Source organism: Cryptomeria japonica, chromosome 2 (assembly GCF_030272615.1).
Source record: "Cryptomeria japonica chromosome 2, Sugi_1.0, whole genome shotgun sequence".
In the NCBI taxonomy this organism is placed as follows: domain Eukaryota; kingdom Viridiplantae; phylum Streptophyta; class Pinopsida; order Cupressales; family Cupressaceae; genus Cryptomeria; species Cryptomeria japonica.
The window spans coordinates 502694803-502766891 of NC_081406.1; positions in this window are offsets into that span (position 1 = coordinate 502694803).

Below are 72089 nucleotides of genomic sequence, written 5' to 3' on the forward strand. Positions count from 1 at the left end.
TAGCATGCACCTTAAAAGATACTACATTTAAGGGTTGGGTTAGTTTATGTTTTATTTTCTGCATTTTCATATCATTTCTTTAAGCATTGCATTGCATGTCATTTTTCTTTCACAATTACATCTTCATGGTATATAGTTTTTGCATTCACATGTAGCTGCATCAATAAACAAGGTGATTGTCATAGTTAAATCACTCATCTCCACATGAAAGAAGCAAAGGTTGTCTCATTTCTTAGATACTCAAACACAAAGTTTTCGAAACCTAAGGTCAAACATTTTCAACATCACATTGTGGTTAGGCTTTTTCTATGGTTGGATACAAGTTTAACTATTGTGCCTTGTCTCCCAAGTCTATAAATTTCTATATCTCACACATTAGACATTTTATCTATATCATTGTAGATACCCGATTGATCATATGACTAATGAAAAATCCAAAATTTTGTTTCAGCGCCGTTGTAATTATCACACCCATGTAAGTTTCATTGCTTACAAGCCAATGCAAAGAATAAAAAATAAAAAGAGCTATATCTACTTACATATCAAAATATCAAGACAAAAGAGAAAAGATATATAACTGAAACATCATGCATACAAGTTCAATAAAAATATTGGCTATGGGAACATCTGAGTAACTTCATAAAGGCTATGGACACCTGGTTGGCAATGGAGCAATATTCATTATATTATAGTGAATAACATCATCGAGGCTATAGACATCTAACTAACAGCGAGGCTTTATCTAGGATGCTTTTAAAGTTAGAATAAACTACGTAGCTAATCGCATAGGATGCTAAGGGTCTCTAATGATTACAAGAGCTGGAATAAATTCAATTACACACACATAGGCAAAATAAGACCAAAAGTTTCATGAATCAATGGGGAAGTTTTTTGCATCTCCATTTAAATTTCTTAGTTCCTTAATGTGTTAAAGTGAGTGGTCCAAGGGTTCTTTATAATCAAACAAATGCATATCTCTAAAATGCTTTATACTGTCAAAATAATTAGTGTATAAAGTGATAAACGTAGACAATCATCCTTGTCCAAATAGGAAATGCATTTTCGTCCTGCACATCAAATTGCATAGCAGAGTTTCATATCAAAAATTTCATTGTCTCCATGTGCATTATATAGATCATCATATCATAATAGGTCTGCATATTGGGGGCATAGTTGAAAAAATCCCTTAAAAACAGAAAAAGTTCTAAAAAATCCCTAAAAAGTATAAAAAATCCTTTTAAATCCCTAGAAAGCATAAAAAGTCCTGAAAAAATCCCTAAAAACATGAAAAGTCTTGAAAAAATCCCTCAAAATTAGAAAAAGTCCTGAAAAAATACCAAAAACATTCAAATACGATCCTGAAAAAAATACCAAAAAAATTCAAATATGATCCTAAAAAAATACCAAAAACATTCAAATACGATCCTAAAAAAAATACCAAACAAATTCAAATATGATCTTGAAAAAATACCAACAACATTCAAATTCGATCTTGAAAAAATACTAAAAGCATTCATATATGATCCTAAAAAAATAAAAATAAAAACATTGAAAAGCACAAAAAATAAACCAAAACATTCAAATATCAATAAAAAAAATCCATAAACATCGAAAAAAGCTCTTGGAAAATAACTAAAAATCGAAAAACAATCCCAAAACTTGCAATAAAATGTCTCACAAGAATCAAACACCCTAGCAAATCTACAACAAACACTTCACACAAAGTTAACAAAGGATACAACTATCTAATCAACCTCTACAATCAAACTGATAAAGCTATCTTATCAATTGTATCAACTATCCATATCAAGTGATCATTATCTTGTCATAAACAAAAGAGAATACACTTGAAATTAGGTAGGTCAGTCTTAAACGGGGTCCAAACTTTTTTGAGATCAGACATTATCAACCATCACATCAAACAATCAAAGAAAAGGCATAGATCAGTATGGCCACTAACTTTTGTCCTAGTTAGTCTTTATCTTTTATCATTTGATGATAGATCATGTTTCTATGCTACTCAAGGATGTCCACAAGTTTCTAATCTTAGACGATCCGGTTAATACTGAGAGGGGGGGTGAATCAGTATTAACAACAAATTCAAATCTAAAACTCGACCTTATAAAACTTTCACCAAATCAAACAATATCCAACAACAAAACCATTTACCAGTACCGATATTTCCTATTAATCATCTGCTAATCCGATTTATCAAGTCTACACATTAAGTGTTCATAAACCATGCACTGACTGAAAATAAAACATAATAGCACATAAAAACATTCACCATATGAACACCATGTTTTTCACGTGGAAACCCAAATAGGGAAAAACCACGGTGGGAATCGGTACCCACAAAAAATTTGCACTCTTTCGGAATGTGCCTTGTTAGGAGCCTAGCCCAGTTAGGAGCTTACAAAGATGCCATGTTAGGAGCATACCCTGTTAGGAGTCACCCAGTTAAGGGATTTAGATTATGAGCCCTGTTAGGATCAACCTTGCAAGAGGATTGAACACTCGGATGTTGAGCTACCCGGTTAAGGGATTTACAATGTAAGGCTTGTTAGGACCTACCCAGTTAAGGGATTTTGACTGTTGCAACTGTTAGGGAACAACAGTGAATGATCTGGGTATAACACTTAATTTCTTGCCTGATCAGATGTAATTCTACTCCAAATCTACTACACTTTGGTAGATCTCTCACACTCTGGTTTGGCTTCACACTCTTTTCAAAAACTACTGACACCACAAACATCAACTATACTGACCTAAATAAACTTTACAACTTAGTCAGTTACAAAAAACTAAGACTTACAACATAGATTATCACAGATCTTTACAACTCATTACAGATCATCATATGGATCATTACGATCAATTACAAATCAATTACAGTCATTCAATGATCATAACACATCACAACAACTCAATCTGATACAAAGTCAAACCCTTAGAACACTCTTCTAAGCACTTCGTTGTTTCCCAAGAAATTCCATCTTCAAATGCACCAAAAGAATAATTAATCCATCTATGCGGGTTGTACCACATCACCTCTAATATTTGAGCTTGATGTAGATCACCGCCAAACCAAAAATCATTACTAGTTAAGAGAATTATTTATCGGTCCTTAAACCCTTCTTAAACCCTAGAAAAAATACAAGAGAAATCATAAACATGACTTCTGGTAACCAAAGCGTGATGTGGTTTTGGTCAGATACATATTACAATGATACAAACTCAAATTCCAAACCGCAACACTTCAATCATCACCAATCACCAGATCTAATCAAAACATTTCCTCATTTATCGGTTAAGGTCTTAATCCCAGTTTCCTATTTCTTTATCGGTAAGCTCTTTCTGGTAGACCAAAAAAGACTAAGATGACAAAATACAGCATTGTAAACATCAGTTGCCATCAATGACAACAAATTTTTTTATCAAAGTCATCCTATCATACAATCTCAATCTCTTAATCACAATGTCATCACAAACACTTCTTTATCAGTTCAGTCATCATTTTTCATTTGCATCAGTTATGTCAATCATGCCAACATTCTCCCCCTTTGGCATTGATGTCAACACCAACATATTCAACTAAAATCATGATGCTCGTTTCTGGAACTTCTCTACTACACTTCACTCTTCTATTGGTTCTTCTCTTCTCCATCTGAAACTAAATATTCATTTCTTCTCCCCCTTTCTATTACACATCTTCTTGTGCTTAGGTTAATATATTTATTCTCCCCCTTTGACAGCAATGCCAAAGGTGCATATGCATCACCAGTCATCAAATCTATTGTTGTTGTTTTCAACATCTGCAAATCTCATCTAAGTTTCTCCCCCTATGGAGTAGCCATCATTTCATTAATCCACAATGAAAAATTTTCAATAAGCGTACTAGATTGATGCATCTCTTGCATCCTAGTTTTACTTATGTAGGGGTCTCACCCCTAATTTACCTCTGAAGTACTCAAAGGTAGTCTTCAACAATGGTTTTGTGAAAATGTCTACTAGCTGCTCTTTGCTTGTCACATACTCCATTCTGACTTGTTTTTCCTGTACTTTCTCCGTTAGAAAGTGATATTTCAATTCTATGTGCTTAGTTCTTGCATGTAATACAAGATTTTTTGAAATATTAATTGCACTTGTATTGTCACAATAAATAGTTATCAGTTCAAACATATCAAGTTTAAAACCTTCTAACACATGTCTCATCCAGATTGCCTGCATGCAATTCATTGATGTTGTGTGAGGCCCTACCCCGAGCCGTCATGGCATTGTTGTTATTTTTCATGTTGGACCTATTATTGATACTTTATTTTGATGCATTATGGATATATATTCTATATGATCCAATGATTGGATAACATTGATATGATGTATGTCATTTATTTCCGATTTGCAGTACTTTATTTATGATGTTAGAAAACATGGATGCATGCCTTACAAATGATTGAATTTCATGATGATTATGATGATGCCATTGAGTAAATTATTTCATGTGGATTCTATTGGATAATTGATAATTTGATTGTTATGATTTAAATCATATGCAAAGTGTTTTATTTGTATTCTTTTCATATATTATTATTGCATGTGATAATTTGAGATTACTAATGTGCAAAGTGAGATGTGTAAGAAAACTAATACATGTGACCATGGAAACTATTCGGAGATTGTCTGCATGCAATTCATTAATGTTGCAACATACTCTGCCTCTATTGTTGAATGTGATACATATGTTTTTTGTTTACTTTTCCAAGCAACCAATCTACCTCCAAGAAGAAAAGCTCCACCGGTAGTACTTTTTCGGTCATCAACATTGCCTACCCAATCTTCATCAGTAAACACTTCCAATGAAAAATCATTTTTATAAGGATACCATAAGACATAATCTATTGTGCCTTTTAGATATCTGAATATCCTTTTCACTGCTACCAAGTGAGTCTCCTTGGGATCCTTCTGAAATCTAGCAACCAAACCAACAACATGTGCAATATCAAGCCTACTCTGAACAACATAATGCAACTTACCAATCATGGACCTGTATTCTTTTTCATCAACAGAGGGTGAATCATCTTATTTAGACAATTTACAACCAGTCACCATCGGAGTACCAATTGGTTTACAATCCTCCATGACAAATGATTTTAACACTTCCTTTATGTTATGCCTTGCATACCTAAACCCCTTAGTTTCCTTGTCTTGAAAATTTGGGTCCCTCTTTTTGCTTTCTGTAGCTTTTTTTTTTTTAGTTTTTGCCTGGACACCCTGGAACCCTGGAGTCAAGAGGAGTCCTTTGTTTGTTTTTTTAAGTCCTACCCCGGAACCCTAGAGTCCCGAAGTAGATGTTTGTTATGTTTGTCACTACCTCAAAAACCTAGATCCTCGGAGTCCCAAAGTCATGCCTTGTCCTTTTTCGTTGAAGCCTCGGAACTTCGGACCCCCGAAAACCTGAGTTCTTCATGTTTCATTGATAGAAACATTGGACCCCCAAAATCCTGAGTTCTTTATGTTTCGTTGATAGCAACTCTGGAACCCTGGACCCCCAGAGTCCCAAATTTGTGTCATCTTGACAACCTCGGAACCCCAGAGTATTGAGGTTGTTTTTCTTGTTTTCCTTTTTTTACCTCGGAACCCCAGAATCCCGAGGTTTGTTGATGTTTTTAGCTTTGACCTCGGAACCTGGAGTCCCAAGGTGAGTTCTTGTTTTTTTTGTCTTTTGACCTCAGAACCCCAAAATCCCAAGGTGTCTTGTCTGTTCTTTTTTTTGTCACCTCAGAAGTCTGGAACCCCAAACTCCCAAGGTCTTGTTTGAATCGATCGTACGGATGAATTTTGGAGGGGTATAAATAGGAGGAATGAACTTTTCAAGGTTCATTTCTGCACTCAATTTTTTCAAACCTTCTAGTTGCAACCTCCCGACTTTGTGCCTCTATGTTGTTGAGCTTTCGTGTGTTTTCTCCTACTAGGTTGGTAGATTTTTCTCCTTCCTTATGTTTTCATGTTTAGATATTTTAGTTTCTTTTAGTTTATAGTTTAGATTTTCCTCATTTTTCAAGTTTTTTCCTGTGTGCCCTAGATTTTCTTGTTCACCTTAGAGTTCCAAGCTGGGTAGTTTTCTTCACCTCGGAACCCCGGAGTCCTGAGGTTGATTCTTTTGGGTCATGCCTTTACCCCGGAACCCCAAAGTTTCAGATCATCTTTAAAAACTACGGAGTGAACTACACCAAACCTCAAAACCCCGAAGTCCTAAGGTCCTTTCTCGTTTGGCCACTGCTTTAACCTTGAAACCTTGAAGCCCTAGAGTTCCGAACAATCTTCTTGGCACCCTATTGAACTACCCTAGGACCTTGAAACCTCGAATTCCTAAAGTCAGGCTTTCCTATTTACCTTGGAACCCTAGAGTTTCGGACTTAGTTTTTAAAGACCATGCTAACCTCGGAATCCTAGAACCCCGGAGTTCCAAGGTATCTCGTCTTAAAAGGAAGTTATTCACCCTGAAACCCCAGAGTCCCAAGGTGGATGATATTGTTGATGTTTTTAAGTATGCAATGGACTAATTTATGATTCTTTCTTGCAGATTAGAGAATTTAGATGGACCCAACTTCTAGCAAGAGAGGCAAGGAGTTGGAAAAGCTCCCTATAACCATGAAATATCAATGGAAGGTCTGTGTTTCGAAGCTGGTTGACCAAATTAAATGGGTGACAGATACAGAGGTGGGACATATAGAGTTGGAAGACATCAAAACATAATTGGACTGACCAAGGCCAGAGGCCCCATTGAGGAGAATTAGGAGATTAGGATTGGTGGAGGCAACCACAATCAGTCCAAGCCCCTAAATTCAATATGGCTGTTGCACAGTTCTACAATGTAGATACAAGAAAGTGCATATATGATCAGGGTAGAACTATAACTGATTTATCAGCATATATGTCGGGATTTGTGTTTTGCATCACTGCAAGGGATGAAGTACTCTTGACAATAGAAGAAGAAGCCGTCGGAGTATGGAGTACAATATTTCTTCAAACAAGAGGCATATGAATGAGAACTGGTTTGAAGAGGAGAGGAAGATAAGGCTAAAGGCCATGAACATTTTGAGGGTAGATTTCAAGGAGCCTCAACAAGACTTAATCATCATGCTGAGCAAGGTCTTCGACAATCCAGATTGTCGGCACTTCCACCATTGGATGTTCCATTTTATGACATCCATACTAATAGGGAAGCAATACTTTGACTGGGCTCAAATTATTTTTGACAACATACATAAGCAGATGAAGGAGGTCCATCAAACGAAGAAATTATTCTTCACGTCCTCTATTATTTGGGTGGCTTCCCCAAGAAGGTAAATTCTTAGGATTATAGATAGAGGACCAGCTAGGAGATGAGGAAGGGCAGAAAAAGGTGTGGGAGTATTACTCGCAACTCCCTCTAAACAATGCAAAGGCAGATTTTAAAAGAATAAATGATGTCTTCCTTTTCCCTGTTATCATTAAACTCACAGGTGATACAGGTAACAAGATACGCCCAGAAGCAAAGGCAATCATCAAAGAATGGGTATGTTGGTTCATTCAAAATCAATGCTCTACATATATCAGGGTTTGTGGGTTCACAGGGAACCCTATGTTGTTGCTGTGATACTACAATGATCGCATTATTTTATCCTCAAAACACAAGGCAGCAATAGATTTCTCAGTTTCTATTGGTTATTTCTCTTGTTCAAAGATTCAGGTAGCAAACACGGCAGAGAATGAGCTTCAAGATCTAAATCTTAAGAAATTTAATTATGCAAGGGAGTACTATGATCCCTACGGCAAGCTAAAAAAAACCATGCTAAAAGCATATGAGGGGCATAAGTCTAGATTGGAGGATTTTTGGGCAGACATCTAGGACAGTTTTGAAGTCAGAGAAAAGAATTATTGTAGGCTTTCAGTACCTCAAATTAGGAGTTTTGAAATAGAGACCAATCTCCCCAAAGAACTAAGGGATGATGGAGAATTATTGGATCATGTATATAAAGAGCAAGAAATTAACAAGAAGCCTCTCTCTCCCATAAGGTGGTCGGCACAAGAAGATATAGATATAGATAGAATAACTCAAATTGTTGTGGATAGCACTAGACAATGGCTAAGCTTGAGGGTTAGGCCAAGCACTTTGAAAGGGAAGCAAAAGGAATCCACTTTAGGTGTTCCTCTGTCAAGGGGTTATAAGGAATACGCCCGTAAGATGAGGTCTAGTTCTCAGAAGAACACGTCAACTGACCCAAGAGAGTTGCAGAATTGGAAAAACACTAGGAGAAGGCACTCAGGAGGAAGAAGAGCAAGGAAAAATGGATGAAAGTGCACAACCTCCTCCTCTTGATACAACAAGTGCACCCACTCAGCCTTCATCCACCACCGCAGCACAAGCTCCAATTTTGATGTCAACTGCTACTGCCCCTATGCCACTACTAACTTATACAACAACAGTGCTTCCCAGGACACAGACATTAAGACCTACCAAGGAAACAGTAATTGTCCATAACATCGAATCAAAATATGACCAAGAGGATGAACAGCCTATGGAACAACGACCACTCAAAGGAGAGAAAGAACGAAATGAGGTTGAAAATTAGCAAGATGAAAGGTTCATCTTAACTCCATGGGACCAAGAGGATTTGCTAAAAGAGATAGTCATCGAGAAAGCTATGGAAGAAATGGTTAAGGATGGCAAGACATTTGAGGAAGAGGTCAGTGATAAGCTAGGGGAGTTACATAAGTAGCAACCGTTGAATGTTGATACTACTCTCCAAGATAGTATGGCCAGTCAAATTGCTTCACCTCAAGGCCCTAAGCATACAGAAGAAGAGGAGAAATATGAAGCAGAAGAATAGTCAGATGTGCACATAGTGACCGCTGACATTGTGCCTCATGAAGGTGATAAAAATAAGGATGTGTTGCAATGGTTATAATTCACCTTTGAGAAAAAGAAAAGGAAACTAGTGCTACCAAAAGTTACACTACAGAAGGAAATCACTGAAGAGCCAAGGAAAGCTAAGAAGGCCAAGACTCTACATCATTTGTCAAGAATAGGTGTTGGTGATGTGATTGTAGATATTGCAGTTCCTGTGCATATAGAAGGTCAAATCTCTCTAAAGTACCAAGTGTCATAGGTGAAACTAGGTAAGAAAACAAATTGGGGGGAATTAGATACCTTGGAACTGGATACTAGCATCATCAGGGGGTGAATGGAAAAGGAATACACCTCCCATGTAGAGGTCAAAGCACAGCTGGAGTAGTACAAGCAGTTGATGGTAGAGATGGGTAGGCCTTTAGATGCTTGTATAAATGATAATTTACCATCAACTTCGTCACTCCTAGAGGGAGATGTAAAAGCATTGGTTGAGGTAGGACAGGTGGCAGCCACGACAAAATCATGGGTACAAATAAATGCATCTAAAATTAGACTATTTTGCATAATACCATGAGGGAATAAAAGAAGGCTATGCAAGTGGGAGGAGTGTTGACTTCTTGCTCTCAGTAGTGGGAGTGGAAGCTCAACACTTTTAGCAAGCAATTTCGAGCCTTGAATAAGGTTTTGCGTCTGGGAGAAGAAGAAATAATAAAGGAGGACCTCTTGGGTGGAGACAATTGTAAGAATTTATAGTCCTACACATACATTTTGGAGTTGAAGATGGAAATGCTTCAGTAGTATGTGAAGGATGTAACAGATATTCGATCTCCCCTCCTCAAGATAGTGGAAAAGTATGAGAATTTTGTAGGACAATTACCTAGAGTTTTGTGGCTTGGAATAACCAATGCGGGAGCTATGGAGGAATATCAGGTACTCAGCAAGTGGGATGCGTATCAGGCCCAACATTTTGTACCTTTGGCTCAATTTAGTGTTACATTGATGGACAGATATACATATTTGATAACATAATTTCAACATGTTGCAGAGACAATAGAGGAGTTAGAAAAGAAAAGAAAGAATGCGGAGAAAGTTTTGAAAAAGTAAAAATTCAGAATCAAACATGTTGTTGATTCTCCTGCCGAGGTGGTTGCATGTATCATTAACAATTATAAATCTTATGAAAAGAAGTGAAAGATGAATGTGTAGTTGCTAATGATAGCATGACTTTTAAAAGGAGTTTTTGCATGATCAACCCACTGGGACTTCAACTGTGCCTCCAACTCACATTTCAATTTTGAGCAAAATTTTGCATGACTATGAAAGCCTAACTCATACAACATGGTCTTCGTAGTTCTCACCTAGCCTCCATTTCATAGTGGTTAACTAGAGTGTAGAGGTGGAGACTTGCAAGTCAACTGTGATTCCTAGCTTTTGAGTTCTTACTTTAGATTAGGTTTATTTCCTAGAAAGTATGGCAAAAAACTCTATAAATTGAGGAGTTTGATTCATTTGTAAGGGTCCACAAATTGATGATTTGAAGCCCACTTAGAGATTTTAGATTATTTTTTTGCACATTGTTATGAACTTGAGTTATTTTTTTGACATATTATTTGAAATTAATACAAGAATCAGCTTATAGATTGCTTGATCTATGCATATGTTCTACGAGTTCGTTATTTGTAATCTGGTAATGTCTATTGTTTGAAATCAGCAACTTGTTCTGATCTTCTTTTTTTTTCTTTATGAATCATATTGTGTATGCAAGTGGTGTGTAAGAATTAATGGGATAGACAATATTGTGGTGATATTCTTTCCATGAGTCTGTAAGGTTGCTAACTTTGCAGGTTTACTGGACGTTCGTTATCGAATGCTGATTTGGATAATATTTGATGATTTTTGGATTGCAGGGTACTAATTAAGTAGTTCGTTAAGTTGTCATTGAATTGGTTTCACTGTTATTTTCTTGTTTCCCTATCTCTTTTAATTTATTTCTAGAATAATCTTAAATCATAAAATACAAAAAAAATGAAGTTAAGTTATTAACGATTATTGGGATTTAGTTTCAACCAACATGCCCCTTAACAGGTACAACAGCATCAACCATTGGGCTGCCCATCACCATTGAGACCCAATTATAGAGACCTTGGAGTGATCACTTCCCTAGAACTTATTGCTTTTCAGGAGAGGTGGTGAGTGTTCACATTGACTACCTAACTATTGGCAAGTGAGTCAAAACAGTTGTCAACAGAAACTCACGCTAGAAGGAGGGGCAGATACTAATCCCCTCAATAGATAGTCCCACAGTCACACTATGATTTAATATGGTATTCATAGAGATAGATCTTTACCGATCCTACTCTTCCACAACTGAGGAATTGAGGTATTAAGCTGGATCATATATCGTATTTTTCCCCAGAAAGGTTTTATAAAGTTCTTAGGAATAATTCTTCTCCTTCAGACTTAGTAGAGATAGGACCTGTGATTAGGAAGAAAATAAATAAAACTAAGGGGCAGCCTTCAACATCCTCACCAGCACAGTCATCTATACCCAATGTATAAGATCAACCAATCCCTAGTCCTCATCCCATCACTGCACCTTTTGTTGCTAAATGTCCACCGTCACCACTATTGGCAAATGCACACTCCAATGAGAAATTGTAGGTGATTTAAGGTATTGTCATTGATGGAAACCTTACAATCCTATGGCATCGGTACCAGCAGACACTGGTACAAGCACAGATACCGGCAACGGAAAAGATGTTCACCGACACCCTGGCCGACAAGATTTTGTTTATTGCATTTTGTATTTAATTGTAAAATCTTTTTGTAAGCCGACAAGGGGAATTGTAATAAGACTCATATAAGTATGAGATCTTGTAGATCATTTAGGACATGAGGATATGGCTAGATTATTGCAGAACTAAGATGCAAATATTAAGACAGAGTTTGGAATAAGGTTTTGGAAGTTATATGAGCTTAAACCGGTACTGAACCTAGCATAGCAGATCCTGATCCAAAGAAGTACATGACATTGGATTTATATAATCCACTTTTTTAAGTCAACGAGACTTCCCTTTTTGTATTAAGCAGTGAGCTTTAATCAGTTGGCCTTCCTGCATGTGCAGGCCCCTATTGTATCAGTAATATTCACTTATTGGCTAGTGAGCGAATATTGTGGGTCACAAATCCCACCGAGGTTTTTCCTACACCGGGTTTCCTCATTAAAAATATTGTGTTATGGTGTGATTTCTATGTTGTGTTTATTGTTCTTATTTGCTGCTTTAAATCTGGTTTACCGGTACAATTTTTTGGAATGCAATTCATTTAATAAATTTAGAAAATCAATTAATCAGTTAGATGCTGATTCACCCCCCCCCCCTCTCTCAGTATCTTTGGGAATCCTAACAATTGGTATCAGAGCCTGGTCCTCTATTTTCAAAAGCCTAACAACTTGAGGAAGATTCTGACACCGGTAGAGATGGAAAACTTGAGAAAGCAATTGGAAACAACTCTTGTAGATTATGATGCAGAAAATTTGAAGAATATAAACTTGAAGATGATCTGAAGGCTGCATAGGAAATCATTCAAGGACTTCAGGAAAATCTCACTATTTCTAGGAACAAAAGAAGAGAACTTCATGAGAAGATACAGAGTGATGATGATGAAAAAGAAACTCTTAATGATCTTGTAAGCAAGTTCAAGCAGGATAACATGTCCTTGAAGAATGAAATACAAGATATGACTATGAGGTTTTGTAAAGACATTGAAGATAGGAAGAAGAATGAAGATGACTTGGCTAGAAGAATCAATGATGCTGGAAATCAAAATCTATGACTCGGTCATGAAAATGATATGTTGGAAACAAATATAATTCACTTGGAGCATTATAAAATTGAACTCATGAGATAGAAAGATTTCTCAGAAAATGAGTTGGCTACTACAAATCAACACAAGGAGAAATTCAAGAAAAGTTCAGAAGAACTTGATGACATGCTGAAAAATCATAAACCTAATGGAGATACTAATGGCCTTGGCTTTGAAGTTGGTGAAAGCTCTGGTACTGCAAACAATCATGATCACAGTAAACCGGTAAGACAACCTAATGCCTACAAATTTAATGGAAAATGCTTTAATTGCAGCAAGTATGGTCATAGAGAAAATCAGTGTAGATCTAGAAACTATCAGAACACCAATGCACCCACTGGTCAATGTTCTAAATGCAACAAAGTTGGTCATAACTCAGAAAATTGCAAAATGAATGTAAGATGTTATGTTTGTGGAAGATTTGGACACTTATCTAATTAATGCAGAACACATACTGGCATAGGATATGGAAAAGCTATTCAGAAAAACAATGTGACTTGTTATGCTTGTAACAAAATTGGACATATTACAAAATTTTGTAGAAGTAAGGCATCACCAGGAAATAACAAAGGACCCAGTTTGAAAGGTAAAGAAAAGGTTGAAAAAGTAAAGAAAGAATTTTCAAAACAATGGATTAGAAAGTCAGATATGAATGTTAATGAAGCTATTCCTTCACCGGTAGAACAGAGTATCACTCCATCAGCAAGAGATTCTTCATCTAACTTAAAAGAAACCTTTTGGGGGTATGGCAACAAATTGAAAAACATGCTAATTTACCCTCGGTTGATGGTGAGAAGTTGAAATACTTCTTTACTGGTAGATGTGTTAAGTTTGAATTAATCGGCAGGCATTAAATGTGGTAGTTGAAGGAAATGACATTATAAAGCAAGCGTTTTGGCTCTCTTTTTCATTCACCGAGCATTCAAACTTCCTTAGAGCATGAAAATTCTTAGCGAAGGCATCCATAGCGAGAAGTGAATCAAATCATTCAAGCACTCATACCTAAAGGTAGATTAAGATATTTATAACAATGGCTTCCTCCTCTGCACCTGAATTCATTGCAAACCCTACTGTAGTTGAAGTTGTTAAGCGCCCTAGATCCGTATTTAAAATTATTCCCAAAATTGCAAAGAAAGATGATACCCTAGGAGCATTCTCAAAAATACCCAATGGAGTTGCTTATGCTGAGGATCCTAGAATCTACATACATTGTCATATAGAAGAATTAGGAGATGATGAAATTAAGAACATGTATAGGACTTTTATATGTGATAAAAATGGAAATGTTAAACCAGAACATAAGATAGTTGAAACCCTAGGTTTTGTGGAAATTCTTAGTATTCCTGATTTTCCAAAGGATGTTATAAGGATTGTGTTAAGCAGAGTTCATGGGGAGTTCTTTTGGTTGGATTCAATTCACAAGATAACCAAAGAGGCAGTTAGGGCAATGACAGACTTACCTTCCACCAGTAGCAGACCTGAGAAAGGGAAAAAGGTTCCTAATGACACTGTAATGACCCTAACCTGCGCAACCTTTGATAAGAGATCCCTGAGAGTAAATGATGTTAAGGATATCAATGTAAGGTTCATTAGCATGATTCTTGGATATAAAGCTACATAATCCAATAGATTAAACTCTATTTCTAGCTTATGTATCAAAAGTGCTTATGACTTAGTAAACAACAATGCAAAGTTGACATATGTGAATGGTTGAAGGATGAACTGATAGACAATCTAAAGAAAATCAAAGGAGACAAGAAAGGGACTTTTAGATTTGGCAGCCTACTTGTATGTTTAATGTTGTATATAACCAAGGAAGTACCCGGTATTGGTAGAAAGGATTTTGGATTTGACATCCCGGTAGGAAAACAACTACTAGACATTCTAAACAACATGAGAGATAACAGAGAAAAGAATATAAATGAATATTTTCAGGCATTAAAGGCTAGAATGAAAACAAGGATAAGGCTATCTCAAGCTATTGTGGACAAATATCAAAAAGAGATATGCTTTGTAATAAAGAAAGATGAGATCTGGATGGAGGCAGTGGTCCCAAGGACTATTTGGGTTATAGAGATGGGATATGAGATTGTTGAGAACATAATTGAAACCTATGTAAAAGCACTTCTAGAAGCACCTAAAGAACTAACTAAAGAAATATTTGGTATTGTTGAAACAATAGAAAGCAAAATTCACTCTTAGAAAAGAATAAATAAAACTGAACAGGTAGTTAGAAGAGGATCAAGGTAGGCAAAAGAAATCAAGGAAGATGTATTGAATAAAACTGGTATCAAGGAAAGTGACTTGGAAGGACTACAACTGGAAACACATCTTTCACCGGTTGCTATTTCCTCTAACAATGAAATACCAACAGAGTTTAAAAGGGTAGTTGGGAAAAGGAAACCTTCATCGCTACCCGCTCCTACACCTAAGAGAACAAGACAGAAACAACAGGTAGTTTGGCCCCTGAAAAAGAAGTTAACACCAAAGAAAAGGAAGGAAAAACAAGTTGTCCCTCCTTTGGACAAACTTTTGGATGAGATAACTGAACATGGCAAATTGACAAATATCAGCAAGTTGTATAACACACTTTCAGATGATGAAAAATAAAGTATAGAAAATAGTGTTAACTTACATCTTGATATCTATAATAAATTATTGATGGAAGTTGTAGATGATATACCCAATGACTTGTATAGAAGGTTAGAAGCAAGAAGGGTAGCAATTGTTGAATTGGATAAAAAGATCAAAATAGAAAAACTACTTGTAGTTCACCTTGTGAACTCCACTCAAGAGATGGATGAATTAATAAGTGAGGCTAACCGGAGAGTATTTTCAGCCGGTCACCGGCATGTAGCACTAATGGAAAGAAGAGTTAATGAGATATTAGAAGAAACTACAGACAAGTGGGATATATTGTTTGTTGAAAAGGAGAAACAAGAAGAGCTTAAGAGACCAAAGACCTTTAAAGTCTATCAAAAAGAAAAGGACAAAGGTAAAGGTAAGGTAGGTGGACCTCCAAGCATAAATTTAATAGATAACTTACCCCCACCTCCTTCTGATACTCCATCGGCAATAGAGAGTATGGAGACAACACATGAGGACACAAATCCTGATTCTGAGGTGTTGCATACAATGAATATCGACACACAGGAAGTCAACATTATGGTTGATAAAGAATCAAGTGAGAAGAGAGATGTGGCAACTGAGCCACCGGTAGAAGACACAACAGTTGAGACAAATGTTGAGGATACAATTGGAAACACTGAGATTGGGAATGAGTAACAAAATGAATAGGAAACTGATCCCCTAGATACAAGAAATGCAGATACCACTAGTATACATACTGATGTCTCTACTGAACAACTGACAACTGATAGCAATGAAAAATCTGTTGAGATACTGGTTGTAGACATTCTGAAGTGCAAACAAAAAAACCAGTAGTGGATACCACTGTAAAATCATCAGAGGAACAATCAGAGAAACCATTAGTGGAGAGTACAGAGAAACAAGCAGAGACACATATAGAAAAATAGGTAGAGCAACAGGATCACTCACAGGTACATTCAGAGATAGTGCCACAAGCTATAGTAGAAAAACCTTAACTTTTGGTAGTTGAAATGCAAACACAAACTGACCCTCTTGAGAAAGAGGAAAGCAAAGCTATTACCACCACCAATAGATTACATATTGTGAAGGTAGATGGAGAATCATTTGGAACCTCTGTCTAAATTTAGACCTACTAATGTGACAGAGGTATTGCTAGATTCAATGAAGAAAATAACAGAGTGTAATGCACTAGCATATAAGGCTATTGATGATACATTACCAACTTTGAAGATGATTGCACCTAATTGTAACATGGAGAATAAAGACTCTTTGAGCCAATTAGACACATTGTCTAAGTACATCACCGGCAATCTACTAGCAATTGATCAAATCAATGAGGAAAATTTCAGAGAGAAAATAAATAAACAGAAGGAAAAATTCTTTGAGGAAACAATCAAAAAGAATAAGGAACATATGGATACCTTATTATCGGTACTAGGCAAGACAATTTTGGACTTCAAGAAACTATACAGAGATACATGTAAAACAAACATTTTGATAGAGGATATAGATAAGGAGATCAGTAGAGCACAAAAGGAAATAAATGATATTGTTGACAAGTTAATAGGTTCATCAGATTCAATATCGGTAGTAGAATAGGAAATTACTGGATTTGAAGAGAAAATAGAAAAACTTGAAAAGGATAAGGAAAAATTAAAGTTTAAGGCAAAAGAACTTAAGTGCAGACTAGGTCCTAAACTGGATATCCTCATCTCTTTGAGAAAAGAGATTTCTGAGGCACTTGTTCTAGGACTCAAGACACTGGAAGAGAAAATGCACTTTCTCACCCTAGTACAGTCCAGAGGACTGAAATGGCATTGAAGGACAGTGAAAGATTCTACAATAGTCTGAATGTTGCTTTAGCAGATCTTTATCAGATTGTAACCAACCGGTTATAAGGATCAAGATAGGAACTACACTCAATTGACATTGAATGACAACCTTTGTCATTGATGCCAAAGGGGGAGTAGTAGAGGATGAGAAAAAGGAATAAGGATGAGAAAAATGTATGAAAGAAGAGATCATCTGCTCAAGGGGAGCACACAATTTTGACAGTTTTGGTAAGACAATTTTGGACAACATTTTTGGATACACTTTTTCGCTTTTTCTCATGAGTGTTGCCATCAATGCCAAAGGGGGAGATTGTTGGAAAATGCACACTCCAATGAGAAATTGTAGGTGATTGAAGGTATTTTCATTGATGGAAACCTTACAATCCTATGGCACCGGCACTGGCAGACACTAGCACAGGCACAGGCACCGGCAAAGATGTTCACCGGCACCCTAGCCAACAAGATTTTGTTTATTGTATTTTGTATTTAATTGTAAATCTTTTTGTAAGCCGACAAGGTGAATTGTAATAAGACTCATATAAGTATGAGATCTTGTATATCATTTAGGATGTGAGGATATGGTTAGATTATTGCAAAACTAAGATGTGAATATTAAGGCAGAGTTTGGAATAAGGTTTTGGAAGTTATATGAGCTTAAACCGGTACTAAACCTAGCATAGCAGATGCTGATCCGAAGTAGTACATGACATTGGATTTATATAATCCACTTTTGTAAGTCAGTGACACTTCCCATTTTGTATCTAAGCAGTAAGCTTTAGGCAGTTGGCCTTCCTACATGTGTAGGCCCCTATTGTATCAGTAATATTCACTTATTGGCCAGTGAGCGAATATTGTGGGTCACAAATCCCACCGGGTTTCCTCGTTAAAAATATTGTGTTATGGTGTTCTTTCTATGTTGTGTTTATTGTTCTTATTTACTGCTTTAATTTTGGTTTACCGGTACACTGTTTTGGAATGCAATTCATTTAATAAATTTAGAAAATCCATTAACCGATTAGATATTCATTCACCCCCCCCTCTCAGTATCTTTGGGAATCCTAAAAACCACCTTCAATGGCCTACTTTAACCAATACCACATGCCATTAGGAACTATACCAAGGGGTATACATGACCTCCCTAGAAACCCAAATAAATTTTGCAGTAACTTCTACTATTTGGGGGCTAGGACGGTTCATGAGTATATTGAAGCATTCAAAGATGCAATCGTTCATAACAATATTGAACACCAAGATGTGGTATGCAGGCTCTTCCCATATTTCCTTGGGGAGAATGAATATAATTGGTATTTATCTCTACCAGTAAATTCCATCACCGAATGGGATGTTTTGGAGAAAGCTTTTATTGATCAATTCCGAATGTATGTTGATCCCGGAATATTGTACCATCAATTTGCCTCTCTTAAGAAGTCACCAAATGAACCTCTAACAACTTTTAATAATAGCTTTCAAAGGGCATATAAGAGGTTATAGGATCCTTACCAAGTAGTGACCAATGTTAACTCATATCTAAGAGCTATTGACCCATAGACCGCTATGTTTATCAAAAAGAGTGTCCCCAAAGATCAAAGGAATACCTTGGCGATGGTCTATGCGTTGGCAATCAGTATGAATCACGAGTTGAACCAAACACTAGGGGGAATTGGATACAACTTACCCATAGGAGTGAATCAAGGGAACTATAACCAACTCCCTAGGGTACCATCACCTTTACCTATAGGAGCCCCTACAATGAACCTGGTACCCATCTATGCCTCTCAGCCTTAGGCTAATCAACAGTTTGTTGCTCAAGCTTCAACTTGGCAGACTAATACTAATACTTCTACTACTCAAACACAATATTTTGGTCAAGTACAAGGAGAAAATCAACAATTTGGTAATTCCCATGCAGCAAACCAACTCCCAACTACGATGCCTGAGAGTCAAGGATCACACATATCCGCTGAAGTAGAAGCATTAAAGAAGATGATTTCACAAGTTTCTTCACATTTGATTCATTTGAAGATGAATCCTTTGGGAGGGTACAACCAACCCCAATCATACAATAATCAACAAAATTATAACAATCAAAACCAAAACCAAAGGTATAATAACAACAAGCCATACAATAGGAAATGCAACACGAGTCCAAAAAATAGTAGGATGAACCATGATCATCCTGATGAAAGAGACAACCCAAATAATACACAAAGTGTTAACCTTGTTGACATGAATTTACTAACTAATTGGTGTACGTTGCATGATACAACATCACATTCGGAGGTCAATTGTGTTGAGTTTGAAAAGATCATTAGGATTGCTCTAATGAGGAACCTAGGAAAGTTAATACCACAATGTTGGTTGATACCTTCCTATGCAAAGAGTTTCAAGCAAAAGTCGAAGGTGAACCGTGTGTTTATGATGCCCAAGCCTTTCAGACCATAAACATTTATAACCTATGAAGTCAAGGCAAGGCTCCATTGATGAAAACACCTCCCCCAAAGGGTGGATTTGTACCTCCCGATGCGAATGCAAGTAACAATCCTCCCCCTCCTCAAACTTTTCAAGGAGAACATCCTAGACAAAGTCAAGGGAAAGAATATGTTTTGAAAGGATCTTTTGATGTTACTAAGGAGATGGAGAGAACTGCCACCATGATGTCCCTAATGGAGGTTTTGAGATATTGCCCTGAGAAAAAGAAGGCTCTCCTTAAGAAGTTGGAACTAATGGAGTCTCAAAGCAACGAGGTTAAGATGGCTGATTTGAATGAAGTCAATGCCAATGTCAGTAATGATGCCATTGAGAACCCACCATTTCTACTTAGTTTGAAGATATGTGGAAAGAATTTGCATAACTGTTTGGTAGATTTAGGAGCTTCCAGAAATGTAAAGTCATACTCTATATGTCAGAAGCTTGGTCTTAACCCAGTGCATGCAAATAGTAAGGTGGTGCAATTGAACAAGACTGAGGTCAATATAATTAGAGAATTAAAAGTTGTGTATATCAAGTTGGGTGTTGATCCCCGCATATCCCGTTACATAGACATTCAAGTGGTTGATATTCTAGAGGTATATGGGATGCTTCTCAGTAAAGATTGGTCAAAAACTTTGGGAGGCTACTTCTCAACCTATTTTACATATTTGTGGCTTCCATGGAAAGGTGTGAGCAACCAGATCCGAATTGATAGTGAGCCAAAATTGAAAAAATTGGTTACAGACTATGGAGCTCCCAATGAAGTGGCATATGTTGAGGCGAGTCCTAGAGTCTATAGGGTAAATGAAATTCTCACCTTCTCCGCACCTGTCATTCCCCAGTTATATCAAGCAGATATGACTAAACATAGAGGGCGGGTGAAGGACTTTATTATACTAGTAAAACAAGGGATGTGTGTGTTGGGGGATACCATGAAAGTACAAGATTTGTTGCTCCCAAAATTGTGCTGAATACATCATGAGGAGCACTCGAAGATGTCTTGTATCTCGTGCCAGAACGAAGTTACAAAATTGACGAGTCCGATCTCACATGAAGATATTGATGTGAGATTATGGTTAAGGATATTAAAATGCCAATTTGTGAGAAGATAATTCTTCAAAGGGAGAAAGCTACAATAGAAATACCCCATTTGAAGCCTTGTAGACAAGAAATCCTTATGATAGAGATTGCCAAACAGGGGGAGGAAGAGACTCCACCCAAACAAGAAAATGAAGAGACTCGATCTCAAGTGTAGCCTCAAGTAGAACAGTCCACTCCCAATACCCTTGAAGTGCTCTTGGAACCTGTAATTGAACAACCTCAGGTATTGCAAAACCTTGAACTCAAGGGACAACAATCACCTTCAGAAACTAATTTGATCACTAATCCTAAGGCGAAGAATGGAAAGAAACTGAAAAAATTGTATGGTTTCTAAAGTTTGATGGGTCTAGATCCAAGCAAGGCAGTGGAGCAGGCGTTGAGTTAACAAGTCCCAAAGGGAAAACCTTTCTAGCCTCCTATCAACTCCAATTCCCTTGCAATAATAATATGATGGAGTATGAGGCCCTAATTAGAGGACTACTCTTCACTCATAAGAAGGGAGCCAAATGCTTAAGAGTGCAAGGAGATTCAAAATTGGTGGTTAAGCAAGTAAGAAGCCAATATGCATGTCATGACAAAAGGTTAGCAACATATAGGAATAGAGTATGGGGGTTGGTTGAGGATTTTGATGCTTTCAATATTCAGTTGGTGCCTAGGAAAGTAAATGGGATATCAGATGCATTAGCTATAGCAACAAGTACACTAGAACCAGTGAGCCAAACTACTTTGAAGAGGTTTTCTATAGAGTTGGTCTCCACACCTATTGTACCCGATAACATCAAACACTTTCAAGTCTTTGAGGATGATACCCACATTCTATCTTTTCTTGCTAATTCAAGGGCTTTTGAAGAACAAATTATTGATGAGAAGGATAGATTAGATGATCTTGATGAAGGGGGTGACAAAGAAATTATAAAATTGCCTACAAACATCATTCCCAAGGGTATGGTCACTCTAGAGAGGCTTTTTGATTCCAATCCCAGAGTCAAAGAGAAATTGACAATAGATTCAGATGCTGGGAAATATGAACCACATAATATTGGTTCAGAAGGCCAAGAGAAGATAGTGTACATTGGGAAGATTTGTACTCCCAATGAAAGAGAGAAAATTCTACAAATCTTAAAAGAGTACATTGATGTTATAGCATGGGGATACGAAGATCTAAAAACTTTGGATACATCAATCATCACTCATGTTATACCTTTTAAACCTAATATTAAGTTGTTCAGATAGAAGCAACGTCCGGTTAATTCATTGATAGAACCCTTGATTTTCAAGGAAGTTCAAAAGTTGCTCGCTGCTAGGATTATTTTCCCAGTACGTCACTCCACTCGGGTTGCCAACTTGGTGCACGTAAGAAAAAAGAATGGGGAAATCTGGCTTTGTGTTGATTTTTGCAACCTCAATAAGGCATTAGAAAAGGATAATTACCTACTCCCTTCCTTAGGTGAGGTATTATAGATCATTAATGCCTCACAAATGATCTCATTCCTAGATGGTTATTCTAGATATAACCAAGTTTTGGTGAACCATGAAGATTGCATGAAAATAGTGTTTATTACAAAGTGGGGAGCTTATGCATACCAAAGGATGTTGTTTGGGTTAATTAATGTTGGAGAAAATTTCAAGAGAGCAATGGACACAACTTTTAAAGACCTAATTGCCAAATGTATTATTATATATATGGATGACCTGACTATATTTTCTAAATTTGAAGGAGATCACCCAGACCACCTCTGTAAATCCTTAGAAATATGTCAAAGATATGGGATATCCCTTAATTCCAAGAAGTGTGTATTCAGGGTGGCTGAAGGGAAGCTCCTCGGTCATGTAATCTCTAAAAGAGGAATATCTATAGACCCGGATCGAGTAGATGCAATGTTAAAATTGTAGATGCCTGGAAGTAAAAAGGAGATGAAATCTTTCTTCGAGAAGATCAATTTTGTCAGAAAAATTATCACTGTGTTTGCAGAGATAGTCAAGCCACTAAATGAAATCATGAAGAAGGATGCTAAGATTGAATGGATTGCTGAAGCAAAAGAGGCTTTTGCCCAGATCAAGAAGTCCATCACTGAAGCTATTGTATTAACTAGTCTCGACTATACTCTATCATCTTATATATATTCTTTTTCTTCTTTGCATTCAGGAGTGAATGTTTTGAAACAGAGGCAAGAAGGGGACGAGAAACCCATCACATTCATGAGTTCCCCTTTCAAGAGTGTCGAGGTGGGATATTTTTCTCTTGAGAAACAGGATTTTTATTTAGTAAGAGCAGTCAAGAAATTCAGACATTATATCTTGAGAAGTAAAGTCTACTTAATTGTACCTGATCAAGCAGTTAAGTCACTGCTTATGCAATCAGAGCTGGGAGAACGTCGAGGGAAACGGATGGCTATTTTAAAGAGTTTGATCTAGAGATGCATCCAATGAAGTTCGTGAGAGGCCCGAGTTTTTCTCAAGGTATGGCAACTAATATCCCTCAAATCCAATGCCAACAGTATACGTTGTAGTCATTCACTGAGGACCCATGGTACACGGATTTGGTTTTTATTTTGCTAAATAACAAGTGTCCTTAGGGGTTGACAGCCACGCAAAGATGAGATTTAAGCCTCAAAAGTTACAATTATATGATCAAGGATTCAACACTTTATAGGAAAAACTACAAAGGTATTTACCTTCGATGTCTTGATCATCATGAAGCTCATAAAATCATCAAGCAATTCCATGGGAAGTATGGTACAGATCATGGGTCAACAGATGCCACTGCACATCAAATTTTTAAGGTTGGATATTACTGGCCTAGTATTTTTAAAGATACACATGAGCATGTTCATTATTGTCATACATTCCAAACCGTAGCTTCTAGAGAGAGGAATCCTGCCATGCCTCTCCAACCAATGTTCGAGGTAAGACCGTTTTCTCAATGGGGATTACATTTTGTAGGTGTCATTAATCCTAATTTGTCTATAGGACATAAGTTCATTCTCACAACAATGGATTACTACACCCGATGGATGGAAGCCATAGCATGTTGAAATGCTACTGCAGAGGTTGTTCTAAAATTCATTGAAGAATACATCGTCACCAGGTTTGGTATGCCATTTGCTCTGGTATGTGACAATGACCCTGCTTTTACTTCTACACAATTGATGCAATGATCATATTAGTATAAGGTGGTATTGAAATTCTCATCTAGTTACTACTTACAAGGAAATAGAGTAGCTGAATCCACAAATAAGAATATCCTAGATGTCATTAAAAAACTACTTGAGAAAAATCCCAGGGATTGGTACAATCAGTTGAGATATGCCTTATGGGTTGATCGAACTAGTGTTAAAGTCACCCTAAGAACTTTTCTGTATTACCTTGTTTATGGCCAAACTCTTGTGTTCCCGATCAATTTACAAATACCCATCCTCCGTATAATGAAAGAACTTGAAATTGAGGATCAAGTGGAAGTTCGTCTCCAAAATCGGTTAAAACCTAATGAGAAAAGGATTAATACCCTACAACACTTCGCTAAGAATCAAGCCATTGTTAAGCGATGGTTTCACAAAAGAGCGAAGGTGAAAGCCTTTTGAATCTCTGACCTAGTTTTGTTATGGGATAAGGCCAAGGAGAAGAAGGGTAATCACCATAAGTTTGAAAGGTTGTGGTTAGGTCCTTACCAGATAGCCAAAATTTTAGGAGAGAACACCTTTAGGTTAAGCTCTTTGACTGGAGAACTAGTACCATTTCCCATCAATGGTCAGTTCCTCAAGCACTATTTTGATTAATCCCCAGTGAAGCTTGACCTATTGTACTATAGTAGATTAGTTGTTTTTTGTTTTGTTTTTTGCTTTGTTGCTTGTTTGTGTTTGCATGTTTGTTGTGTTTTCGCTTTGTTGTATGCATGTTTCCCTTTTTGTTTTTGTTTGTTTGTTTCATTTCATTCGCTTCCATTTTGTTGTGTTAGGATATATGTTTATTCTAAAATATTCTAATAGGTAGGTTCTCTTTGCATGACAGCTTGCCAGATTTTGAGATACTTTGACTCTTTTCTCTTTACAACTTCATTATTATTTGGTTAATTTTGAAACCTTTGTCTACACTCGTCCAAGGTGGTATATAATGGTTTAAATATGATTTGATTTTTTGACCCTCAATTGGAAAAGGCTAGCTTGATTACTCAGCACTACCATCACACTAAGATACATCAGAAAATTTTGTAAGATATCAAATGAACTTGTTTCGAAGTGAAAAATCAAAAGTCGGGATGTTTCACGTTATCTACCATGGTTCCCAGCCCAGTTATTGGACTTCAATGTTTGAAATTTTCTTAAAGGCTATGAAAGAGATAGTCCTTCTATATTCCATGATGTTTTTTAAAAGAAAAGAAAGAGAAAAGAAATGATCCGCTTAAAGAAACTAAACTTGGGTGTTTCAAGTAATCTCCATTAGGTCTATGGATGCCTGGCTGGCAGTGGAGCACTGCTTGACAAGAACCAGAGGTATCTCTGTCAGGGCTATGAATGCCTAGTTGGCAGCAGAGTCTACGTAGCTTGGGTCCAATTTCCTTTGTTTGTCTTCATTATTGAAAATGATGGAGTAATAAATCATGTGCACACACTTAAGAGTTAATCTTGATCAAATTTGGACTTGGTTTTTTGTTCATTAATTACCTCATCTTTTCGCTCGTATACATCCTTCTGAATGATAGTAGCTTAGGTGTTAGGTTAACCAGAAATTCTTAAGTTCTAAAATGCCTAGAGTCATGTTTCCCAAATAGTCATCATTTCTTATGCCATGCATACCTAACCCCATTAGTTTCCTTGTCTTGAAAATATGAGTCCCTCTTTTTGCTTTCTATAGCTTTGTTTTTTTTAGTTTTTGCCTGGACAACCTAGAACCCCGGAGTCCCGAGGAGTTCTTTGTTTGTTTTTTTAAGTTTTACCCCAGAACCCTAGAGTCTCGAAGTAGGTGTTTATTATGTTTGTCACTACATCGAAACCCGAGATCCTTGGAGTCCCAATGTTGTGCCTTGTCCTTTTTCGTTGAAGCCTCGAAACTATGGACCCCCAAAATCCTGAGTTCTTCATGTTTCGTTGATAGCAACTCTGGAACCCCGGACTCCCAGGCTCCTGAAGTTGTGTCATCTTGACAAACCCGGAACCCCAGAGTACCGAGGTTATTTTGCTTGTTTTCCTTTTATTACCCCAGAATCTCGAGGTCTATTGATGTTTTTATCTTTGACCTCGGAACCCCAAAACCCCAGAGTCTCGAGGTGAGTTCTTATTTTTTTTGTCTTTTGACCTCGGAACCCCGGAACCTCAGAGTCCCGAGGTGTCTTGCCTATTCTTTTGTTTGTCACCTCAAAAATCCGAAACCCCAGACTCCCGAGGTCTTGTTTAAAGCGATCGTATGGACGAAGTTCAGAGGGGTATAAATAGGAGAAATGAATTTAACTAGGTTCATTTGTTCACTCAAGTTTTTCAAAGCTTCTAGTTGTGAACCTCTCGACTTTGTGCCTCCGTGTTGCTGATATTTCGCATGTTTTCTCCAACCAAGTTGGTAGATTTTTCTCCTTCCTTGTGTTTTCATGTTTAGATCTTTTAGTTTCTTTTAGTTTTTAGTTTAGATTTTCCTCATTTTGCGTGTTTTTTCCTGCGTGCCCTAGCTTTTCCTGTTCACCCCGAAGGCCCGAGGTTGATTCTTTTTGGTCATGCCTTTACCCTAAACTTCTAAATCATCTTAAAAAACTATGAAGTGAACTACACCAAACCTTGGAACCCTGGAGTCCCGAGGTCCTTTCTCATTTGGCCACTATTTTAACCTTAGAACCTCGGAGCCCCAGAGTTTCGAAGCATCTTCTTGGTGCCCTATTGAACTACCCCGGGACCCCAAAACCCCAAAGTCCCAAAGTTAGCCTTTCCTATTTACCCCGGAGTTCTGGACATATTTTTTCAAGACCATGCTAACCTCAAATTCTCGGAACCCCAAAGTTCCAAGATCTATTGTCTTAAAAGGAAGTTATTCACCTCGGAACCCTAGAGTCCTGAGGTGGATGATATTTTTGATACTTTTTAAGTATGAAATGGACTAATTTATGATTCTTTCTTGTAGATTAGAGCATTTAGATGGACTCAACCTCTAGCAAGAGAGGCAAGGAGTTGGACAAGCTCCCTATAACCATGAAATATCAATATCAAGGGCAGGTCTATATTTCAAAGTTGGATGACCAAATTAAATGGGTGATAGATATAGAGGTGGGGCACATAGAGTTGGAAGACATCAAAACACAATTGGAATGACCAAGGCCAGAGGCCCCATTGAGGAGAATTAAGAGATCAAGCTTGGTGGAGGCAACCATTTTCCCGCAATCAGTCCACACTCCTAAATTCATTATGACTGTTGCACGGTTCTACAATGCATATACAAGAAAGTGCACAAATGATCAAGGTAGAACTATAATTAATTTATCAGCGCATATGCTTGGATTTGTGTTTGGCATCCCTACGAGGGATGAAGTACTCCTGACAATAGAAGAAGAATCCATCGGAGTATGGAGTAAAAATATTGCTTCAAACAAGAGGCATATGAATAAGAAATGGTTGGAAGAGGAGAGGAAGACAGGGCTAAAGGCCACGAACATTTTGAGGGCAAATTTCAAGGAGCCTCAATGAGAATTAATCATCATGCTAAGAAAGGTCTTTGACAAGTCAGATTGTCAGCACTTCCACCCTTGGATGTTCCATTTTATGACAACCATACTAATAAGGAAGCAATACTTTGACTAGGCTCAAATTCTTTCTAACAACATACATAAGCAGATGAAGGAGGTGCATCAAACGAAGAAATTCTTCTTCGCTTCATATGTTATTTGGGTGGCTGCCCCGAGCAGGTAAATTCTCAGGATTACAGATAGAGGGCCAGTTAGGAGATCAGGAAGGGCAGAAAAAGGTGTGGGAGTATTACTCACAACTCCCTCTAAACAATGCAAAGGCACCTTTTCAAAGAATAAACGATGCCTTCCTTTTCCCTATTATCATTAAACTCACAGGTGATACAAGTTACAGGATAAGCCTGGAAGCAATGGTAATCATCAGAGAATCAACATGTTGGTTCATTCAGAACCAATGCTCTACATATATTAGGGTTAGCAGGTCCACGGGGAATCCTATGTTGTTGCCGCAATACTACAATGATCGCATTATTTTGTTAGACTATGCCAGGCAGATACTCGGCCTTCAATCCCTTTTGTCCACAAAACACAAGGTAGGAATAGATTTCTTAGTTTCTATTGGTTATTCTTTTGTTCACGGATTTAGGTAGCAAAAAAATAGCAGAGCAGGAGCTTCAAGATCTAAATCTTAAGGAATTTAACTATGCAAGGGAGTACTATGATCCCTACGGCAAGCTAAAACAAACCATGCCAAAAGCATATGAGGGGCATAAGTCTAGATTGGAGGAATTTTGGGCAAACTTCCAAGATAGTTTTGAAGTTAGAGAAAATAATTATTGTAGGCTGTCAGTACCTTAGATTAGGAGTTTTGAAATAGAGACCAATTTCCCCAAAGAACTAAGGGATGATGGCGAATTATTGGATCCTGTATATAAACAATAATAAATTGATAGGAAGCTTCTCTCTCCCATAAGATGGTCGGCATAGGAAGATACATATATATACAGAATAACTCAGACTATTGTGGATAGAACTAGACAATGGCTAAGCTTGAGGGTTAGGCCAAGTACTTTGAAAGGGAAGCAAAAAGAATCTACTTCAGGTGTTCCCCAGCCAAGGGGTTATAAGGAATACACCCATAAGATGAGGTCTATTTCTCGAAAGAACACGTCAAATGACCCAGATGAAGCCGCTGATCCTGAAGAGAGTACTGAGGAATTGTTGAAGAAAGTAAAGGAACAAATGAGGAAATCTAAACTTTTGAAAAAGGCTGCAAATTTTGGAGTAAGAGAAGGACTGGGTGTTGTCCCACTGGCAGAGGTACTTTCTATGAGGACGGCAATTGGACAAACGCCAGGAGAGGGCACTCAGGAGAAAGAAGAGAAAGGAAAAATGGATGAAAGTGCACAACCTCCCCTCCTGATACGACAAGTGCACCCACTCGGCCTTCATCCACCACCATAACACAAGCTCCAATTTTGATGTCAGCTGCTACTGCCCTTATGCCACTACCAACTGATACAACAATAGTGGCTCCCAGGATATTGACATTAAGACCTACCACGGAAATAGTAAGTGTCCATAACATCGAATCAAAATCTAACTAGGAGGATGAACAACTTATGGAGCAGCGACCACTCGGAGGAGAGAAAAATTGAAATGAGGCTGAAGATTCATAGGATGAAAGGTTAATCTTAACTCCATAGGACCAGAGGATTTGCTAAAAGAGATAGCCGTCGAGAAAGGTATGGAAGAAATGGATAAGGATGGGAGGACATTTGAGGAAGAGGTCAGTGATAAGTTAGGGGAGTTATACAAGAAACAATATGTAATGCCCCACCAGGAAACCCCTAAGGGTTTAAGTTAAAAACACTCGAATAGAGTGTAAATATTTTTTTTTTTTAAATATTATTTAAGAACGTTAATAATGAGAGTATTACTAATAGTTACAACATTAAGATAGTTTGAAGTTATCTCTAACTAGATAACATAGCGGAAGGCTAGACGATCCTAAGGAGTTTCCCAACGCGATTACATAACCTTACACCTAGCTCAACTTGCGTCAATTGACCCATTAAATCTGGATATCTTAATTATGAGATAATGCATAAGAAATTATTATATATATGTTCAATTATTTGACATCATAAAATTTTAGGAAGCGTTCATTTATTTCGAGTGGATGGGAGGCCATCGCGAGGTTATTTACTCATTGCATTTTAAATCATAATTACATTAAGAGGCCTCCCAAAAAGGTTCAAAGCATTTTAAATAAACGAAGTTCATTCATTTGGGTTTAAGGAAACCACCCACAATTGATATATTTCTGAAATGTTAAAGTATGGTTAATAAGATGAGATACATTCATTAAGGATTAAACTACAATTAATAGAATGTGATCCCTTCATTTGATTTCATGCATAGCCAACTAATGAGTTGTAGTTCTTTTATGGACATAAAATGTGAGTAGCCATAGAATTCAGTGAATTTTTAATAATGCTAATAGAAGGACTAAATTCATTAAGGTGAAAAGGTATTAGGAACACAGGAGTTCATCCTTTAATTTAAAATATAGTTAGCAAGATGATATTCATCATTACACGATTAAAATATAAGTTCATAGTGACGTTCTCCGTTTAGGATTAAAATACAATTATCTTATTGCATGTCACTCTTTTTAGTAAATGAAGTTAATAAGAAGTACATACATTTACTAAGATTAAGATGTAAACATCTATACAAACACTTCCCTTTTTAGTTCAATTTTAGCAATCATAAGAGACTCCTTTATTAAGGTTACAATTATGGATAAGTAGTTGAGTTAACCCAATTTCCAAGTTAATCTTGGTAAGGATTATTTGTTGAGATTAAAACTTGCAATAACTATACAAACTCATCCGATATAGTGAAACATAATTAACATGGCGTTACTCATTTAAGAAGATAAAAGTAAATACCTATATGACGTTCATCCTTTAGATTTCAACTTAGAAATTTTAACATTAATTCTAACTTTGTTTTCCATTCACATTTGTTCAATTTACATGCTTAACAACAAGTTAATCCAATGATGTAATCTAGCAAGATTCTTTCCACTATTACAATTTTCAATTCACATTATCAAAAATACTTTCCATAATCTTAATTACAATCCTCTATGAACCTAATTACTACGTTTGCCAAGATGAATAATTTTATGCACTTAGATTTAAATTCGTTAATTTCCATCGTACACTTTACAAGATAACAACCATACATGATAACTTAAAGCATGAAACAAAGGAAGCTAAACATCGCATAACACAGATATGATCTCGGAGTTCACCCCTAAGGGCTACATCTCCGGGTCTGCTCAACTGCAAGACCCCTTTGGTATTATATCGTTAGGAATACATAATCTATAAGTCTTTTACATCTTTTCCACGTAGGTGAGTACAATCAATATACAATAGACACCTCGGTCGGAATTTACATAATGATCCCTTTTGAAGCGGATCCAACTAAACACTTCAAGGCAATTACAAGTTCAAATGACTGACGATACTCTGACTAGGGACGAAATCGGCTATGACCAACAAAAATATCCATATGACAGGGTCCAAACAAACCTAGCAAGATGTGCTACTATAACAGACGCATCAATTACTAAAATAATAATAGGTCGTACTCTAGCGTTAACGGGTAATTACAACATTTTTCCCAAGTTGACTTAAGCATCTAGACAGATTAATTAAACCTTAGATAAACACTAATGACAAGTTAATTTTACAACAATAATCTAACCCCTTTTTTAACGATACAAAAACAACCCTCCTACCACAAGAGCAAAATACATTAAGAGTGAATGGAGCAATGGAAAGATCATTTTCGAGCTAAATTAAGCCTCTATTGCATACATTTAAAAATTAAAGACCATTACCCCCATTCAAATTACTCATTATCATATAATCAATTATCATTCGATTTAAAATACAATGAAAGTCATTGCTAGATTAAAGCTCAAAAATCTATATATATACTTAATAATATTTGCTAAATAGATGCTAACTATATTAGCATGTATTTTAATATATGCATTTATCCTCTTTTTTTTTTAAGAAAAACATTATTTTCTAAAATAAAATTCCCAACTCGTTTATATAACACAAAATATTTCTCAAAGTATATTTTATTGCATTTTATTATTTATTTTTTTAAATCATAAAAAAAAATTTAAAACTAAAACAAAATAAAACTTAAATTAAATACTGAAAGCACGGGGCACTGCGGGGCCCACCTTCCAACACGGAAGGGGCGGGGATCCCGCAGCTCCCTCGCGGCCCAGCAGTGGCACAGGGAATCCCCCTGCAGCCACTGTGCACGCAGGGTTTCCCTGCGGCCACTGTGGTCGCAGGTTTTACCCTGCGGCCACAGTGAACGCAGGGTTCCCTGCGGCCACTTAATGGCTGCAGGTCCCTGCGACACTGTGGGGTTTTCCCTGCGTGTCACGGGAGAGGGGAAGAGATGGGGGAGGGGGCGGCGGCGCGAGCCGAGCTTCGGCTCCTCCGCCCGCCAAACCCTAACCCCAATACATTTTTTTTTTTTTGTTTATTTTATTTTGATTTTATTTATTTATTGTATGCATTCTTTTGATCTAGTTTCCAGTTTCGGTTTTCTTTTTTTTCTTTTTTTTTTAAATAACAACTTGAATGAAACTAAATGGACTGATAAACAAAAATACATAAAAAACTTCATACCCTTTTTTTTTTACAGCCACAAATATTTTCCAGATTATTTAAGCAATAGATTTGAGGAAGATTTTTCTTCTTTCCAAAAAACCCAAGAAACCATGGTCAATCTTAAACCAAGAACAACCAAGCCTTCAACAAAACTGAAAACTAAATCTTAAGAACTCTCATGGGTAGTATTCCTTTCTATTTTTCTAGCATTTCATGGAGAACATAACAATAAACAAAAAGGGTAGATTGGAATCCTACCTCCAAACGCATTCCGGGAAGAGATTTTTGACGAAGAGCTCCACCTGCAACTCCAAGCAAGAGAACTCCATTTCCTCCAACATTTTTCCCACCTCTATTTCCAACCCCAAAATTCATTTTTTTCCAAAAGGAAAAGAACCCCCAAAAACATTTTCCAACTAGGTTAAAATGAGAAACCCTATTTTTGCCCTAATTTTTAATTTCGAATTTAGGCATTTTTTTTTTGAAATAAAAAGAAACATGAAAGTGGAAACTATTATTTTCCACTGCTCAATAAATCTAACTTGTTTTATTCTAATTAAAATTAACATGCTTTTATTTCTTATTTAATTCTAATTTTAATCTCTCAATATCAATTTAGGCCTACATTTATATTTTGAACTGTTAACAAGGGTGAGATATTTAAATTAATTTAGATCTCAAATAATCAATCCTTTATACTATATCAATTTGCAAGTAAAAAGAATAATTATTTCCTTTTAAATAATAAAATTTATCCTTTCTATTCCAAAATGCGAAAATGATGAATTTATTTATATTTTCCCAAATGACTTTGAATCTTTCCTTTCTAAAACGCATAACTCATTAAATTCGTTTATTTTAAAATTAGCTATTAAATTGACTCGCTATAACATAATAAAGTGACCTTTTTAAATAAATGACTAATCTAAAGCAAGAGTCTTATTTATTCTAATTTCTCAACTACAAATGCGTAAATGAGCACACAAATCCAAGTTAAATACCTTAAGCTCGCTACAATAATAATTAAAGCGATCTCTTTTTAAATTAACGATTAATCATATAAAAGAAACTACCTATTTAAATTTCTATATCACTAATGTGTACTTCTACTCATTAAATTGAATTTAATACTTAGGGTAACAAACTCCACTTACCCCGCGCAAGGCACGCAAACTGAGAAAGTCCACCAAATCACATGACACGCAATCCAATGAAAAGAAAGCCCCATGAATCCACACACGATGCTCACCTGACCATGGCTAAGGCAAGACGAGAGTTTAATGACCACCAAATCCGAATTCTAAGGATGAAGGAGGCATACTCAACCTTGCAAATCCCAAAGGGGATGAACCTTGCCCTAAGCGGTGTTGTACCTGCAATCTCCTGCACCCATGAATTCATACAAGCATGCATATACATATACATATTCAATGAGGGCGTTAGCTCGAGGTTTATCACAAGAGTTAGGAAACAATTACATTTACACAAGAATCGATGCAAGAGCACAATAATAAATTTGCAGAATTATTTATATTATCTAAACTACACATTACATCACAGTTAACCTACCATTCAAGAATGCCACATAGGAAGTCAATCAAGGTCAAATAGGTTTTACGAGTCCGACTAGGGTAGGGGCATTACACAATAGTTGAACGTTGATACTGCTCTCCAAGATAGTTTGTCTTATCAAATTGCTTCACCACAAGGCCCTAAGAACACAGAAGAAAAGGAGAAAGATGAATCAGAAGAATAGTCAGATGTGCACATAGCGACCGCTAACATTGTGCCTCACGAAGGTGATAAAAATAAGGATATTTCACAATGGTTAGAATTCACCTTGGAGAAAAAGAAAACGAAAGTAGTGCTACCAAAATTTACACTACAGTAGGCAATCACTGAAGAACCAAGGAAAGCTAAGAAGGCCAAGATTGTACATCATTTGTCAAGAACAAGTTCTAGTGATGTGATTGCAGATATAGCAGTTCCTCTATAGGCAGAAGGTCAAATCTCTCCAAAGTACCAAGTTTCACAGGTGAAACTAGGTAAGTAGACGAATTAGGGGGAATTAGATACCTTGGAACTGGTTACTAGCATCATCAAGGGGTGAATAGAAAAGGAATACACCTCCCATGCAGAGGTCAAAGCACATTTGGAGCAGTACAAGCAGTTGTTGGTAGAGATGGGTAGGCCTTTAGATACTTGTATAAATGATAATTTACATTCAACCTCGTCACTTCCAGAGGGAGATGCAAAATTATTGTTTGAGGTAGGACAGCTGGAAGCCATGGCAAAATCATGGGCACAAATAAATGCATCTAAAATTAAACTATTTTTGCATAATACCATGAGGGAATATAAGAAGGCTATGCAAGTGGGAGGAGCATTGGATTCTTACTCTCAGCAGTAGAAGCAGAAGCTGAACACTTTTAGCAAGCAGTTTCAGGCCTTGAATAAGGTTTTGCATCTCGAAGAAGAAGAAATAATAAAGGAGGTCCTCTTAGGTGGAGATAGTTGTAAGAATTTATAGTCCTACACGTACATTTTGGAGTTGAAGATGGAAATGCTTTAGCAGTATGTGAAGGATGTAACAAATATTCAATCTCCCCTCCTCAAGATAGTGGAAAAGTATGAGAATTTTGTAGGACAGTTACTAGGATTTTTTTGGTTGGGAATAACCAATGTGGGAGCTATGGAGGAAGATCAGGTACTTAGTTAGTGGGATGCATACCAGGCCCAACATTTTTCACCTTCAGCTTAGTTTAGTGTTACATTGATGGACATATATACATATTTGATAACACAATGTCAACAGGCTGCAGAGACAATAGAGGAGTTAGAAAAGGAAAGAAAGAATGTGGAGGAAGTTTTTAAAAAGTCCAAATTCAGAATCAAGCATGTTGTTGATCCTCCTGCCGAGGTGGTTGCATGTATCTATTGGTATTTTGGATGTGTTGCACTAGTTTTGTCATTGATGTCAATACTTGTCAACACCTATCAGCACTTGGAGATCTTTGGTTATGTTCACCAGCATGTTCAGTGACTTATGCACAGTCATCGGTATCTAGTTCACCGGCACTAAGGATGACTTGGAGACTACTTGGTTATGTCGAATACATTGGTTGGGCACTTTTTTTTGGTGATTTGGTTATTGGTCTAATTGAGTTTGCATATTTGTTGTTACTGGCAAATAGGTCTAGGTTATGGACCGGCAAGCAGATCAACATGACACGTTATGGAGATGATTTGTTATTATTGTAAATGCATTAAGTCGACATGATGCATCACATATTGATTCATTTGTATTGTAATATTCTTTGATAGCTAACCTACACATTTGGTCTTAGGTTTTGGTATATATGTAAGATCTCATTTGTAAGATTGGAGAAGGGAATCTAATAAGTGGTAAAGGATTGTAATAAGGTATATGTGAATATAAGCAGAGCTATACATGTAGACATCATTTGAAGATTCAAGGAAGGTTTGGAAAAGGAAATCAAAGGTTAACCAGTACTATATCCAGCATATGAAGATGTTGTTTTGAGCAGTACATTATCATTGGATTTAATCATCCAATTGTAGTCAATGTGACTCCCATTTTGTGATTGAGCAGTGATCTCTAGGCAGCTGACCTTTCTGCATGTGCAAACCCCATATTGTACACACATACTATCTGCAGTAGTATCACCTAATTGTGGGTAAGGTTTCCCATTGTGGTTTTTCCCCTTACAGGATTTCCTCATACAAATATCGGTGTTATGTGTTGTGGATGTTATTTGTCTTTCTGTTTCATGCATTAAACTTTACCGGTATTGTAATTAACTGTTAAACAGTCAACCGGCATAAAGTTTGGTTTACCGGTATTATGCATTAAGTTTGGTTAAGTTTTATTTGGGTTGAAATTAATAGACAACTAATTCACCCCCCCTCTCAGTTGCCTCTGGGTCCTAATAGTATCATCAACAATTATAAATCCTATGAAACAAAGTGAAAAATGAACGTGTAGTTGCTAATGATAGAATGACTTTTAAAAGGAGTTTTTGCATGATCAACCCATTGGGACTTCAACTACACCTCCAAATCACGTTTTAGTTTTGAGCAAAATTCTACATAATTATGAAAGCCTGAATTATATAGCATTCTCTTCGTAGTGCTCACCCAGCCTTCATTTTGTAGTAGTTAACTAGAGTGTAGAGGCAGAGACTTGCAAGTCAACTGTGATTCGTAGCTTTTGAGTTCTTAAATTATATAATACCCGCCAAAATACCCCAGAGATATATAGCTAAAAACACACTAATTTAATTTTTTTTTTAAACAATACAACACATAAAATCACTTAAGAAATGCAACAAGCACACAACAACATTTAAGTGCTATGAACATAGAATAATTCACTCCAACTATTCAAACAATTACGCAAGCAGAATACAATAAATCAGTACTACTGCCTCCCTAGGGTATCTCAACAACATTACTTATTCTACCTACAGAAGAAATAAGCATTTAATTTCTTCCAGTTCAATACCTCATAATATTAATCATTATACACACATAGGTGCAACATAGCAATACCTAACACCCATGATATGCAGCCTACCTAATCTTTCATTTAATATGAGATTCTATCTTTTAACGCATAGCTATTTCCTTTGTCACTTAGATTCATTTTATACACCAAGTCCAAATATTCCTATTACCATTAACCAACCTTCGACTATGAACATCACCATTCACATACCAAGATTAACCCTTACATTGCATTAGCACCATTTCCATTTACAATTAACTTCTACATAGTCATTTATAATTCAATGCTCCTAGCATACTTATTACTTCATCATGATTCCAAAAGTACATAATGCAATACTCACAAAGCCTCCTTAAAAATTTAACCCATAGCTCATTTAATAATCATAAAATCTCTTGCACTATATCAATTAACCAACAATCATCTCATTACAAATCAGGTAACTACACGAATTCATCTCAACACAAAATATGATACAATATCCTAATTCCATGACCACTAATAGCATCCACCAAATGGAGATATAACCTTAAACCATAACACATGATACATTCTAATCCTTTCCTAAAAGACAAGAACTCATTTAATCATCTTCCCATACACTTACTAGTAATTTCCATTAATAAGATTAGCAATTCATTCACTAAGAACATCCATACAATATTTCATAAGGAACCTTCAATTACATCCCAAGCATTATAGGATTTCGATTCAATCATTAGATCACTGTCTACGAAGTATGATAATATAATTTCAAATTATTTAATCATAACTCATAAACATGTCCTAAAATATCTTCCAACATTACTCAAACTCATACATCCTATCAAGACATAACATTTCTTCTACTTAAATCATTAGTTAAATACATCATTTCAGATCTAATACCATTGTAATAACATTTACACCATTTTCTTTTAACATGGCTTATCAAGAACATGAAATGCATCATTAAATTCTAAACCACCATACTTATCCACATCTCATGCATCCATTTCATTTAATATAAATGTGTTACAACACAAATCAAGGTTCATCATTACAATCATATATCATAATCAAAATCTATCACTATATCTAGAACAACATAGTCATTCCTCATAAACATGATCTCTTTTACAACCATTACATAAGAATTTCATTACATAAGTCACATCATCATTTACATTCTTGTTGTAATTATTATCCATGAATAATCTAAGAAGCATCCTCATCCATGCAAGAAGAATCCAAAGATAGGGACATCCAAATGGTTTAAAAGCACCAACCACTCGACCATGTGGAACCACCCCCCGTGATAGGAGATGACACAAGGTCCCAACACACACTCTACATCTAGGCTGACACTCAAAACCAAAGAGACTAACCAACAAGGACTCTTAAGAAAGAACTCACACAGAGCCACAAGAATAAACTCCCAGAGGCGTAAAACTCATCAGGACATAAATGCATCCAATAAGCATAATCATAAATCATAAAGGGGAAACACATGTAGGAGTGGAGTGTCATCACATGCCATCCTCATAACACCATAACATAATAGCACAAGGCACTAGCCTGATGGACATGTGGAGTCATCTCAACCTATAAGAGACCAAGAGAGATTAGCTTACCGTCTTCACGGCCTTCTCATGCTTATCCTAAAACATCCTCCCTAGGACATAAGTCATGAGGCTCAAAACTATTCATTATCTTGTTTAAGTGAGTTATAATTTTTCCATCCCAATTAATTCATTATCAATGTTATCACTTGTTTACAAATCATGGAAAACTCCAATGTGCCCTCGTGGTCTAGACTTCATGCATCTTTACAAGGAACCTCATGCTAGCCAATCTCTCATGACCCCGGTCATCACAAGGAAGCCCATTCCTCCTAACATGGCCCAACAACACATCACAAGAGGCTCTACCAACATAAATACATTAAAATAATACTCAATGCAGCCAATAACTTCCACACATACTCTCACAACATATGCAAGGCTACAACAACATCAATATAACAAAATGAGCCTCTTGGATAGCAATAAACAAAGGCATATCAAGTCATTAAATTTGCTGTCATTAATGAAAGTAAAACCATAGCAAGGCCAACTCACTTGCTACCCCAAAACAACAACACTTCCAACTCACCAACCATAACACATCAATATGGATGAAAGCACAATTCTTTCTCCAATAACATAGGAAGGTAAATATGCTTGAAACCATCAAAATACATCAAATAAAATCGGATATAAAACTATAAATCATCAACACCCTCAACAATGCCTCTGGTACAAGAATTAATCCGGAAAGTACCACACAATCAAGCAACTAGCAAATGAAGGCCTATTTATCAAAAATTAAAATTAAAATTAAAAAAAACCAAGCAAAACCATGCTCCAATCAAAATATTTCAAAAATATTATATTCCATACCTAGCTTCCCAAAGTTCAAGAAAATAAAATATATTTTCTACCTACCATAAACTTCTAGCCAATCAATTTCAAGGGTAGGTAAAATAAATTAAATCATTGACCTGGGGTGAAAATAACTTTTAAACAAAAGAATACAAATTACCCCCTTTTAAATTACTTAATGGGTAAAATAATATTACCCAATAAATAAAATTCACTTCAACATTAAATAAATAATACACACTTGAAGGCCAATATTAAATCAAAACTCCATGCACAACACATACTCAGAAAGACACAGAAGGCTTTCAGCAAACCCGAAAATACAAATATTTCCCATAAACTATAGAATAAAACCTTACAACAAATTTATGCCTTCATATATTTCCTTCCTCACTATACAAATTTTAGATTCATTTTCCCAAACTCACACATTCAATCTACAGACACGAAACGTACATGAAAACTGTAAAATAAAATATAAAAAGGTAGAATACATCCAACCTGCAACCCGTGTTATGGAAGAAGCTGAAGAAGAGATTCCACCAGCCAAACCAAATCCAACCCAAGCTCTAGCCAAAATCCAAGAGAAAAGAAAACCAAAACCAAGAAGAAAACTTGCTGGAGAAAATTTTTCAAAGAGGAACCAACACACGAAAAATTCACGGAAAAGAAAATAAAAAGACAAACATTAACCAAAAACCCTAGCCTCAATCTCAACCAATCAAAATATTTCAATCTATAATATATTTTACCAACCCCACCATATAATATAATTTTACCTCCCTTTTTAAATTCAACCAATAAGAGAAGAGGGTAGGTAAGGTAAATATAAATCATGCTTTTACAAATTGGTGGGAATGTTTTATCATTTTATTATTTATACAACCCACTTAATATAAAAGTCAAACTAATAAATAAAACATGAGCCACAATTAAATAAATCAAATGGGGAAATTAAATTAAATAAACCAAAGGCTCATAAATGAATTAATGAACCAGATAAACATTAAAAGCCAAATAAATATTAAACAATAGGCGATTAAATAAATAAATAAATTTCAATAAAGGTCAAATCACAAATAAATATAAAACACGTCATAAGATAAATAGTAAAAATTAAATAAATATTATATCATCATTAAAATAAATAAACATTTAAATATCAAATAATCAAATAACCAAAAAGGCAAAAATCGAATAAATTAAATTAAACATTAGATAACCAAATAATCAAATCGCTATTAATCCAAATAATTAAAATAAACATCATTAATTATTTAATCTCGCATCAATAATCAAATAGTCAATCTCAACATAAAAAGAATAATTAGCCAATACTAGCATACTCACAACACAAAAGAAACCCAGCTTACTAACTATCATGACGACTTGCACCAAGACACTGATGACCCATAGTGAACAACTTAGACCTAGAGTATGTGAGGGGAAATTGTGCCAACTCCGAACCACATACCATTGGGATTTAAAGACACGCTCAGACCTATGGAGCTAGGTGGAGTCGATGGTTGGTACCTACAAATCTTGCATCCACAAAGAAACGATATGACATATGCATATATATACTATAACAGACAAGGGTTAGAGAATTGCAACGACACATTCCGCTCACAATGAGTGATGTGGAATTGTCTCTATCCTGAAGACAGTCATACAACAATCAAACACATCATAAGATCAACTCATCATAGATAATCTTTAAATATGGTTAGTACATAAAAACATCATCAAGTGCATGATTAGTATAATTCACAATTATAGTAAGGCATGTAAAATCCATCAATAATTATGTTCATCAAATCACATGATCAATATAATATTTCGATAGTCAATCACATAATAAGCATATAGTGTCTAATAAATCACACGATCATTAATGATAGTATCAACATCCTATAAATCATCTGAAATAGCCTATGCCCAATAGTGTCTATCACGCATGAATTAAAGGTCAACTCTAGTCAAACAAGTCAAGTTAGGTTTATTTCCTAAAAATTAGGGCAAAAAAATCTATAAATTGAGGAGTTTGATTCATTGTAAGGGTCCACAAATTGATTATTTGAGGCCCACTTAGAAATTTTAGATTATTTGTTTGCAGATTGTTATGAGCTTGAGTTATTTTTTTGATACATTATTTGAAATTAATACAAGAAGCGGCTTATAGATTGCCTGATCTATGCATATGTTATACGAGTTTGTTCTTTGTAATATTTTGTTTATTGTTTTATGAATCATATTGTACATGCAAGTGGTATATGAGAATTATTGGGATAGACAATATTGTGGTGATATTCTTTCCATGAGTTTGTACGGTTGCTGACTTTGTAGGTTTACTGGAGGTACATTATTGAATACTGATTTGGATAATATTTGATGATTTTTGTATTGCAAGGTACTAACTAATTAGTTCGTTAAGTTTTCATTGAATTGGTTTCACTGTTATTTTCTTGTTTCCCTATCTCTTGCAATTTATTTCCAAAAGAATCTTAAATCATAAAATACAAAAAAAAAAGGAAGTTAAGTTATTAACGATTATTGGTATTTAGTTTCAACTAGCATGCCCCTTAAATGGTGCAACTGCATCAACCATTGGGCTTCCCATCACCATCGAGACCTGATTATAGAGATCTTGGAGTGATCAGTTCCCTAGAAAGTATTGCTTTTCAGGAGAGGTGGTGAGTATTCACATTGACTAACTGAGTGTTGGCGAGTGTGTCATAACAATCGTCAACACTTTACATACTTACTGTAATAAATAAATATTCCACCATCCAATTGTTGGACCTGCAACCCAGTGAAAAACCTAATCTCACCAATAAGAGATCTCAAATTATTTCTTTATCTCCTTAGCAAAAGCCATACATAAATCATCATCACCTCCAAAAATTATATCATCTACAAATACTTTAGCTATCAACACTTTGTCTCCATCAATCTTAAGATATATGTTACCATGGATGGAGATCCACTCCCTGATCCTATAAATAGAATGCACCTTAAAATATACTACAGTTAAGGGTTGGGTTAGTTTATGTTTTATTTTCTTCATTTGCATATCATTTCTTTGAGTTTCCTTCTTCTTATCAGCAACAATTTTGTGCTCTGTCTTGCCTGTCGGTTCCTGATCAGGATTTGTCCTCTTCTTCTTGATTTTCCTATTCTTACAAAACTTTGCCTAATGTCCATACTCTTGATAGTTATATCATTTCACATTTTCATTGAAAGATGAATCCTTAAAACTTTTGTACGACACTGGTTTACTTTTCCTACATTCAAAACTCCTATGACCAAATCCATTTCATTGATAGCAGACAACATTCATATCCCAGAGTGCATTAAATGGATTCCTAATTTCATAAGTCATAGTGGGCTTATTGGTTTATGTACAATCAGCCAACTTATGTCCAAATTTGTTACACTTGTAACAATAACCATGAAAATTTGAAACATATTGGTTAGGTTGCCTTGGTCCTGCAAATGTTTGCCTCACTGGGGATCTTCCTTTCATGTTGTTGACTCTAGTAAATCCTTCATGATAAACTCTTACATTTCTCCTAGGATCTGCATGTCAGTACATTGAATGTGGCCTTTGGTTCATTGATTGTGTATACCATTTTGTGTGACAGTTTCTAACAACATCTACATAAGAATTCTTACCTGTATCCTTGCTTACCATGAATGTCTTCTTCTCTTCACCTTCACTTGAAGAAGTGAATTGTATCTCCTTACCTGATGTGTCTTTTATGTTTAAACATTGTACTTCTTCAAATCCTAAACTATCAATATCTTTAGATTGCTTCTATTTTCTCAGCATCTTGTCTAAGGCTTCGGTGCTACCCTCATATTTGCTCCTCATTTTTAGTTCATCCTTACTCTCTTCAAGCTCTTTCCTGAGCTTCACTATTTCTTCTTCTAGATCTTGATGCTCCTTTTCCTTCTTCATCATATTAGTGGATGTAACTTCACATATCCTCTTGGCTTCTTCCAACTAGAGCTTCAAGTTAGAGATAACTTGATTGCACTCATCCAGGGAAAGCTTCAAGAGATCTTGTTCTTCTACTGCAACAAACTTGAACTTCTTCACTTCTCTTCTTGTTTTACTTAACTCTTCAAGAGCGCTTATGAGCTCACCTTCTAGATCCACTTTGGCTTTAATGTCTTCTTCTTCCTCATCTTCACCAACCGGTTCATCAAGTGCCATAAAGTGATTAACTTTTCTTTCATTATCATGGTAGTCATCTTCTGAAGCACTTTCTTCATCTGTGGCATCATCCTCGATAGAATATAGGTTGTTATGCTTCTGGTAGCCTCTTCTTCCTTGCCAATAAACATTCCTTTCTGTAATGCCCCGCCAGGAAACCCCTAAGGGTTTAAGTTAAAAACACTCATTTAGAGTGCAAAATTTTTTTTTTATATTATAATTAAGAGCGTTAATACAAAGTTACGATATTAAGATAGATTTAGTTAACTCAATTCATAATTGGGCACGACATTGAAATACAATGGAGATTATCTGACAACTTAGATATCACGGCGGAAGGCTCAACCAATCCTAAGGAGTTTCCTAACGTGATTACATAACCTTACACCTAACTCAACTTGCGTCATTAGATCCATTAAACAGGATATCTTATTAACGAGATTCTGCATAGCTCTTGATTATATATGTGATCTATGGTTTGACAACTTATAATATTAGGAAGCGTTCAATTGCTTTGGTTAGTGAGGAGGCCAACGAGAGGTTATCTACTCAAGCACTTTAATTCATAATTTCATTAGGAGGTCTCCAAATGGGTTCAAGCTTTTTAAATGTAGCCAAGTTCATTCATTAGAGTTTTAAAATAACCATCTACACTTGACATCATCCTTTAATGCTATAAGTATGCCTAACGCGATTCATTCTTTTAGGGTTAAGCTACGATTAGTTAAACGAGGTTTCCTTCATTTGATTTTATAATACTCACCCACATTTGATATATATTTCTTAAATATTAACAAGCATGGTTGATAAGAAGAATTTTCGTTTCTTAAGGATTGACTACCATTAATAGAGTGAAGTCCCCTCATTTGGTTTCATGCATATTCAACTAATGAGTTGTAGTGCTTATATGAAGGGTAAAGTATGAGTAGCCATAGATCTCATTTCAATTTTTTTAATAATGCAATAAATGGACTAACTTCATTAAGTTGGATATGCATTAGAACACATGAGAGCATCCTTCAATTTAAAGTATCGTTAACGAGATTACATTCATCATTTCAAGATTTGAATAATCAGACCATAGTGATGTTCTTCTTTTAGGATTCCAACTATCTTTTTGCATATCTCTTCTTATAAACAAAGTTAATATGAGATGGTACATATATTAAGATTAAGGTTTAAATAACTATACCAAAACTTCCCTTTTTAGTTCCATTTCAGCATTCATAAGGGATTTGTTATTTAAGGTTACAAATATAGATACTAGTTGAGTTCACTCTTGTATGAAATTAATCTAATAAAGAATATTTGTTGGGATTAAAATGTAACAACTAAGTAATTTCATTTGATAAAGTGAATTACAATTAACATGGCGATGTTCATTTACAAGGGTAAGAAGGTAAATGCCTAAATGAGTTTCATCCTTTAGATTTCACTTAGAGTTTATAACATTAATTCAACTTTGTTTCCCATTTCTCATTTGATCAATTTACATGCTTATTAACAAGTTAATTCATTGATGTAGCCTAGCAAGAATCTTTCCTTTTTTTTTTTTTTTACTATGTTTAATTAACCTTATCAAAATACTCCTTTCCGCAACTTTAATTACAATATCTTAAATTTCCTTTCCATATTCATAATTCACAATGTTTAATAACTTAAACAACTAAGTTTATCCATATGAATAATGTTATGCACTTAAATTTGAAATCATTAAATTTCCACCATACACTTGCAGGAATACAACCATTCAAGATAATTTAAAACATAAAACAAGGTACGATATAAGCATCGCATGACACAGAATATGATCTCGGAGTTCACCCCGGATGGGCTACATCTCCGGGTCTGCTCAACTGCAAGACCCCTTTGGTATTATATATGGTTAAGGTTACATATTTACATGTCTTTACAATCTTGCCTTTTAGGCGATCACAGCCATACTACAAATGACAATTTCAGTCCGTAAATACAACTCTACAAGTTTGCCAACTAAGTTCATATAAATGTAAGCATTTCTCATTCGGGTATTTTACTTAATCCTTAGATACACATCACTGACATGTTGGTCTAGAACTATACACTAGTACCCTCCCAACGATTTATTAATCCCTTGCATTTATATAAAACAAGTATAAGTAAATCTCAATTTTGTATCTGACCGATTAAAATTATCATCAGAACACTATGGGTTAATTCGCGGAAATGTATTCGTTACGAAGGGACCAAGAAGCCACATGTGATTAATATTATATGTTGATATAAGAAATTCCTAAGATATCATTTGTTAAATATCCACATTTAACCATAGTTTATGATTAGTAATTATCAATGCCAGATATATAAATCAGAATGTGGCAAAAAGAAAGCATGTATTTCTATATGAGTTTTCGAGCTCCCAATATTCTAAATTCCATATATTAATCATTACTCAGCTTAAATAATATTAACTAAATAAGGAGAAAAGTCTAAATTTAGATAATAAAAGGAACTCCCTATAAAACCAATATAATTTCTCCCTTTTTTTTTTGTTTTATTAATTTACTAAACCTATCCGAAATTTATTATTTTATTCCGAAATTTATTATTTTATTGTTTCTCTCTTTTAAAACAATTGAAAATAAAAAAAAAAAAACTAAATAATAACAAAAGTTTTTGTTTAAAAAAAAAAGCATATTAATCTGGGGTTACCCACGTGGAAAACCACGTGGGCCCCCTTGGTAGCCACGCTACCATTGGTAGCGCTGCTACCAAATGGTAGCAGGCGCTACCCTTGGTAGCGCTGCTACCATTTGGTAGCAGTTCTACCAGTGGTAGCGCTGCTACCAACTGGTAGCAGCAGCTACCATGGTAGCTTTGCCTCCTCCCAGCGATGGGGGGGGGGCATAAAACAGCAATTTTTTTTATATATTTTTTTTTTCATTTTTGTTTTATTTTAATTCGTTTTTTTATCAGAAACCCTTTGGTAAAATCAATAAAAAAACTAGACCCAGTTTTTTGTCTGCCAGCATGCAGTCAGAATTTGCCAAATGAATACACATAGATATTTTTTTTGTTTAAAACAAAAGAACAATATAAATAAGTAATACAACAAAATGTAGGATTATCTCACCAAAACATAGTCTGAAAACACAAATTTGAAGTATTTTCCAGCAACCCCAACTTTATTTTGAAAACAAACATAGTCACAGCCAGTTCATTTTTTTTTTGTAACAAAATTTTGAAATAAACCAAAATGATTGACAAAAAAGAATGTAAAAACCCCATACCCATTTTTTTTAACAGCCATAAAATGAATTTCCAGATTGTTTAAACTAAGAATGGAGAAGATTTTCTCTTTCTCAAAATATCCCAAAAACCATGGCCAATCTTAGAACCAAGAACAACCAAACTGAAAACTAAAACTAAAAGAGAACACTCATGCAACAAAAAGGGTAGATTAAAATTTCTTACCTCCAAACGCTTTCCGGGAAGAGATTTTGATGAAGATGAGCTCCCAAATCAGCTGCTCTCTTTCCTCATCCTTCTCCAAAATCCCCAATCTCCCTTGCAAGAACCATGTTTTTTTTTTTTCCAAAAAAAACCCCAAAAGCCCAGAAAAACCCCCAAAATGCTTACCAAACAAGATTAAAAAGAAACCCTAATTTTTGCCCTAATTTCAATTTCAAAATTAGGTATTTATTTTTGAATTTAAATGAATGAAAATCAAAATAGGAGTCATTCATTTCCATTCTCTCTTACATCTTATTTGTTTTCCTTATTAAATTATAATGCTTCTATTTCTTTATTGAGTTCTAAATTTTAATTTCCCAATAACGATTTGGGTCTACATTTACACTTTGGAACTATTTACCGGGTAGGGCGTTTTGATTAAATTTTAAATTTTCTAAAAGTCAAACTTTTATACTATATCGACTATACAAGTAAAAAGGAAATAATTTTCGTTTAAATAATAATAATTTATCCCTTTTTTTTTCCAAAATGCGAAAATGAGTAATTTATTACTATCTCCCAAACGACTTTAAAAATTTTCCTTTCTAAAATGCATAATTTATTAAAATCGTAATTATTAAAATTAACTATTAAATTAACTCGCTATAACTTAATAAAGCGACATTTTTAAATAAATGACTAATCTAATGCAAGAGTCTTGTTTATTCAAATTTCTCAACTACAAATGCATAAAAATTACAAATGCGTAAATGAGCACACTAACTTCAGTTAAATACCTTAAGCTTGCTACAATAACAATTTAAAGCAATCTCTTAAATTAGTGATTAATCATATAGAAGAAGCTACCCATTTAAATTTCTAAATTTCTAATGCGCTTGTCTACTCTTAAATTTAAATTTAATACTTAGGATCACAAACCTCACTTACCTCGCGCATGGCACACAAATCGAGGAAGTCCTCCAAATCACTCGACACGCATCCCATTGAAAAGCAAGCCCCACGAATCCACACACGATGCTCACCTGACCATGGCTAAGGCAAGACGAGAGTTATATGACCACTAAATCCGAATTCAAAAATGAACGAGCATACTCAACCTTGCAAATTCCAAGGAGATGAACCTTGCCCTAAGCGGTGTTGTACCTGCAATCTCCTGCACCCATGAATTCATACAAGCATGCATGTACAAATACATATTCAATGAGGATGTTAGCTCAAAATTTATCACAAGGGTTAGGAACAATTGCATTTACACGAGAATCGATGCAAAAACACAATAATAAGTATGCTCAGTTTATTTATATTATCTAAACTACACATTGCATATCGGTTAATCTACCATTCGAGAATGCCACCTAGGAAGTCAATCAAGGTTAAATGGGTTTTAAAAGTCTGACTAGGGTATGGGCATTACATTCTCCCCCCCTAGGTTCCGACTTACTCCTGGAAGTCGCAAAGTTAAACGGAAGTCCTGCAACACTTATTAGTCCTTAAACTCAATTAACAATTATCAATTTACACAAACAACTATTTTGTCAACAATTTAAAACATTATTCACCAATAAAAATGCATCTAACATCATTCACACCTTCAAATATCCTATAATTTTCACACAATTATAGCAAAGATACGAGACTTTTCCCTCCTTATTACACCAAATTAAAGCAATTAAAATACACATAGACACAGTTATCCTTCTCATTTATCAATCATGACAAGAAAACAGGCTCTCAAGGTCAATTTCTTCCATCAATTCCTCTCTTTCACAAGATTTGATCACATAGAACTAGTTTCACATAAAACAATTTCCAGGGCCAAGTTAACTTCTCAACAAATAAGAACAACATAAGAACTCAATTGTTTACATTTTTTAGACATACAAGATCCTTTCCAATGACTATGCCCCATAACATAGTGACAAGTTAATACCATTTAATCCTTGATTACACATAATATCCATCCACAATACTGGTTTGCACAACACAATGGGCCACATGTGAGCATGTCTAATGCCCGGTCAAAGGTAACATATATGATCCACATCTCTATGTCTGCTCTCAGAATACATACATGATCATCAAATATCCAACATCTCACTCGAGGGCTTGATGGTGCTAGGGTACACCATAGCGGTGCTACCTTCCATACAAGTCCCTCGTGAATATCCCTTGTTGTGTAAGGTGTTTAGCCTCCAAGAGATAGTCACCACTCATAGGTAGGTAGTGGATCTTAGCTATTTTCACAGCCTCACATACCTCCATCCTCAAGGTTCCTTGCGTCTACTTCCTCGTATACACTCATCCAAGCCCGTCTCCTACGTTCTTGGAGAGGAATTCACATTACAACACAAGACCAGCATACGAAAACAACAAGGATAAACTGGTTTAGCCACCAAAGTACAAAGGATTAAAGATAATAATTGTCAATTCCAACAATAAAACAAGAAAATAATTTCCGGATTTGCAACATCAAATCAAGAAAAATCAAGATCGCAAGATCGCGGCTAAACTGTCAAGGTCAAAGTAAAATAATTTGCTGGCCCACAAGAAAATAATTAAATAAATAAATAAAGGAAATTCATAAGTGCACATTACATCACTCTGATCACTCACCAGTTCCTCCTAGTCTCTCTTCCTTCTCCCTCAACCTCACACCACACTGTGTCACTCTTGAATGCCTTCTTGACCAATCACACCTCATCAGTTAGCTTGACTGTTAGAATGGCAATAGTTTACCAGTTACTATATCTCTACCGGCTTAGACCCTCTCACCAGTTTGCCTTCTAACACACACTGCAACATTCTCAGAATAAACTCTAAGGTCGATAATATTTCTTCTTTCTCAAGCTCTCTTCTCTCTCACACTTTGCATCAAGCTTCAACTAATTCCAGTATTGAGCTCACATATTTATCTTCTAGGGTTCCCACCAAAACAACATTCAAATAGCGTCAAGTTAGGTTTTTCTTTCACCAACTTGATCTATATTAGATTTGATCCAATGTTCTTTTCCAAAGAGATGATATGTATGTCATCGATCAGCACTACCAACATCTCGCATTCCAATGTGTGTTTTCTATATTTGGATGTTTGCACTATGCTTTTATGTGTTTCTCTATCAAATTCCATTAATGGCTTGGTCGTTTCCTTCGGAAAATGGGTACGAAGATCAAATCTTCTTGTAGGATCAGTTCAATCACTTGCTACCTTGTCTTTCTCAAGATGCAAGCTTTTTCCATCCTTCCATGATTTGTGGGTTCTTCATATAAGTTGACCTGCTTGCTAATTGTTACATTGATGAACACTTCACCGACCTCTGCATGATCACCACCTCGCTTCCACTTGTCATCATTGTCGACATCCATCTATGTTTATCTTACTATGTCAGCTTGACATTCTTCACCAACCAAGATTGACTTCTGGTTCAACTCACCTTACCGGTAAAACCTAACTTCACCAATAGGCCTTCATACCTGCATACCTCTTCTCTTTCGGTAGATCAACTTGACCTTCCATCAAACATGTTGGTCCAACATCTCAATCCATTCACTGACAATATTAAACTTCTCTATATTTTCTAGTTATCATCATTCAGCTCTTCTTTTGCTTTCGTGCTTGCTTGCTTTACCTTGTCGATGGTCTTGCTTTATTGGTAGATGATGCATTTCATGTGTACCGGTAACCTTCCTTCTATCTTCTTACACACATATGGATTGACATCATCATGTGTTACTTCTCCCATACCAGTCACCACTTCTTAATCACCAGTGACCATACCAAACCAATTGACATCAATGACAACCTAATGCCAATAATGCCAACAACAAAATCAAGCAACTTTACACTAGCTCAATCACAACCCTCACAAGTTTCAAATTGTAATGCCCGCCAAAATGCCCTAGAGAAACTAAGAATCTAACATACTAAAAAGAGAATTTTTTTTATTTTTTTTAAACATCTAATGCTACACATAACATCATCATTTATAATTACATCCATCAACATTATCATTAAGCATAAATAATATAAACCATTTAGATAATCTCATTAACCAGATACGCAAGTGGAATAAACATCACAATCATTAAATCTAAATCTCTAGGGTACCTCAACGTCATTACTTGATTAACTATCCTAAGCAATAACTTTCTACTCACTTGATTACTACCCTCATAATTAATTAATCATTTATCATATTTAAATACAACTTATTTATTTCCTTCATTTATGATATGCAAACTACTTGATCATTCAAACATTATGAGATGCATTTTACTCCATCATCTACTAACACAATATGCTCACCTCTCAATGCAAGACTAAACCCCTTTTTTTAAATTCATTTTATAACCAAATCCATATATGCTTAATCCCTCATCCATTTTCTATTTACATGATCATTATCCAACTATAACGATAATGCAATACTTAATGCATTGACATAGTCATCTTAACTTAACTATATTATCCATGCTACACATGCATCCTTATTCCTAGCATGATCATTTCCTTTAACATGAGTTCCTAAATGCATAATGTGAGAAACTTAATGTCTTTCTTTAATCTAATCATCTTATGTGTTATGCATACTTTCCTAACTTCCAATGCAACCACATTAATAACATTATCAACTACACATGACATTATTAATCAACCACAATTCCTACATAAGATTCATTCCATTTACTTAAGGTTCTTCCACATATTAATCTACTTCCTATAGGATAACCATGGAATCTAAACTAATACAATAATAACATGAATCCATTCTATTTCAAGAATAATTCCATTAGGAACCTCTAGGTACATGAAACCATTTACTTTCATTATACAAGATTATCACCATACATCTCATAGTCTTATTATTCCAAATTATGTCATAATCCTAAGTCACCAACTACAATACAAGTACATTCCAATCATATGAATAATAAATCATGAGCATAGCTCATTCCTATAACATCGCATTATCTACTTTTACAAGGTATTGCATTACATGAATCCAAGATATCCAATACATAAATCTACTACAAGAAACATCCATAAGCTGCTATAGTGAGAAGAATTCATATCCATGCATGAAGAATCCAAGAGAATATACCAATGGTTGAAAAACACCAACCACCCGACAATGTGGAACTAAAGGAACCACCCTCCTTGCTAGGAGATGACACAAGGTCCCAACACACACTCTACATCTAGGCTAATACTCAACGACCAAAGGGACCAACATAACAAGGACTCTCAAGCATAGCCCATCCATAAACAATCATAAGAAAGAACTCCCAGAGGCTTACAAGTCAACAAGTCATAAATACATATCAACAAGGCATATCCACAAATCAACATGGGGACACATGTAGGAGTGGAGTGTCATCACATGCTATCCTCTAACATAACAAATACTATAACACAAGGCACAAGCCTAATGGACATGTGGAGCCATCTCAACCTATAAGAGATCAAGGGAGATTGACTTGCCATCGTAATGGCCTTCCCATGCCTATCCTAAAACATCCTCCCTAGGATCAAGCCATGGGGATTTACTATTCATTATCTTGTTTAGTGAATTATTTACCCATCCCATTAATTTATTATTATAATTATCACTTGTTTACATCATGGTAAACTTCCATTGTGCCCTGGCGGTCTAGAATTCATGCATCCTTACAAGGAACCTCAGGCAAGCCTATCATCTCTTATGACCCTGGTCATCACAAGGAAGCCCACTCCTCATAACATGGACCCAAATAAAATCTCAACAAGAGGCTCATAATCAACATGTAAATCTGAAAACCATAACATCATCATGCAACTATAACTCATGCATGAACATCCAATTGCCATAATGCCAAGTAAACCATTAAGAGCCTCATAGCAAATTAATAAATCAAGGACCACAGAAGGCCATCAAAGTGTGCCAAAATTATGAAATAGAATCTATAGCAAGGCACATTCACTTGTTGGTTCAAAAATAGAAAAACTTCACCACTCAACCATGGCTCATCAACATGGAAAAGAGAACAAACTTTTCAACAACAAGCTTAGGAAAGACAAAAGAGCATAAATTCATAGAAATATGTCAAATCTGATCAAAACCAATCTTGAGAACATCAAGAGACCTTAATTAATCCTCTGGTACAAAAATCAAATCCATAAATCCAAGACAACTGTGCAAAACTGATCAAAATGCCAAATACAGGTAGATCAATGTTTATGTTATGGAGAGCAACACATATTCTTAACTCTGCAGTGCCTTCACTGCTCCTGACAATGCATTTACAAACTCAAATAGTGCATACACAAACTAAAATGGTGCATACATAAAGGAATAACACATATACAGGTTCAGAACATGCATTTGCAATATAAAATAGTGCACATGCAAAGAGAAATGGAGCATTTACAGTATTAGCACATATACTTCAAACACAAACACAGACAAATAGAATATGACAGTAATATAAAATCAAAGGTATAATAAATTTTTACAAATAAGGGCTTAATAGAGACGCCCAGATGATACAAAATGATTGATATAAACACAAAGAAAAATTGTTGACTATAATGGAAGATATACTGAAATACAACCTTATGGCTGGACACACAAAAAACACTCTAGAAACTCATAGAGAGTTTGATAAACCAAATAATATTCACAGAGAAACACAGGCCAGGGAGAAATCATAATACTTTCTCAAACACGGCAAGGGAACTCACACAGGGAAGAATCACAAAAAGAAATATGTAAAGAGTCGTGTGTGCGGTAAAACCAATTACCCAAATATATTTTCCCTTTCTAAAGTCTAAACTATATAATAAAAACTATGCAAGAAAATGTTTCTGTTCAACTATAGTAAATCTATATCAAATCATTTTTCCCAAGAATATTCCCACACAAGACATCTACAGACATGAAAAATATAAAACTAGAACAAAAGAAGGGCACCATGGACCTACAACCAGAAGTGATGGAAGAAAGTTGAAGTAGAGCTCCAAAATACACAAGCCAAACCAACAATAACTCCCACAATCCAAAACCAAAAGAAAATTGCAGAACGCTTTCCTACGAATCCAACCTGAAAACAAGCTCGAAAAACCAAATAAAAGCCATCAAAACTCCAAAACCCTAACCTCCATGAGAACCAATCAAAATATTCCATTATGGAGTATAATTTACCAACCACCATATACTATAATTTTATCTCTCATTTTGAATTCACCTAATGAGAATGAAGCATAGGTAAAATAAATATAAAACATGTTTATACAAACCAAGTGGGGAATATTATTATTTTATTCTAAGGTATTTATACACCCGAATACAAATAAAAGTCAAACTATATAAGTAAAACATAAGCCATAAATAAATAATTAAAATGGAAATTAATAAATAAACAATTCAAAAGCTCATATAATAATTAAATAACCAAACAAAATATTAAATGTCAAATAAATAAATTAAACTATCAACGACATATAGACATAAATAATTAAATATCAAATAAAGATCAAACCTCAATAAGGATTGAACGATAAATATTAAATAAATCTTATACATCATAAAATAAATAAACATTAATCATCAAATAATTAAATACTCAAAAGCCAATAATCCAATCAATTAAATCACATGTAAATATACCAAATAAATCAACAATAAGCTAGCATACTCACAAAGCCACAACTCTCTAATTGACATGGAAAATTATGCCAAGATACTGACGACTCAAGGTGAACAACTTAGACCTAGAGTATGTAAATTGAACTCATGTCATCTCTGGACCACATGCCATTTGGATTTAAAGACATGCTCACAATTGTGAAGCCAGGTGGAGTCGATGTCTGGTACCTACACATCCTGCAACCATAGAGAAATGATATAACATATGCATATATATCATAACAAACAAGTGATAGGGAATTGCAACAGCACATCCCGCTCGCAATGATTGATGTGACATTGTCCCTCTCACGAAGAAAGTCATACAATAATCAAACACATCGCATAAACATCTTGTATACACCTAAAAATGGTCTGAAGATAATTAATTAAATAAGTAATTATTTAATTAATCCTCCTCCCCAATTTAATTGAATTCATCAACAATTTGATTAAATTCCCCCTTTCATCTACTTATTAATAAATCTAAGGATTTATTTAATAGGTTCATTTCATAATCCCCTTTAATTAATTAATTCAAATTAATTAATTCCCCCCATCAAAATCATTCTTCTAAATCCTATAATTACTTAAAACAAATCAAATTTATGAGTTGTTGAGATTAATTAGCCTTTTCCTATTATTTGAATTTTTAAATTCAAATTCTCCTAACTTCTACCACTCCTAAACCTAACCCATTCCATCCTAACCACCATGTCCCCTTTCATCCAACCTCTTCTAGAAGATTTGTGACACTTGTCACTAGGTGTTCCCTTTCATCAACTTCTTCTAGAAGCCTCTTGACACTTCTCACCATAGAGATGACAATGTTCCCTTTAATCCAACCACTTTACTAGCTTCCTCCAATTTAACCATTGATATCTTCATATCAATCTTGACCGTTGATTCCTGCCACCTCACCCCTAGCCTTGGGAAATCCTATAAATAGACCTCATTTTGGAGCACAAAGGGTACCAAAAATTCATATCATGTTTGTGTACCAAATTTATATCATCTTTGCATATCGATTGATTCATCTCATTTGCATTCCAGCATCGTTACTATAGGCATCTAGCTTCTAGTTTATCATTTCAAGCATTGTTATCACGTTCACCAACACTTGGAATGACATGGAAAACACTTGGTTATGTCAAAGACATCATTTGGACACTTTGTCTTGGAGATTTGTTCATTGGTATATTCAAGTTTGCATATTTGTTGTTACCGACAAATAGGTCCAGGATAAGCACCAACAGGCTTATCTATTCCAGATCAACACGACACGCTATGGAGATGATTTATTAATGTTGTAAATGCATTAAGCCGACATGTTGAATCAAACATTGCATCGGTTATTGTTTTGCTTGTAAATTATTTTTATTGTAATATCTTTTGGAAAGTCGACCTATACATTTTGGTCCTAGCTTTCGGTATATATGTAAGATCTTATTTGATCATAGAAGAAGAGTGGAATGTGAATGCGAAAAGGATTGTAATAAGGTATATGTAAAAATAAGCAGAGCTATACACCCAGACATCATTTGAAGGTTGAAGGAAGGTTTTGTGAAGACATATCAGAACTGAACCAGTACTGAATCCAGCATATGAAGATGCTATTTTGAGTAGTACATCATTATTGGATTTAACCATCCAATTGTAGTCAGTGTGACTCCTATTTGTGTTTCAGCAATGAGATCTAGGCACTTGGCCTTTCTGCATGTGCAGACCCCCTATTGTATACACATACTATCTGTAGTAGTACCGTCGGATTGTGGGTAAGGTTTCCCACAGTGGTTTTTCCCCTTACAGGGTTTCCACATACAAACATTGGTGTTATGTGTTGTGGATGTCATTGTCTTTCTGTTTCATGCATTAATCTTTATCGGTACTGCAATTAACTGATAAACTATCTATCGGCATTAAGTTTGGTTTACCGGTATTAAGAACTAAGTTTGGTTAAGTTGCTTCTGGTTTGAATTTATTTGACAACTAATTCACCCCCCCCCCCTCTCAGTTGTCTTTGGGACCTAACACATTCTAGCCTATTTTCTATAATTATCATGAAATCATGTAGCTTAATCATGCTATCATTTCTAGATCATGCATCTTCATCATTTAAATCCTCCATCTAAGTGTAGTCAAGTCACTGGAATTTGCATAACAAGATCTGAGAGCAAAATTCATACTCGCATTTACTAGAAGGTGATAGATCGCTTATTCATGGTTTATCTTTCTTTGATTAAAATTCATTAACCATTGCTTGTAATGATCTATTAAGTGCATTGTGTTTGCAGGAACAGGTACACTTCATAGAGCATGACATTTTGGCACCCACCGTGGGGCCAGAATCATCATTTTTGGCCTCTCAAGCTTTAGCAAACTTCATCTCTGTCCAGATCTATTTTAGAAATTCGTACGAGTTGCTTTTCCTACTCGTACGAACTTCCTTTTAGCCCGGGATGACAGGCCATCCTAACTCGTATCAGGTGATTCTTCTATCGTACAACACCATTTTACTCATTGCAAGATAGTTGATTCTATGTCATATGAACCTGGTTCTGTTCTGTTCTAATTCGTTTTGGCTTCATCCTATGTCATACGAGCTTATTTTCATTGTCGTACGGGAGCTAAATTCATTTTGTATGAATTTTTGGCTGCTAAATTTTATGTCGTACGAGTATATTTTGGTTTCTGTCTGAAGTTTAAAGTTGTGTCGTTTGACCTCATAAATCATGTCGTATGAGTCCCTGCATCTATGATTTTTGATAAACTGCAAGTAAGGGTTTTCTGATTCTAATCTGAAATTTTCTAACACTAACCCTCACTGGTTTGTGAGATTTTTTTTGGCGGCCTAACTCTTTTCTGCAGGATGATTGATGAAGATACGCTTGTCAAAGACATAATTCAAAAACCAATCAATGACTACTAATGGATCTATTTTGTAGGTTGCCTATGAATCCGACTAAACTTTGTGTATTCATTAAATTTTTCTAGACACACTTCAATTTTGCTAAAGAAAATGAACAATCATGTATTTTGTGTCTTTGATGATAGGTGAGTATGCTCTCACCTTTCTTAGGTGATCAGAAAGGTAGACTCATCTTTTTCTTTCATTAGTGCATTTCTTTAGCAAGCCTGCCCTCCCGAGGAGTAATAACTCTTAGCCTTTAAGGTCGGTGAGAGGGGAATGACCTAAGTGGGAACGGCTAATACCAAGTAATCCAACCCACTATAAAATAAATGTGTTTTTGATGAAAATCAAAGCAACGGCAGTGCTCGGGAATAGCTCTCCTCCGTACCTTCGAGTATATCAAACCTTGGTTTTCAAGGCTGGGAGACCTCTAAATTGATTTTATACCCCGACGCGCTAAACGAATCCCTTACTAGTAACGATTAAAATAGAAGCTATCTGATTCACCTCTGAAAGGGTGATAATCTTTGTGCAAGAGAGATAGTAACTCTCCCAAGACACTTGCCATGTCATGCCCCCATTAGCGTTTGGAGTTGGATAATACGACGTTGAGAATCCATTGCGTGAGACTCAGCAGCCATATTCTGATTAGCTATTGGGTGTGTACCTATGTTAGCAAGCAAAGGTTTTCATTCTCAGCCAACTTCCTTAGGGTATAGCTTCATTGAGAGTCATGTATCACATCATGTGTTTGTTGTGTATTCATCCCTAAATTGAAAAATCAGACAATTAAAACTGGAAAACCAAAGTAAAATATCAAAATTCGGTGATCAAAACTCAAACAAGCAAACACTTTTTATCATTGTTCAAATACTTGTCGTACGAGTCACAATTCTCTATCATATGGATCAAGATTATATATCATACGAAACACTGCTTTACACATGAAGTCACTAGTCTGTCATTCTGTCATGTATCTCTTGTCATCATATGCTACATAATCTATCGTACGAAACTCTGCATCTATCAGTCCAGAGCTGTATCTTACATGCTTGTTTCAGATTTGTCATTTCTGCCTGATCAATTTGCAGTAAGCATAAATACCTGTTATCTATTACTCTGTGCTTAAATTATCTCCTTAGTTTGTTTGGTCAAGTTATCATCCGTCAAAATTAGACTCTAGAATATATACACCTTAAGATTTTCAAGTGCTTACCCAACAAGTTCAAGATCTAAACATCTCAAAGTGCATTATCACCCTCTTTGATAAACTGATCACTCAAACATAGTTTCTCATTAGGATCAATCATCCTTTATCACGAAACTAAAACATTTGGTCAGGATAACCTTGTCCCACATTGTAGGATATATCATTCCTACTGGACTTGGTTCTTATCAAATCACCATCATTGCACTCCTAAACCGAAGATCGAAAAACTTGCAAACTTTTAAACACTTGAACCATCTTTTCATGTCATATCGCGCTATCACATTTATATCATAGTTGATCACTTATCAAAACAACTTTTAGACAATCAAACCCCTAAAATGGAAACAGGAATATTTGTAATAGCTGAAAATCATATCAACATGACATACCAAAGCAAAATACAAGTAACAAGCCAACATATCAAAGCAATCAAACAAGTTCAAAATCAAAATCCAACTATGTTAAGTGCCTCACAAGGATTTAAATACATCTCAAACAAAAGGTGGCTCTTTTATGCACCTCTTAAAGAGATCCCTAAAGGATTTGGCTAAAGAAGATCAAAATTGTGCACCCATGTCTAACAATGATCCATCAATCCATAAGCAAATTGACTCTCCAAAGGCATCTATTCCTACACCTCTTGAAAGCTTGCAAGAACCTTCCATAGCATCCTCACCAAATAATATACCCATCAAGCTTATTTCAGAGGATCCTATTCAAATCTCATCTCCTTCATATCCAAGCATTGATTCCTTGCAACATCCTCATAGCGCTTCCTTGCAAATTGAAGTCGTCATTCATAGAACACTTGTTAAACGTGTCCTAATAGATGGGGCAGCTAGCTTGAACATTTTCTCTTTGAGTCTTGTTCATGATTTAGGATATTCAGAAGATACAACTGATCCCCAGAAAAGGATAAAAATCAAAGCATCTGGTCAAGAAGAACATTACTCCAAGGGAATTGTGATATTACCTATTAGAGTGGGACCCTTGCAAAAAGACACAACCTGCCAAGTTCTAGACTTGGACCTACCATACAACATACTCTGGGGAGGACCATGGATACAGGATATACAGGCTATTCCATCAACATGTCATCAGTGCTTAAAGTTTCCCTACGATGGGTAGGAAATCACAATACCAGCAGACTCAAATCCAGTGTAGTGTTGTAATAATTTGAAATCAGCTCAAGGGATCATTGTTTCACATAACAAAGAGGCAGAATCTTCAAGTACACATCCATGGAACAATCATTTGCATCAATTTTGTCAAACATGGAAGAACAAATGCAGCTAAGAGATCAAGGGACTGGAGAATATTTGATATCATGCAAAAACACACAAGAGAAACTTGAAATTGAAAGGGGTGAAGGAGCAGATATAGGAGTCGATGTAGTTCACACGTATGCAGAACAAATGTTAGGAACTAGACCATTTGAATCAGAGTCACATTCGACTGACATGGACTTAACCAAGGATGATCAGGAGCTACTTACACGAGATCATTCTGACGAGAGTACTGTTCTAGACATAGAAATACATACTGAAAGCCTTGACATCTCTATCATGACCCCCAATATCTTTGAAACTATTGAACCTGAAGATCCTTTACCGTTAATCTATCCTGAACCTATGGACTGGGAAAATGAAGGACATACTGACATTGATACCTTACCTAATGACCATGTCATATCCTTATATCTTGATGAAATCAAACACGCAACAACTTTCACTAGGGATTCCGCTAACGTATCTTCCAGTCAAGTGGGTGCCAAATCTCCTAGTCGCAAAAGTGAAAATCAAGAAAACAATATCAAGTCTAATGTTGAAAATCATTTATTGGCAACATTCAGAAAAAAGTAAAAATAAAGGACTCATCTAATGGTGAAAACCTCCTTGAGGCACCGAAAGATGGGAGATTGAATACCTTACCTAAATATTATAAAGAGAAGTTATCTATCCTAATAGAACCAACAGAGGTACTTATCATTGGCACAATTGATCTACATCCAGCAATCTCTCTATCAAAACCAGCAAGGCAAAAATATGTGGAATTTTTCAAAGGATGGCAAGTCAATTTTACCTGTTCATATACAAACATTCCAGGGTTTGATCCATAGCTTACAATACATCACCTGAATATCATTCTAGGAGCAAGCATCAATAAAGGAACACAACATGGATTAGGAGCAGGAATTCTATTCATCACACCACAAGGTCATACAATCCTGAAAGCATACAAATTAAGCTTTCCATGTACAAACAATATAGCAAAGTATGAAGCATTGGTAACAGGTATCAAAATAGTTGTAGAATGGAACATAAAACAACTTCAAGTCTTTGGAGACTCTTAGCTTGTCATTAATCAAATCAATGATGACTATCAAACAAAAGATGACAAACTCATGCCTTATAAAAAGATGGTGGATGATTTCAAGAAGTACTTTGTAGAAATTACTTTTGAACAGATTCCAAGAAATGATAATAAAGCAGCAGACGCCATGGCTACACTTGCTTCTGCCTATAATTGTCCTGATTCCCAAACCATATGTCAACTTATCTGACATAATTCCTCCCGCTACGGCCAAACTTACACATACCTGAAAGATAACATCTTACCTCCTGACTTATCAAAGAACCAAAAGAGAAACTTTATTTGCCAATCCTCCCATTATACTCTCATCATGGATACCTTGTCTAAACAAGGTCTGGATGGTACTCTCTTAAGATGTCTTGAACAAGAAGAATCTGAGAAGGCCTTACATGAAGTCCATAATGGTATTTGTCACACTCATTCAAGTGGTATTACCCTTTCAAAGAAACTCATACGCTTGGGCTATTATTGGCCGACTATGGAACGAGATTCCCTTCAGATAGCTAGAACATGCAAACAATGTCAAATCCATGGGAATTTGCTCCATGCACCAACATAAGAACTTCATGCTTTAACAACATCTTGGCCTTTTTGCCAATGGGGTCTTGATCTAGTAGGAAAGATAAGTCCTTCTTCAACTAATGGTCACAAATTCATCCTGGTAGCTACTGAATATTTTATGAAATGGATTGAAGTTGTACCTCTCATAAATATCACAGGAAAACAAATGGTTGCATTTATCATGAACTATATCATCTGTCGCCATGGAATACCCATGACCATTATCACTAATAATGGATGACCATTCAAAAACCAAGATGTAAAAGAGCTATGTGAGAAGTTCAAAATCTAGCATAGATTCTCAACACCATATTATCCACAGGGAAATGGGCAGGCAGAAGCATCTAACAAAACTATTCTGAAAATCCTCAAAAAGATAGTGAACGATGCTGGGAAAGATTGGCATATTCAACTAAACCCTGCTCTATGGGCCTACCGCACCAGTATCCACACACCAACAAGTGCCACACCTTTCTCTCTTGTATATAGATCAGAAGCCATATTGCCAATCCAAGTAGAGATACCCTCTCTACGTGTATCACTAAACGGTCTCATCCCAAATGAAGAAAAATGAGTATCTAGACTGCAAGAGTTAGAACTGATCCATGAACGAATACAAAATGTCTTTGATCATTTAAAAGTATATCAGCAAAGAATGTGTCCGAGATATAATCACAAGGTTAAACCACAAGTCTTTCAAGTTGGGGAACTAGTGCTAAAAGAAAATCCATGCAACCAAGCAGATCGAGAAAAGAAAGGCAAGTTTGAACCAAACTAGTTAGGTCCATTTGTGGTCACAATAGTATTTGGGTTAGGAGCATATTAGCTATCAACACAGGATGGTGATCAACTTGAGGAACCCATCAATAGCATGCATCTGAAAAAAATTTATGTCTGAAAAATCAGAAAAATCAAAAATAGTGAAAAATCAGAAAAATCAAAAACAGTGAAAAATCAGAAAAAATCAAAAACAGTGGAAAAGCAAAAAATCCAAAAAAATCAAATATCAGAAAAAGTGCACTAAAAACAGATGGTGAAAACCTGGCAAACAGGCGCTATCTATCCGTTATCTTTTCCATCTATTAGTTCATGCATTTTCCTGCTTGCATTCATTCATCCTTCATCAGCGCTGACCATCATAAAGCTTTTGTACATATGCAAGCATCCCAGGTGGCTTCTTGCCATGGTTTGGATCATTGAGTATATCATAACGACTTTGTTTCTAGGCTTGGGGCAAAATCCTACACCTAGCTGGGCGCAAAATTATTGATCATTTTGAGCTAAATCAAATAGGTAGAACAATGGTTAGACAACTCTTATAAAGCAAAAATTGAGACATATCCAATGTTGAACACGAGATTAAATTATCAACTATCAAGCTATCACAAAATTAATCTAAGCACATCACACACTTTTCAGTGGATAATATCTTTTGGATAATAATTGTAACATGATTGTTCAACTTCCCTATATTGATTTTCGCTATCATGATTTCTGAGTGACTCCAGGATGTCATTGACTAGAGGAACAAGGAAGGAACATGATTTTGTTCTTGTCTATTGTCTGAAAATTAATCATTAATATGTGCAAATTTGTCTTGGGACATGATCACCAGAGTATCATTGAAGACATTTCTGATTTGCGTATTAAAATGATTAATACCGCCTGTTTTTCGCAAGCAACACTCAGGTCATCTCGGTTCAATTATACCTCAATGCTTGTCTTAACTTGCTATATCAAAAATCCAGGAAAGTAGTGCTCAGGTCATCATGGTTTAATTATACCATTGATGTTTGCACTCACTTTCCACATTTCAAAAGCTCAATGATGACAAAACGTAAAATAATCCAGTGACTGGTCTGGTCGTAGCTTTGTATTTTAGCTTGCATTTCATTCTTGCATGGGATCCCACATGCTCCTTTTATCCAAGGTTAAATCTATCATAGGAATCATCAAAGTATCATCACCAATGTATACACAATCAGAATGATGACTCATCTCTCTCATGATATTATCAACCTAGCCCAAATCTTATGCTATCACTCTCAACAGAATCAATAATCAGCATATCCAAATATTTTTGTAACTTGCTATAAACAAACTGTTAGTTCTTTATCTAATCAATCTTATCAAATCAAATCAATCAATCAAACCTAATCGATTCTGATCATGTCTTATACAAGATGTATCCTTCCTAAAACCAGACTATCTAATTCTGATTCATGTCTTATACAGAATGTATCCTCCTGAAACCAGACGTTCTAATCATGTCTTATACAAGATGAAACCTTCCCTAAACCAGACACTTTGATCATCGTTGTCTTATATAGGTTGAATCCTTCTTGAAACCAGACTGAATTTTGATCTTATCAATCTAATCAATCAAGATTTTTCAATCTTACCAATCTAATCAATCAAGCTAATAAAAGAACTCACATTTTCATCAAAACAAGGTTGTAGAAATCAAATCAAATCTATCGGGATATCAATTTCGCAAAAACTCCAAAGATCAATTATCTCAATTGATCTCCCAAGGGGGCGTCATCATACCGGAATTTAGCAATCAAGAGTTGGGGCATCCTATTAAACCAATATCATTATCAAAATGAGATTATTCTTTGAATCAATGCGTCATCACACCTCGCTTCAAAGAGGGGCAAAATGTATACACCTAAAAATAGTCTGAAGATAATTAATTAAATAAGCAATTATTTAAATAATCCTCCTCCCCAATTTAATTGAATTCATCAACAATTTGATTAAATTCCCCCTTTCATCTACTTATTAATAAATCTAAGGATTTATTTAATAGGTTCATTTCATAATCCCCTTTTAATTAATCAATTCCCCCCATCAAAATCATTCTTCTAAATCCTATAATTAATTAAAACAAATCAAATTTATGAGTTGTTGAGATTAATTATCCTTTTCCTATTATTTGAATTTTTAAATTCAAATTCTCCTAACTTCTACCACTCCTAAACCTAACCCATTCCATCCTAACCACCATGTCCCCTTTCATCCAACCTCTTCTAGAAGATTTGTGACACTTGTCACTAAGTGTTCCCTTTTATCCAACTTATTCTAGAAGCCTCTTGACATTTGTCACCATAGAGATGACAATGTTCCCTTTAATCCAACCCCTTTACCAACTTCCTCCAATTTAACCATTGATATCTTCATATCAATCTTGACTGTTGATTCCTGCCACCTCACCCCTGGCCTTGGGAAATCCTATAAATAGACCTCATTTTAGAGCACAAAGGGTACCAAAAATTCATATCATGTTTGTGTACCAAATTCATATAATCTTTGCATATGGATTGATTCATCTCATTTGCATTCCAGCATCGTTACTATAGGCATCTAGCTTCTAGTTTATCATTTCAAGCGTTGTTATCATGTTCAAATCTTAGCTTAATTGCCCCTTCATTCTAGCCTATTTTCTAGAATTATCATGAAATCATGTAGCTTAATCATTCTATCATTGCTAGATCATGCATCTTCATCATTTAAATCCTCCATCTAAGTTTAGTCAAGTCACTAGAATTTACATAACAAGATCTGAGAGAAAAATTCATACTCGCATTTACTAGGAGGTGATAGATCGCTTAGTCATGGTTTATCTTTCTTTGATTTAAATTCATTAACCATTGCTTGTAATGATCTATTGAGTGCATTGTGTTTGCAAGAACAGGTACACTGCATAGAGCATGACACATCTCATCATATGTAATTATGAAATAGGGTTAGTGTAATCATAACAATAACAAATCCATGATCAATATAAATCATCAATAATTCATCAACATAGTAATGCATATAGAATCCTTAAACCACATATATCCATCAAGTCACATGATCAATAATGATAGCATCATCATCTATATAAATCATCAAAATAACATATGTCCAAATAATGTCTAGCATCATAATGAGTATCAAATCACATGTATAATCACAATCCAAAACATCGTAGAGAGTCTAGATATGTCTATTATGCATGAAATAAAAGTCAAGTCAAAGCAAGACAAGGAGGGACACTACAGAAATCTGACAAGTGCAACACAACCTCTCATTCCCATTCAATGGGTTCCAAATATAGTCATTAGAACATAAATCTAGGCTCTGCTAATACATTTGGTACAACTCAACTAAATGTTGGTTCACAATTTTCTTATTTCACACCACCTAGTGGAAGCTAGAACACATAGAGTTACAGTTATGGTACATATCAACAACCTTCCATCTACACTACCACTAATCCATTTGTGGGAAACTTGTACACAATGCAAGACTTACGTCCATATCCCTTTGATCATATGCTATACATGTCTACTTTCCCTCCTCACTTTGATTTACCTAAGTTTGACAGATACCGAGGGAAAGGTGATCCTAACGATCATATTAGAGAGTTTTTCACTATTTGTATAGAAGTTACATATGAAGATACCTATTTGATGAGATTATTTCCTAAGAGTCTCAAAGGTTCCACTTTGGAATGGTTATCACACCTTCCACCAAATATCACATCATGAGGAGAACTAGTTGAACAATTCATAGCAAATTTCTCACATAACATTGATACCCCAATTACGTGGATGGATCTTTGCACTACAAAACAAAAGGATAATGAAACCTTTGCATCCTTTTTATAAATGTGGATATCTCTCTATCATCAATGCCCGAGTCATATTCTAGAAACAGAACTAGTTGACATGTTCATAGAAATCTTAATACCATAAATTAAATACCCAATACAAACGTAGTGTTTGACCTCATTCAAACAAATAACTGGAAAATCCTTAAAGTGTGAGAAAGGGCTTATAGAGAAACGTAATCTAAAATATGGTAGGTTGGCTAACAACACCAATAATGATAAACCTAAGTTTTGGTCAAGAAATAAGAACATGACCAATGACAGTGTTGTGGATGCCGATATAGTGAACAGGGCTCAACCAGCTGTATCTTGACAAGGACCAATTCAATTGTCCTTTCAAAACAAAAGTTAATTTTAGGAAAACAACATAGTATGAACAAATGCAAACACTATGCCATCTACCAATACAAGATTTCCAAGAATGAACGCCCCTAGAAGGAACTACACACCACCTGGAAAACCTATTGTATCAATGTTAAAGAAGTTGATATAGACAATTATGATTACCTTGCCAGAAATTAGGGTATATAAACCAGGGCCTTTTAAGCCAAACTGGTGGAATGACAATGACTTTTGTGAGTATCATGGCACAAAGGGCCATAAGACTGTAAGTTGCTACAAGTTGAAGAACTTAATCCAGGATCCGATAGACCAAGGGGATATCACAGTGGACACAAACAAGTCAGCAAACACAAATCACACCATCTTTAAAGACGCATTTGTCAAGCATGATAAGGGTAAGGCATCAATCTCAGGAACACAAGACAATACTACCAACTATACAAAGGTCTTACATGACTATACCATCAATGCTATCAGCGCGGGAGATAAAATAGTTTTTAATATCATAGTAAATCCAAGAGACAAAGATTGTGCAGTAATAACATGCCGATCAACAGTGACCTTACAAGGTATACCATCTAATACTCCTCTAACAGTAGGAAACTATAATTTGGTTGAACAATTGAAGAAAACCCCTGCACAAATATCCCTTTTTGAGTTACTATGCATATTACCAAATCATAGAGCTATACTAGATAAAGGTCTTCAAGACTCAGTGGTTGTCAGGGATATAGACAAAAATGCCTTCTAATTCATGGTAGGGAATTTGGATTCTTCTACCCATATTAATTTTACAGAGTGGGATGTTCCTACTGATTGGCCTTTTCACAATGATCCACTATATTTAGAGGCTTATATACATAAGAAGAAAGTTAGAAGGTTACTAATAGATAGAGGAGCTAGTATCAACATATGTACGCTCAAATTTATCAAGGCATTCAACTATTCTAAGCTCCGCATTGATTCGACAAAGAGAATAAATATAAAGGCATAGGACGATGAAGAACACCCATCCAAAGGTGTGGTTACATTACCAGTACAAGTGGGACTAATTACAATTGAGGCTACTTTTCAATTCTTGCAGAGAGAGTTAGGCTATAATATGTTGTTAGGTCACCCATGGATCCATGTTGTGTGTGTTGTACCATCAACATTCCACCAATGTGTCAAATTTCCATATAATGGCATTGAAATTGTCATACATGGTGATCTAGACACATTTCAGCATTGGAATCATTTAAAGGCTAGTGTGGGTAACCAAATACTTATCAATCAAGCAGCTATGCCCATGGCACAAATGGACTCATTGGTGATTACAGATACATAGATTTTTACACCTATGGCACCCTTTTTACAAATTAAAGAAGTTGGATGTGGGGAATATTCCATTGCGGATACATCAATGGTTAGGCAATTGTCTCTTTCTCCTAGATCTTTTGGGAGGCCTCATTCTACTTTGACTAGACAAGATAAAGGAAAAGAGATAGTCAAATACTCATATTCATGCTCATTCATTAGATGGGGAGACTTACAGGAGGAATCCCTAGATAAAGATGTTAATCAATGGTTATACAGAGAAGAGGATGACATGACAATAATTAGGCTACCCTTAGACCAATATGGAAGTGGTTTCAAGATGCTATAGAAACATGGTACTATATGCTTGGGACCATAGAAGCAAGGAAGAATAGAACTTGTCTTACCTCAAGAGAACCCAAATAATCAAGGTTTGGGGTACAAATACACAACAACAATAACAAAGGATAGACAACAGACACTGGATATATTAAATAGACCTACACAAGACTTGAAGTCAATATCTCAAAGCAATTCTTCAATAATGGTATGTTATCCTTCATCCCATAGAAGTGAATTAACTGAAACATACCCTATTGATGAGTCAAGTGGTGAAGATCTCAAACTCCTTCTTCAAGAAAAAAGTGTGGCACTATCCAGTAATATTGAACCTATAGCATCTTCATAGGCAAATATGGTGACAAAAACTAGATTAGCACCTACAAATGAATCTAGTACCTAGATTGTACTAGCATCGGCAATAAACCTACCAAGGGAAACAAATCTAGCTTTTGAAAATGATTCGGATGAAGAAAGACTAGAGTGTCTTATACTAGGAATGAGGGAATTCTCTACTACCAAAAGAGGGTCTACAAGTCATGGGAAAGTTCCACTATTTATTACTACTACTGAAACTTCTCTATCTCCCATTTAGGAAGGTGATGAACTAAATGAAGAAGGATTAGACATTGAGACATACATTGATAGTATAACTAACTCTCATGATTATGAATTCTTGTCTACTCATAGTTGTAGCACATATTCAACATTTAGAGCTTATGAAAATCAACCACATTGGGATGACGGAATTATATATGAAGACAAAGAACTAGATCCTATGTCAATAAAGTATGTTTATGATAGCTGAGCATCCATGATATCAGTAACACCTCATACAAAAGAAAACAAGGATTTATGTCTTATCCATCCATGCTTAATTGACTGGGGCAAGAGGAACCACCACATTTGGATTGGTTTGAAAATGATGAAGCTATAGCAGAATTCATGGGGGTCAGACATGGATTTACCTATGATGATCATAAAACTGGATTTGCAAGGGACTTGGACTGGCCAATAATTTTTGGAGAGGAAAGTTCCTCTACTTCACAAGATCCTGATGAGAATGATAACACTAGTAAAAATAAGTTAGACAATCTCCCCAGTGAGAAAGAAAGTTTTGCATTACTTCTTGAAAAGATAAAAGAAGTCAATATAGCAGGAGGGGAAATCATACATAACATCCACTCATTTGAGTCATTAAATCTTGAGGAAAAAGACAAGTTCATTCAGTTCTTCTAGCAACGCCCAATCAACTTTGCGTGGTCTTATGCAGGTATGTCAAGGCTAGATCTAGAGTTAGTATTACATCACTTGCCATTGTTACTAGGAATCGAGCCATACAAATAGAAACTTAAAAATATGAATACACATATTGCCTTGCTATTAAAAGTAGAGTTACAGAAACTTCTAGATGTGGGCTTCATTAGACCCATTGACTATGCAGAGTGGATATCCAAATTAGTACCAGTGACTAAACCCATTGGGGGCATAAGAACCTACATGAATTTCAAAGATCTAAATAAATCTTGTCCTAAGGATGACTTCCCATTGTCCAATATAGATATGATCACTGACTTAACTGTAGGGAATGAAATGCTTTCACATATGGATGGTTTCTCGGGTTATAACCAAATCAGGATTGCACCAAAGGACCAACACAAAATTGCATTCACATGTCCATGGGGAAAATATTGTTGGAACGACATACCTTTTGGTCTTAAGAATGTTGGTGCAACTTATCAAAGAGTCGTAACGACATTATTCCATGACAATATACATAATATCATGGAGGATTATTGATAACTCAATGATGAACCACTAGTACCAAACCGGTACTGAGAGGGGGGGTGAATTAGTACAAACACAAATATAGTCCAGAACCGGTTTGACAGCAAATACTCCAAATGACTGGCAAACAGGAATACCTATTCAACACAGACTACAACCAGTAAAGCCAAGAGTGTCTAAAACAAGCATTGATCGGTTGAACACTTAGCTTTTCATTTAACTCAAAACAACACTACCATTTCACCTTCATGCATGAACAGGTAAACTATCCTCTGATCATCATAATAGTTAGTTCAATATGATTTATAGACAGGCATAAAACACAGAACCATCATATGCTCAACAGGTAATAACAAAGCATCACAAGATAAAAGCATCACACATGGCACACATATTTTTCATGCGAAAACCCAACTAGGAAAAACCAAAGTGGGGATGAATACCCACAAGTTGTTTTTGAACTCTTTTGAAGTCCACTCTGTTAGGAGCCTTGTCCGGTTAAAGACATTACAATAGGTTCTACTAGGAACCAATCCTGTTAGGGATCGCCCGGTTAAGGGATAGCTATAATACCTAGTTAAGGGTTAAACCTGGTAGGGTCACCTTGTTAGAGGATTTCAAGAAATCAATAGCTAAAGGATCTCCAAAGCTCGATAGCTTCTCAGAACTCATTAACCTCGAGTTAACCGGTTAAGGGATTTGAATCAAGCCTGTTAAGACCACCCTGTTAGGGGATTTTGTATCAAGCCAGTTAAGGCTACCTTGTTAGGGGATTTTACAACTGTTGAAGTGGTTAGAGTTCAACAGGAATTACAATGATCTGTTAATAGCACTTAATGCCAATGTAGATCCGTTTAGGCTCCTCTTCTCCTTCTGTACATTCACTTTGCAGGTATCTCTTCTCTCCTTTGGTCTAGAAAGAATCATGTATCACTTCCCTTGGATACACATTCACAACTTTTGCCAACAACCCTAGAAAGAAACACAACATTGACCTTATAGGAAACAGACAGGTCGGTAGCAAAAACCCTAAACCCTAAACCTGTTAGGTTAAGCAATTCAAGTGGTTCAATCCTGACCATTGAATCATACTGCATTAAATGCAACAGTCTTGAATCGATCTCAAGACATTCTCCATCATCCATTTTCCACCATTTCATGGTGGTTGATAACCCATCATGTGTTATCACCGTTTGATAGACTTCGCACATTCCCAAGGTAGATAGGAATAGTCTTCTTCATGCTAGATCCTTCACACGTACAGAGCTTACATGGAAACATGATCTATTTTCCATTATACTGCTAACTCATCACACGAAGATCAACGATTGAGTCACATAGACTTGAGGTACACCAACCGAAAATTCTGAAGTGGAAGCTACCTACCAACCAGTAGTCATATAATGCTTCCATGTGTCGGTTCTCATAACTACATGTTGGTTCACCTTGACATGCCGGTTCATCTTGAACAAATATACTGCTTCACTTTGGCATATAAACCGGTTCATACATATGTCAATTCCCTCTTCTCACATATCACATATGCCAGCTCACTTCATCACACATATTGACATCAATGACAACATATAATGTCATTATGTCTTCATGCCGGTTCACATAATGCCAACAATCTCCCCCTTTGGAATTGATGGCAATATACAAAAGATATCTTCTCTACTTCACATCTTCTCCCCATTTGCTGCAGATATCTTTTCGCTTCACTCCTTCTCCCCCTTTGACAACAATGCCAAAGTGGAGGTACAAGCATCTATGTTTCATCATGTTGCTCCCCTTGAGGAGTAGCATCCTTCAACACATCAATCAACCAAAAATTTGTCTTTCCAATACCTGACTGATGTGGAACAATTACTTTTAGTTCACCTCCTGAAGGGGCAATACCCCTAATTCACCTCTCAAATGCACAAATGTTGTCTTTGGGAGATGGTTGGTGAATATGTCTGCTAATTGCTCCTTACTAGAAACATGTTCGAGTGCAATCTCCTTATTCTAAACCTTTTCCCTCAAGAAGTGATACTTAAGCTCAAAAATGCTTGGTTCTAGAATGTAAAACTGGATTCTTTGATATATTGATAGCACTTGTCTTATCACAGAATATACTTACTGGTTCAGATACAGGGATCTTGAAGCCTTCCAGTACATGCTTCATCCAAATTGTCTGAGTGCAGTTCATGAAAGCT